The sequence below is a fragment of the Dipodomys ordii genome, unplaced genomic scaffold (assembly GCF_000151885.1).
Source record: "Dipodomys ordii isolate 6190 unplaced genomic scaffold, Dord_2.0 Scaffold39, whole genome shotgun sequence".
Taxonomy (NCBI): domain Eukaryota; kingdom Metazoa; phylum Chordata; class Mammalia; order Rodentia; family Heteromyidae; genus Dipodomys; species Dipodomys ordii.
In genome coordinates this window covers 7384388-7447751 of record NW_012267255.1, presented here as the reverse complement: position 1 = coordinate 7447751, position 63364 = coordinate 7384388, and the positions used below count along the sequence as shown (strand labels likewise).

The window sequence follows — 63364 nt, the reverse complement described above, 5'->3', positions numbered from 1 at the left end:
AAAAAAAGAAACATCCTGCATCAAACCATCATTATAGGTCAGAGACTTCCTGCATAAATATTCCTCATAAACACAGATGAAATTAAAATTAATTAGTGGGATCTAGTCATATAGATTATATACAAATTCATTATATACAAATTTATTATAAACAAATTATAAACAAATTCATTTAGCATGATTATAGGATACAAAAATCAATATACAAAAACAATTGTAATTCTAAATGCTAGGAATAAAATCTCCAAAATTCAAATCCTAGTCATCAACTCAGGAGAAATGAAAACTGATGTCCACACAAAAGCTTATGCATGAATATGGAAGCAGGATTATCCATAAAAAGCTCAACTGGATATAAGTCAAATTCCCATCTGCTATGTGAACAAATGTTGCATGCTCATATAAAATAGCATTATTTATCATAAAAAGAAACAAAATAAAGCCAGGCATAAGTGGTTCACATATGTAATCTTAGCTACGCAGAGGCTGAGCTATGAGGAGCAAGGTGTTGGAAGCCAGTTGGGATAGGGAAGTTCCTGAGACTCTTCTCCAATTAACCACCAAGAAGTGGAGTGGTGACACAAGTGGTAGAGCGCAAGCAAAAAAGCTAAAGGATAGCACCTAGGCCCTGAGTTGAAGGCCCAGCACCCACACCAAATAATACATGATATAATATTGGTTTTTTCTGGCATTTAGTCTCCTTTTTAAATGTAAAGATATAATCTAGCCTGAAAGTCCATTCAAGTCCTCTTTGACTCCAGAGGCAACCCACAATTTTAAGTATCTCCATAAGAGACTGTCCAATCTGAAAGTTTCTACCTCATAACCCAAATAGAGATTGTATTCAATTTACTTTCATGCTCCTTCTAGTGTGACTCAATCAGTAATGTTCCATACAGAAATTAACTGAGCTATGGGGACGTAATTTGGTGGTAGAGAAGTGTGCTTAGCATGTACAACACCCTGGATTCATCCCAATAAAAACCTCAAATGACTCCTCTTCCTCATTCTCCTCACCCATTCAAAATGCCCAATCCCATTCTCTTACCAAAGCACAAATTCTCTGAAAACTAACAGAGCTTGAGGCAGCAACACAAACTTGCCAATAGCTACAAAGTAATTTCTCTGCAGTGTGTAACCATTTTTTTAAACTTTTATTCAAAATTAATGCTTGAGACAAAGAGTAGTTTCATTTTTAAGTATATATTTAAATCTCTTCCTAGGCATTTAACTTTTACCCCACTCATAAAAAAAAGGGATGTAGATATAGAATACATGTTCTTAGAGAATCTTATAGGATTACTGGGATGATAAATAGGCTGTAACTGATTTCCAATAATAGCATCATATATATTGAGTTTATATATATTGTTGCTAATCCTCATGGATGATTTCATGTAATCTTGGCAATAATATTGATTTTTTGAAATTTTTATTGTCAAAGTGATAGATAGAGGGGTAATGGTTACATACATAAGGTAGTGAGTACATTTCTTGTCAAGCTTGTTACTCCCTCCCTCGTTTTTTTCCCCACTTTACCTCCCCCCAAGTTGTACAGTTCATTTCCAACATAATGTCTTATATCACTGTTGCATTGGCTTGCCCTTTGTCCTTTGTCCTTTGTGTTGTTCCCCTTCCCTTCCCTAATTCAGATAAATGTATACACAATAACCAGGGTACCAAAATCAAATACAGTGACAACAGAGGATAAACCATAGGAAAAAGAAAAAAGAAATCACATAGTACATTAAAAACAACAACAAAGAAAAACCCCTTGTTTCCATGTCTTGGAATTCATTTCACTTAGCATCTAATAATTGATACTTTTAATATCATCATCCTTGATGTATAAGTGAAGAAACTGAAGTTTGGAAAGACGTAAGTGGGCGTGTAAACAATTTTCATTATTCTGTATTAAGGATAAATTAAATTGAATTAATGAAATCAATCCTTAATATAGAAGCGGTTGGGGCAGCAGCCAGTGGCTCAGGCCTGCAACCCTAGCTATTTGGGAGGCTGAGATATGATCATCAAGGTACAAAGCTAGTTTGGGCAGGAAAGTCTATGAGACTTATCTCCAATATAACCACCAAAATAAAATGAAAAGAACTGTGTTTCTTCAGGGGTTAGAGCACCAGTCTTCAGCAAATAAAGCTCAAAGACAGCACCCAGGATCAGGGTTCAAGCCCCAGGCACCTAAGAGGGGAGTGGGGAGGAGAGAAGGAAGAAAAGAGAGAAGAGGAAAAAAGACCCAGAGAGACCTAGACTCACTAGGTGGAGACTCCAATTTCAAGACTGAAAGAAGTCTCTGTTCACGTTGACCTGACAGCTCGCGACTTCCCTAAAGAGAGGTTTAGGCCTGAGAGGGTTAGGCAGAGGTGTGGAGAAAGGTTTAGAGCCTGACCTTCTCTCGGGAGGCGGGAGCACAGTGGGCGTGCCCTCGCGCCTGAAGCCGAGCCGTAAAGAACTCCGCGTGTCCGCCGTAAAGCGACGCCGCACGGCAGCTCTGCTTGGCGGTGGCCGCGGTGAGGGACGCTGCTCGCTGGTGGCTGCGGCGGTACACACGTGTTGCCGCCGGCGGGCCGGGCCGCGATTCTCCCTCACGGAAGGACCGCGTGACAGCGTGGATTTCGGGTCGTTAGCCGATGGAGCTGGCTGGGGGGCATGGAGGGGAGGCCGGGGGAAGCGTCCGCGGGGTGGCCGAGGGGGCGCGGCGCGGCCGCGGGTCTGACGGGGAGGGAGCCTGGGGGGCAGCGGGGAGGCCGGAGGCCGGCGCGGGAGCGGAGGGGACTGGGCCGGCGGCGGGGGGCAGAGCCGAGGCGGCCGAGGAGTGCAGCGTGGATTTGGCGGTTGTGAAGCAAGAAGCGATGGACTGGCCGGACAGCCAGTGGGTCAAGCAGGAGGTGGAGGATGAGAAACCAGGGGCACTGGCGGTGAAGCACGACGGGGAGAGCAGTTTTGTGGTGAAAGAAGAGACAATGGAAGAACCGGAGGTCAAGGAAGAGAAAGTGCCGGTGAAGGACGAGGTCGTGGGCTGGACAGACGTGAAGGAGGAGACCTTGGAGGTGAAGCGGGAGGAGACGTGGGCGGCTCCGAACATAAAGGAGGAGCAGCTGGGGGATGGGGTGCACCTAAAGGAAGAGGAGGACTTCCCCAAGACCGAAGTGATGGATGATGCGAAAGTAAAAGTGGAGCCTCCTCTGAATCTGCCAGTGGGCTGCAAGCGGAAGCTGGCCACGGCCAGGTAGGGCAGGGAGAACACCGGGGGGGGGGGGATGAGTGGAGGGAGCCAACTTAAGGAGATGGAGTAAAGTCCACACACGCCGAGGACCCTCTGGATTCTTGATTGGAATCTAGGAGAGGTGGGGAAAGGTGGAAGGTAACTGGAGATAACAAATGGAGTGAAAAATAATGTGAAGTGGTTCTGTTCAAGAGGTCAAGGTAGAAACTGAAGTCTGTGGAACCAGACTTCACTAACTTGTATGCTTATGACTCAGTATTCTTGTGAAAAAGCACAGAGATGAGGAAACGTTCATAAAAACCAACCACGAGCAAGTGGTTTGAGTTAAAATTAAACAAAATTCACTTCAACTATTGCACTTAGTTTAATTTTCTGAGTGTGTGATCCTGTAGTAACATCGACGATTGATTTGTGGGCAGATTCTTAGGAATATTACTGTCTAGAACATGTTAAACCAAATCATTTTGTTATCAGTATCCCAAGGTCGCAAAAGAGCAGTTGGGGACATATGGTGGGTAATAATGCATTTCTAAAGTATTTTGATGCCCATGGTAGGTTAGGTGTGGAATTCAAAAAGGGGAAAAGATGCTACTGCTATTTTATAGTTTGTTTAGATCCTATGCTCTTTTTTGAAGTTAAGTATGTGCTTTTGTAATCATGTATCGCTGACAATCGTATAAATGTAGTCAGATTGTTTCACACAATGTCTATCAGTTGCTTTACATACTTTATTCACTATGTAAATTCACACAGTATATTACAAAAAGTAATTGAATCAGCATCCCAAGTTTGTAAACAGACAAGTAGAATTAATATTTCTTAATTTATTAAGTTACTTGTGGGCTTTTATAGGTGTGAAACTTGTGGTACAGAAGAAGCAAAGTACAGATGTCCACGTTGTATGCGATATTCCTGCAGGTATATATGTAACTTCTCACCTTATGACTTAATATCTATACCTTACTTACTTCAAAATATAAAGTACTTCTTTGTTTCTTCAGTTTGTCCTGTGTAAAGAAACACAAAGCAGAACTGATGTGTAATGGAGTTCGGGATAAGACTGCTTATGTTTCAATACAGCAGTTTACTGAAATGAATCTCCTGAGTGGTAAGCCATTTTATATACAGATAAATGCATTTTGGACAGTAGTATATGTCACTTGCTTATTTGTCTGTTCTGAAATTTATAGATTACCGATTTTTGGAAGATGTGGCAAGAACAGCAGACCATATTTCTAGAGATGTTTTCTTGAAGAGACCAACAAGCAATAAGCATGTAAGTATTTTTTGGAATAACTTCCATTAGAATCTCTTAAAATCAATTAGATTCTCTGTTATTGTTCATTTAACAAATATGCTAAGTGGTCACCATGTTCTAGGGCTAGTTATTAGTCATTCAAAAGTGACCAAAACAGGGCTGGAAATGTGGTGTAGTGGTAGGGTGTTTGCTTAGCATGCATGAAGTCCTGGGTTCGATTCCTCAGTACCACATACACAAAGAATGCTGGAAGGGGTCTTGTGGCTCAAGCGGTATAGTGTTAGCCTTGAGCAAAAGAAGCTCAGGGACAGTGCCCAGGCCCTGAGCTCAAGCCCTAGGACTGGCCAAAAAAAAAAAAAGACCAAAACAAAGTCTTTAGTCTCATGGAGTTTGATTTGTACTGTGAGAGAGACAGAGGTGTTTAGAAGAATAAATGTAAGTTCAACTAAAGCGTATATAGAAAGCCAAGAATGTGCTGGACAGTATGAGAATAGAAATGGTGTCTGCTATGAGGAGGTTTAGGATATTCTTTTCATTTAGTGGTCAGAAGAAGCTTCTTTGCGATCATCTCAATGAGCAGAAACAGTCCCTTGAACATTTGGAGAACTTCAAGGTAGAGAAAAGTAAAAAGTAAAGACCTGAGTTAGGAACAAGGTTGGTGTGTTTACAAATAAATTAGGGCAGAGTGACAAGCATAGCAAGTGAGGAAGAGAATGTTGAGCTTGAAATGAGAGAAAACAGTAAAAAGTTTTATGTCTTTTAAGTAAACATAAACCACAGGAGAGTTTTAACTGTGTTTACTTTTTAAGGCAAACTTTTGCTGTTTTGTCTACGTTAGGAAGGCAAGAGTGGAAAATTAGAAACAGGGAGAACAGTTGAAAAGCCACTGTATGCTTTAATCCCTGTAAGAGATGAATATGACTTGGGTCTACTGTTAGATATAATTGGAAAGTGGGCTGGATGTGTTGGTTCATGTTTGTAATCCCAGGTACTTGGAAGGTGGAACTTTGTTCCTGGGACTGAGGCTGTGGCTCAAGTCTTACAGTTCTAGAGGCACCAAATTCAAGCCCCAAGTTTGCAAAGAACGAAGAGGAGGGAGAAGGAGGAGTAGAAGAAAAAGAAGAAGGAGGGAAAGGGGAAAGGAGAGAAGAATTGGGAAGTGATTAGATTTTAGTTTTGTAGGCAAAGCCTAATATACTCTTCTTATATACTTAATTCTCAACTCTTAATCCCATTTTCATTCTTTAAGAATTTTGCTAAACTTACATGCTTGAAATATTTTATAATTAGAATTATTCTAGTTGTAAAGATTCTTCAGTATTGTGATTAAGTCACATCAGAATTATGTTCGCTTTTCAGAGACCATTGTTGGAGTTTCAGAATTTGACACCCTTTGAACACTGTATTTTATTGGTATTACTGTTATACATCAAAAGAATTATCATGTGTCAGCTTTTAATTTTCTTGAGGTTAAATTAAATTAAGCATAATTAAAATTCTAACTAAAGAGAAATTATATTTTAATTTTATTGTAAAATATAACCAGCATGTGAACAAGACATAAAAATGGAAATGTAGTATAATGCTTAATTATGTATTTAATGTCTATGTAACTACCACTGAGGTCTAGAATGAGAACATTTCCATGTCACAGGAATTCCTTCTGATCCTTTTTTGTACCTGGCTGATTCTGATTTGTCTAGTTTTTTGTCTTAGGACTTGGTATCATGGTTTTTCAATTCTGTGTTCATGGACCTAGGATTTTCAACAATAACAAAAAAAAATTGAAAATTTGTACTCTCTGTTCCTTCTGTCATCATCTCAGACCTTCCAACTGGGAATTTTTTTTAAGGATATCTTTATTATTTGGAGGAGACTGATAGTAGACAACTCTTAGATTACTGTCTCAGTCTTTGAACTTGTATTTATTTCATCTTCATGTTTCAACGATTTTCTTCTAATTATAGAGTGTTGAATTCAAAATTATATGTTTGCTGGGTATCATTGTCATTGTTGTAAAGTCGTGTCATTATTAATTTTTTATTTGTTTATTTTATTCTGGTCTGAGCTTGAATTTACAGCTTGGGGTTGTCCCTGAGCTTTTTTAGTCAAGGCTAGAGCTCTACCACTTGAGCCACAACTCTACTTCCAGCTTATGTTAGGCAGTTAATTGGAGAAGAGTCTCAAGGATTTTCTTGCCCACACTGACTTTGAACCATAAGCCTCAGATCTCCTGAGAAGCTAGGATGTGTGAGCCTGGTGCCCAGCCCAAATAACATTTTTGGAGTTAAGTAGCTTTTTCTCTGACCCTAATTTTTTGTTTTAGTTTCTTTAAGCCAAAGTCCTGCCATGTAGCCCAGGCTGGCTTTGAACTAAAATTCTTTTGCTTTCTCCTCTCTGTTCTGGGATTAAAGATATGTACCACCACATCTAACTTTTCCTGACTTATTGTTTATCTACTTTCGGCATTCTGCATTTTTGCTATCATGTGACAGTGGAAATTTCTTTGTAATTATGTTTGTTGTATTTGTTTTAGGTTTCTTGAATCTGGAGTGTCTTCAATTGTGGGAAATTCCCAATCCATTTTTATTAAAATATTCCTTTAGTTCTTCTAAAACTAGCTTATTAATAAAAAATATTAAATACTGCTCAGGTCTTCCTAGCTTTACAATTAAATTTTGTGGCAGTACTATAGGATCATTCTTCTAACCTTTTTTTTTGATGCTGGGGCTTGAACTCTGTGCCTGGTTGCTGTCTCTGCACTTCTTTTGCTTAAGGCTAGCCCTCTACCATTTGAGCCACAGCCCCATTCCCAGTTTTTTTTGAGTAGTTTATTTTGAAGAGTCTCATGGACTTTCCTGCCTGGGCTGGCTATGAACCTTGATTCTCAGCCTCCTGAGTATTTAGGATTACTTGTGTGAGCCACCTGTGGCTCTGTTTTTTGTAATATTACTTTAGCAATTTTTTTGTTTTTTGGTTCTGCACTGCAGATATTGTCAAAGTGTTTCTTTTTAAATTATGCTGAATTATTTTATAAATACCAGTTTCTAAATATTTAGAGACTCTACTACTTTATTTGCTTTTGTCCACAATGCCTTGTATTATGCTTTTTTTACTTTTTATTGAGTATTATTTTTTAATCCTTAAAGTGCTATTCATTAGAGTTATTTGGAAAACAGGGACAAACATCTTCTTTTAGGGACTATTTTATTTCTTTTACTAGGTACTTAGGAACATTGCAAATTTGACTCTATCTTAAGCCAAATTGAAGGTTTCCAATTCCATGACCAAACTAGCTGGCTTTTGTTTTATTTTAATTTTTTTTTGTTATTATAAAGGTGATATACAGAGGGATTCCAGTTACATAAGTCAGTACATTTCTTTTTGGACAATGTCACCCATTCCCTCGCTCTCCCAGCAGATTTTTATTTTTATAAATCTGAGTAAGGACTGAACTATGGCCAATTTCTATGAACAATTTCTATGAACTATGGCCAACTATGAACAATTTCTAATCTTTTTTTGTGATACTGGGATTTGGACTACAGGCCCTCTTTACACTTGAGCCACACCTCTAGTGTTTTGTTTTAAATTTTTTTCTGATAGAATCCCATGTTTTTGCCTGGGACCTGTGTCATACCGCAATCCTCCTTCCTGTGTAGCTAGGATCTCTAAACATAATGCCCCACTTACTTGTTGAAATGGGATCTTGGTTTTTGCCAAATCTGGCCTTGAACTACATGCCTTTTACTATCTGCCTTCCTGGGACCTGGGATAACATGAGCCACTGTACCTGTCTTCTAACAGTTTTTTGTTTGTTTTCACCCGTACCAGTCAATAATACATGTGTACTAATACGTACCAGTCAATAATACATGTGTACTAATATCTGTGGTTTACCCTTGTCCTCAGGGTATGTTCTCTGAATCCTAGTAGATTCCTGGTTCTTGATTTGACTTTCTTATTGAGGAAGATAGTGAAAAGCAGAGCCTGTATTTGCCAGGAAATACTGTCACTGTGTTTACTGCAATGGCTTTCATTGATTTGCTTAATTATCTGAGTTTTCATTGCCAGCTCCTAAGCGCTTTTAAGGGAATTTTTGAAATACACACATGGTTATTCCCCCACTTGTTTAGAAACTTGATTTATGCTTTGTTTTTTATTGAGTTTTTTCTTTGTGGCTTAATAAAAAATGTTACTTCCTTTGTAACTCTGGAATTGGAATAATCTTAACCAACCCAGGTTTTCAGTGGAGTAAAATGTTACAGTCAGTTGTTTCAACACCTCATTTTGTACTGTCCCACAAAAATGGCTACTCAAATTAGTCTTACACTGGGCTGCTCCTTTGAGTAAGCTGCCTGTCTAATGAACAAGTCAGGAATAGATTCAGCTTCCTATGGTATAAAATCATCAGGAAAAAATGCCTCAATGAGATTTTCTGAAGACTATGGCGAAGAGCATAGGCTCTAGAATTTGGCGGACCTACATTTGAATATAGATTCTCAGAGATAGTAATGATTTGAAATTTCATTCATATTGCAAAAATGAGGATAATGGTAGTGCCTGATTGTGAAGATTGAATTCGATTCTGCTTATAGCCATTTGTGAAACCTAAGTGAATCTTAATTATTTTTGTACATAGTTTTCTCACTTTTGACACGTAAAGCACTTGGTAATTTATCTGTTTTGGTCTTTGATTAGATGTTTTTTATGAAAAATCGTGCCCGAAGACAAGGTATTAACTTAAAACTTCTTCCCAATGGATTCACCAAAAGGAAAGAGAATTCAACATACTTTGATGTAAGGTAGGTTTTAAACTTCTGTATTTTATCAGGTGTCCTGGTTTGGTTTGCCTTACAACATTGCTACCTAAAGTGTGATTTGTAAACTATTATTGAATGAAAAGATAACTGCTTAAATAACATATCACATGACTGATAAAAATTAGAGCATGTGACAAGGAAGCTTCTCAAACGTTAATGTGCATAACCCATTACTTCAGCATCTAGTAAATATTCTGTGACTTAATTTCTTTAGGCCTGGGTAGGAGTTTGATATACTTCTTTGTTTTGGTGCTTGAACTGAGGGCCTGGGCTCTATCTCTTAGCTTTTTTAATCAAGGCTGGTAGGCTACCACTGAACTACACTTCTACTTCCTTCTAGCTTTTTTTTTGGTTAATTATAAGTTAAAGAGTCTCACAGACTTTTCAGCCTGGGCTGGCTTCAAACTGAAATCCTCATATCAGCCTCCTGAGTAGCTAGGATTACAGGCTTGAGTCATTGGCACCTAGCTAATGTAATACATTTTCAATAGCTTCAGTTATGCTAATTGCCTGAGGAACATTCGTGCCAAGAAAGTATTTCAGGGACAAAGTGGTAAGTCAAAGCAGAAATGCTAGTATTTCAAACAGAGGCTTTTGTGATCATTTCTACATGGAGCTCTGAATAAGACTGTACTCAAAAGCTGGTTACTCAAAAGCTGGCTATCAAGATGGAGGAGACTTTGAAAACAGTTGCTCTAGTAATGAAGCTTTGAGTAGAAATAGTTAGCTACTTTCTCAAAGTGAGTTAGAAAAGTCCTAAGAGTACAGAGGAAATAGGATTCCAAAGTACAGTCAGTCTTCTAGGCCTACTGTATCTGTACATTCCATATCTGCAGATTCAGTTACCCACAAATTAGAAATAGTAGGAGGGGGAACCTCTACTGAGTACTGAATATATAGACTTTTTTTTTTCACTCATTCCCTAGCAATTCAGCATATCTATTTATACAACATTTATATTGTATTAGGTATTATAATTTTCGGAGACTTAAGGTTGTTGTATTTTCTGTTTTTTCTCTTTGAGACCATTAGCAACACAATACGTAGTAGGCATGAGGATCCATTTCTTAAGTTACTTCACATCTGCAAAGTGAAACAGTGACAGTTGCCTTGTGGAGTTGTGATCTTTGGTGTATTAATTTATCTAGATAGTAAGTACTGTGTGGGAGAGAATCAATAAATAGTAGCTTGCAAATACACATTCATATCTCAACTTTAAGGAAAAATAGCACCTTTAATTCTACTATGCAGATGTGACCACTGATGCTATTTCAGGTATCCTTCTTCTTATACTTCTACTGTTTTGATTTAATAAGGTAAAAACAGTATTAAATGTGAGTGAAAGTAAAAAAAAAAAAAATGACATAACTACCCAGGTTAAATGTTACTTCATAAGAGTGTCTGTTTAGTCATACTTGCACTGTTTTTAAAAATTCTATATAACAGAGATAGTGAAATATAGGTTTATCATAAACTAAAACCAGGCTGTCTTCCTAGAAAGAGATATTGAGCTACCTGCTTTGCGTTTCAATTTCTGTATCTATAAAGTGGAAATAGTAATAATAATTCTCAGTTCAAAGAAGTTTCATTTTCATCTATAGTGCTTAGGAATGCCTGTTCATCTCTTCACTATCCCTGAGAATCTCTTAAAAAATAATTGTTACTAATTTGATAAGTAAATATGGTTATTTGCTTAAAATAGTTGTATTTGATTGCTACTATGATGAAATTATTTATGTGTTTTAGGTGTTATTTTAAAATTCAGATGTAAAATTTGACTTAATTCATTCCCAGTGGTAAGGTGACCTTTCATTCATAAAACCATTGTGTGAGATAGTTCAGTGAAAATTCTCATCTATATAACTGAATTGCTGGTTCATTTGTTTGTTGTGTAAATTGCCCATTCTTATTCTTGTTTTTTGTTTTTTTGGGGGAGTCCAGTCATGGGGCCTGAACTCTGGGCCTGGGCGCTGTCCCTCAGCTCTTCAGCTCAAGGTTAGCACTCTACCACTTGAGCCACAGCACCACTTCTGGCTTTTTTCTTTTTGCATATGTGGTGCTGAAGAATCAAACCCAGGGCCTCAGGCATGCAAGGCAAGCGCTCTACCACTGAGCCACCTTCCCAGCCCCCCATTCTTATTCTTAAATGGGAAATGGATTGATTATTAAATCTAACTAATGAAATTTTAAATGCCTCTATTCAAATACTGAATTTTAAGGTGAGTTCTCAGCTAATGAAACCATATTTAAAGAATGTTGCTTGTTAGTTGATTAATAGCTTGGATATCTCTCCAATATGTTCCAGTACTTTGGTCATTCTTATTTGACATTTTCATCACTGATTTAGGTTAGAGATTCTGATCTTGTTGCTGTTGACATTTGAGCTAGATAAGTTACAAGTCTCAGTCATGTGCACTTTAGTGCATTTTAGTCATTATCAACTAGATGTTTGTAACATAAACATCTCTGAACATCCTCTGTTCTAACAAAATGTGCCTTGTCAGTGCCAACTGGCCTCTGAGGACAACTACTTTTAGACAACTACCATTTAGGTAAACACCGCAGACATATTCATTGAATTTATAGTTATAATCTTTTCTTGAGTCAAATAGAGTCAAAATCAGGATTGCAAGAAATTTTGATTGCTAAAGAAAGTACATAATAAGCAAGTACATAAGGTCCCATATAGCAACTATAGGAAAAACAAGTGAAAAATGCCATTGAGAAGTACCTTGCTTGATATTCCTGTATTTTCTCAGTCATTCACATGAAAATGATCTAGCTTTTAGCCAGGTGTGGTGGTACACTCTTAAAGTCCCAGCACAGGATGCAGAGTCAAGAGGATTGTGAGTTGAAATCCAACCCCAGCAGCATAGACGTTGGTTAATAAAAAACAAAAGAAAAAAGATCAACAGTTTTAAATGACTGTAGTGGGGATGAAAAAAGGGAATGCTAAATCTTTTCGAAGAATTCTGTTCAGCTTCTTGCTGTCCAGTATTATGTTTTAAAGACTAAGTTTTTTTTTTTTCAGTTAACTTTGAAAGATTGTTAAGGCTTTGGCTCAAATAAACTTGAATTTGCTTATTGCCACTATCATTTGAGATATATTAGATAGTCTCAGGCAAGATTTAACTTAATTGGGTATAGAGAAGATTATATATACATAACTCATAGTAAATAATGTACAATGACTATCCAGGTATTACATTCTCCTGTACAAAATTGTTGGGAATACGATACAAATATTACATAAGAAGCAGTATTGTTTCCACAGTGTATCCTTCAAATAGTGACATTGTATTAATAGCACAGGGAACCTTTTTTCTGTCAAGGGCCATTTGGGTATTTATAACATCATCCAAAGGCCACAAAATTAGTACAAGTAGTTGGCCAAGGAAGCTAAGGTGCATATCAAGGTCTGGGCAAGTGGCTTAGTGGTAGAGTACTTGCCTAGCATGCATGAGGCCCTGGGTTCATTTCCTCAGTTACCACATAAACAGAAAAACCCGAAGTGGTGCTGTGGCTCAAGTGGTAGGATAGCCTTGAGCACTAAGAGGCTCAGGGACTCAGGAACAGCACCTAGTCCCTGAGTTCAAGCCCCAGGACTGGCACACACACACACACACACACACACACACACACACACACACACACACACAAAAGCATACCAGAAGTATAATTTAAGTGTCTATTTTATTATTTACGAAAATGATTTTTGAGGGCCTTATACAACTCATAGGCCAAACATAATCCACCTGATAGAATGGTTAAATAATGGCTGTAAACTGGCTCAGGTTTACTGCTAACAGTTCACAAACTTTCAGTTTCAGAGATTAGAAAATTATAATGTAGGATCTGGGAAGTTGGCTTAGTGGTAGAGTGCTTGCCTCACATGCATGAGACCCTGAGTTCGATTCCTCAGCACCACATAATCAGAAAAAAAAAGCCTGAGGTGGTACTGTTACTCAAGTGTTAGGGCACTAGCCTTGAAGAGCTGAGAGACAGCACACAGGCCCAGAGTTCAGGCTCTATGACCATAAAAAAAAAAAAAAAAAAATATATATATATATATATATAATATGTATAGATTTTTTCAGTCTTATACAAACTTAGCTTATTTCAGCATCATTAACTGTTTGCATGTAATTAGCAGTTTTTTCCTTTCAGTGTAGTAAAATGTATATTCTTTGAAATGCACAAATCTTAAATGTGTGTTTATTGAGGGGTTTTGTTTTTGTTTCTGGCATGTGTATATGTGTCTAAGAATCAATTCATGGCTTCTACCACTGAGCCACGTCTCCAGCCACATTTCTTTTGAGTTTTTACAAATATATATTTTATATATATAATATATATAATAACATAGTATATAATATATATTACAAATATATACTTTTGTATATATTTGTTTCTGAATATATAGAACATTACTGTATACCACGTTTTTACTAGTTAGCCTCCTCTTGTCTCTAAAGGCATCCTGTTCTAATACATACACTCCTACCCCAAGATGTGTTTTGCCTGTTTTAATATATGGAAAGTTTCATGTATATGAAGTCATACAGCTCACTATTACTCTGCTGAGGATGTGGACAAGTTGAGACAAGATCTTACTACGCACCTCAGTCTGGTCTTGAACTTAGGATTTTTATGCCTTAACATCTCAAATGTTGGAGTTACAGGCATGAACCACTATATATCTGGCTTTAATCTTTTGAATAATAATTTAGCTGTATAGGACATTTATTGTGTATTCCACTGTCTTCTCATTTCTTGTGCCACTGTTGAGAGCACTATTATTTTAGATAGCTTTCTTTCTTTCTCTCTCTTTCTTTTTCTTTCTTTCTCTTTCTCTATCTCCTCCCTTCCTTCCTTCCTTCCTCTCTCCTTCTCTCCCTCTCTCTCTTCCTCTCTCTCTCTCTTTCTTTCCTTTCTTCCTTACTTTCTTTCTTTCTTTCATCTGATCTATACCTTGATCCTCTTGTCTTTGGAATTTTTCAGTTTCTTTATAATGTTTGTCTGCTTTTTACTTAGTTTTTTCATATCCAGCAAATTTATCTGATTTTTTTTTAGATAAAATTGTGTTTCTTTTTCTCATTTTAAGCTTCCCGTGTTTTCTTCAGTAATTTAAAACATTATTTGTGTAAATAATTCCAGCATCTAAAATTCTTGGAAGTTTGACCCTGCTCTCTGCCTTTTCTCCTGGCTCTTGATTATGACATTTGTTTTCTTGTTTTTTTCTTTAAATACAGCTGTAAACCCAAGTCCATCTGGGCTTTATGTAGAAATGATATGCACTTGCTTATGTTAGATACTCATTGGCACCAGTCAAGAACATTTCATTTCTCGGTATATCTCAGACATTAGGGAAGCAATAGGTATGCATTGTCAATTGAAACTTTCTCCTCCTCCCCCTCCTCTGATGTAGTTTAGTTTATAAATTGGGTACTGTAAAAGACAAGCAACAACAATAAAATTGAACATGACTCTCTTCTTAGTGCACTGTGTTCCATCTTACCATTCTATGCTAAGGGAGAGGCTTTTTCTAGTTCATCCTTGGTTTCTGTGATCAATTTGAGATCTCCAGCTTAAATAGACTTTGCCTCATAGGACTCAGTAACTTTTGACTATAGTTTTCAGTTCTTATTTCCTTTTGGCCTCTAGAAATTTACCTTATTGCTGAACTCAATATGTCTTAAGTTGTTACTGTGTTCTATAGGAGGATTTTCAAAATATGTTTCCTGTTGTGTTGCCCTAAATATTTAAGCTGAGCACATCTCAGTACAGTTTAGTAGTAGGAAGGAAATAGATCAAGAAGACATGATAATTACTTGATTATGTAACAATTGTATTTCTTTTTTTAATTTTTTTATTGTGAAAATACTATACAGAGGGGTTACAATTACATGGGCAAGATAATGAGTACATTTCTTATCAAGCATTGTAGCCTCCTTTGTTTCCCCTTCCCATCCCTTCCCATCCTCCCTCCGCCCCTCCACCCAATCCTCCCCCCCCCACCAAAGTTGTAAAGTTCATTTTCGACATAACGACTTGTATCCCTAGTTAAACGATTTGTTTTTCCCTTCCCCTCCACAAATTATAACAATATCAAATACAGTAAAAGCAGGGGTTATACTGTGGGGGAGGGACATACAAAGCAACAAAGAAATAATCTTATAAATGTGTTAGAAACAATCGCATGAAAGAAAAAAACATTCGAATACATATCTTAGGGTTCATTTCCCTAACCAACTTATCTGGCCTTTTCTGCTTGACTTAGACATATGCTAGTTATTGCACATAAGGGAAACCATGGGACCTATGTTTCTTTGGGCCTGGCTTACTTCACTAATACAATTTTTTCCAAGTCTTTCCATTTCCTAACAAATGGGGCAATGTCATTCTTTCTGATGGAGGCATAGAATTTCATTGTGTATATATACCACATTTTCTTGATCCATTCATCTACCAAGGGGCATCTGGGTTGGTTCCATATCTTAGCTATGGTAAATAATGCTGCAATAAACATAGTCATGCTGGTAGCTTTAGTGTGGTCTTGTTAACAATTGTATTTCTAAGAATTTATTTGGCAGGATTTTCCATACACAAAGAAAACGAAGTGACTATGCCTTCCTAATTTAATTTACTTACATGGAATAGTTACCCAAAATATTAAGTGAATAAGGATAGATACAGAAATCATGTGTATTGCATACTAATGTTTTGTAAAAATATTTACATATATATGCTTATACAGTTATACTCCCTATAAAGGCCTAGAAATTTCAAATATTCGCTACTTTTTTTCTCATGCACATATACTTTATATATATTATATACAATTTATAAATTAGGTACTGTAAGAGATTAATAGCATCAGTAAAATTGAACATTAATATCAGTAAACACTTTACTTTGTAGGTATATACCTTTTCCAATTTGAGGCAAGAGCAAAACTAGCATAGATTTCATTTTTTAATAGTATCACAGATGGATTTAGTTTTACCATAGATCTTAGCAATCTCAGCATATGACTTTTTTCCCTTTTAATGGAAAACTTTTACCTTTTATTTAAAGAAAGTATTTTGTAAATTCTCTTTGCATATCCAAATTGCCAGTATAACCACTCATATACTTGGGAACATTATTAAATATGTATTACTCAAGCACAGGTACTGTACAAAGCTACTCTGTGACTTACATACAGATAGCATATACTGTGTGGACATGCCACACAAAGGGATCCTTCAATGCCAGCTGTGATGAGTAGAATAACACAAGTTTTTTTTTAAGGCTGCTCATAACAATGCACAGTTTAATTGATGTGAAGTGGTAACAATGGTTAGAGAAAGTGATAAAATACTATACACTAATTTTTAAAAGAAGTTTATTTTAGGCCTCATTTCTTGGGCTGCAAAGTCCAAGATCATGGTACCAGCATCTGCTAGGTTTCTTGTTGAGGGCATCTTAGCTGCCTTAATTAACATGGTAGAAGGTATCACAGTGAAAGAGTAGAAGTATGCTAGCTCCTATCTGTCTTCTCTTCTCATAAAGCCACTATTGCCATCATGGAGGCCTTATGTTCATGGTCTCATCTCTAGATACTACCAACATGTGAATTTAGTGAATAAGTTTCAGATACAAGAACTTTGGGTCAGTACATTCCTGTGAAGAGACAGGAGTGGTAATTGTATGACTTTTTGTACCTTTTTGAATTTTAGACCATGTGTGTGCATTACTTATTTAAACAATAAATAAAAAGTCATTATAGCATTAAGCAGTATCTCTATACACATTTTGAGTTAGTGTTTATAAAGTATTTCAATACTGTCATGAAATTCCATCTTTTAAATCCTTGGCTACTACTCTTAATTGTGTTTTAGTATTTTGCCAGTGAAAGCCTGGAGACTGTGTTGACAGTGCTTGGCTATTAGGTTGTTTCAGTCCCTTGTTCCGATCAGAGGTCATATGCAGAGGGAATGCACATCATTTGAAAGAATGAATAGAACAGAATTTCTACTTAGTAATATAGATAAAGTATCTCTTACAGAAAATTCATGGGACCATAATTATTTACAGTTATGGAGTTGTACAAAATGACTCAACAAGTTTTGAATTAGGTATGTTTTAGGTTTTTGTATTAGGTATACTCTACCTCTACATTTGCATAAGTTAAAGCTTAGACTTGTATTAACTACCACTCTCCAGGTAGGCACTCAGATTTGTCCATTTGACCATTTTGTTCCCAAGTTCATCTATATATGACCTCCAACCCCTCTCTCCACCAATCCTGAGCAACCCAGTGCCTCTGTCTACTGTTTTCCCACTGTCAGCTTTGAACTGTGAGTTCTGATTTTCTCAATTCATTCTTTTTTTTTTTTTTGTCAGTCATGGGGCTTGAACTCTGGGCTTGGGCGCTGTCCCTGTGCTCTTCAGCTCCAGGTGCCTGAGCCACAGCACCACTTCCAGTTTTCGAGTGGTTTATTGGAGATAAGAGTCTCACGGACTTTCCTGCCCGGGCTGGCTTTGAACCATGATCCTCAGATCTCAGCCTCCTGAGTAACTAGGATTACAGGCGTGAGCCACCAGCACACGGCTTCAATTCATTCTTTTGACTAGGAATTATTTTGCTTTCTGAGTATGTCTCTATAGTAGTAAGATATTAGAATTAAGAATTAAGATAGTAAAGAACAGGGAGCCATTTCTTCATCCCTATAATCCTAGATACTCAGGAGACTGAGATCTGAGGATCAGGGTTTGGAGCCAGCTCAGGAAGATTCTTATCTCCAATTAACCAACAAAAATCTGGGATTGGGGGCATGACTCAAGTGGTAGAGCAACCAGCTGTGAGCCTAAAAGCCAATCAAGAGTATAAGACCCTGAGTTCAATTCCTAATAGCAACATACACACACACACACACACACACACACACACACACACACACACACACACACACACACACACACACACACACACACATATGTATGTATGTAGTAAAGATACACCAATTATCACACAACAATGTCAGTATTTAAGAGTTCCAGTCCTGTTGTAAAAGCTAGCCACTAGATGTCCCTCTTGTAAAGAAATAACAAACCACTTAAACATTTTTAAAAAGTACCATTTTATTCAAGTAAAGTTATAAGATTATAATTATATTGCAATAGTGTACCCATCAACTCCTTTATTAAAGTCAGTAGCCCTTTTTCCTTGAATAGCTGTGTAGTGATACATTTCTTATTGTAGAAGCTTGGAGTGGTGGATTTTAAAAAATTGTTATTTTAAAGATGATATACAAGGGATTACAGTTAAAAAATCAGGTAATGAGTGCATTTCTTTTTGGACAATGTCACCCCTTGCTCCCTACCAGTTTTTCCTTCCTGTCCCCACCCACAAGTTGTATAGTTCATTTTCAAAATAATTGTCTAATGAGTGCCACTGCTGTGTTTGTTCACATTTTGTCCCTCCATTTCTGTGTCCCCCTTACAATCCTAAGGACAGATAAACGAACAAGATAGGAAAGAAAGAAAACAGAAATAGCAGCAAAGAGAAATCTCCTTTTTATTGCCTGAAGTTTATAATATATGATCAGGTTCTCATAGACATTGTGCCTTTGCATTCTTCTCCTAAAATATCTTCTTGTGGGTGAATGTCTACAGTCCAATTTGGCTTTAGAAAAGAGCAAAGGAAAATGAAATGATACAAGTAGATTTTGCATGAGATTTGAGGAATTACATAATATGTACTTAGTAGAAACTTGTGGATTCGTTGAGATGTTTAGTTCTGCATTATCTGCCATAAGTGCTTTGATACAGCTCAAGAAGAATTTCAGAATAGTGGCAAGGCTTTAGAAAAGCAGTGTGGTAGAATAGAAGCTTAATGGTTCCTTCAGTCAGGCCTCCCTTCAGTCCTGGAGCTTAAAGTTAGGGCATGGGCGCTGTCCCTGAGCTTTTGTGCTCAATGCTAGCACTCTATCACTTGAGCCACAGCTCCATTTCCAGTTTTTTGGTGGTTAATTGTAGGTAAGCATCTCACAGCCTTTGTGCCTGGGCTGACTTTGATATGATCCTCAGATCTCAGCCTTCCAAGTAGGTAGGATGATAGGCATAAGCCACAGGCATCCGGCTACCAAACTCTTTTTGATCATCTTCAGTTTTAATTTAGCAAATCTTTTCCCAAACACTTCCTTATTTTATGCCTCTAGAATATGTCCCTTTTCTTTTTCCTTGAGTGTAGTCTAATATTAACTATATTCTGTGTGGTCTCCTCTTGTCTCCTTTTTGACTGTTGGAAATCTCAAAATATTCTTTCTACCATCGATGTTTCTTTGCCTCACTTAATTTTCTATATTGCTGCTTGGTTGGCATATTTTTCTAAACCATGCTTTTACCATACTGACCAACCTCTCAGAATTTTCATGCTTATGTGCCCACACTAATTACTAACTCATAGAAACTTCCATTGGTTATAGGCAGAATTGTCAGTAACTAAAATTGAGTTTTCATCTGGCCTTGTGGTTTGAAGCTTTCAAATGTTATACCCCTTCTATGCATGAAATTAATACCCTCTCCTTATTCCATAGGTTTCCTAATTTGAAATTGATGCCTTTCAGAAAGTTGGAAGTACCATTTTAAATATTTCTCATTAAGTAAAATAATATGAATCTTGTGCATTTATTTGCTCCTGAAAGACAGATTATTTAGTGATACTTCCTAAATGTATGTTATATGGCAAAATTATTACATGTGTAAATGAGTTTCCTTAGCAAGTTATTTTTCTGTACTTGTTTCCTTGTGGTAATAGGGAAACAGTGGCAGTAATTGTGCCTGTCTCAGGTAGGAGTAGGTGCATCAGAGAGGTCAGGAAGTTAGGTAAAAGCATGCACTGAGCAAAAACAATCTTGCTGTTTGTACAGGTGATCCATATCCAAGTATATGTCAAAAGTTACCTTTGTGTATCCAAATAATGTACTGAGTGTTCATCCTTCTAAATCCTCTTCTGTATTTCCTAAGTATCTGTGGTGGTAGTATACATGATCATATTCCCCATTTTGTCTCCTTTAACTGAGTCCCTGTAAGTGTACACTTTCTCCACAGTTAATATGAAACAAATGCCAGCATTTATTTTTGGTATGCATATATCCTGTCTTTCTATATTCTAGTGTTTTTAGTAGAAGCTTCATTGGCATTTAAAGTTGACAGTTGTTTTTTGTAGATGGTGCGGCTGTTGTGGTGGTGATGGTGATACAGGATGTTCTCTTGCATGACAGAAAGGCTAGAATTCCTGGCATCAGTAATGTCTGTGTGTTCCCCAGTCTTGGAGCACTGAAGTCTAATCAGCCATTTCCAAATGCCCTTTACCTTCAACCCACTGCTTTGAGTGCTGAATTGTTTATCAGTTTATTTTGAAGCAAAATGTTCTTTTTCATTTTAATCTTTACCTGCTACATCCATTTTCTTATTATACTGTCTGCTTAAGCCAGTAGCACGTAATTAACCTGTTTTCCTGTTATCATGTGGTAGTATTACTAATTTTTTAAAGGGTAAAATATAGAACTGGAACTTTTCAAAATATTTTCATAATGATGTAAGACGCAAAATTGTGCTTTCCATTCTCTGAAATCTTACTTATTTTAATCCATACTAAGTAACTAAACAGATCCTTTGTATTCATGCTTCCAAAAACAGTTATCATGGTACTAATCCTAGTCAAATAATTTTTATGAGGAATGGTTACATTTATTTTTGAGAGACTTGGAGTTTTCACCTTGAAATATATTTTAAAAGATTGCATATAAGTAGAGAATTATGTAGCTATTTCATACATTCGTTTGTTCCTTGAGGACAGTTTCCAAATTTGGTAAATTTTAAAAAATTAAACTAAAATCTTGTAGTTCTCTCTAGAACTAAATACTTTTTTTCCTGAAATATCATCAGATATTACTGTGTGCTTCCTAATGTTACATTTAACAGTTTCAGTCCCTCTTTTCTCTTGCTTGTAAATGTAAAAGGTAAAACGTAGAAAGAAGAAAAAATAACCCATTATATCAATTAGGATGCTTTATATTGCATGAAATAAAAAGCTGAATTCAGACTGGTTTAAGCTATTGTACAAAGGGTATGTTGGCTCTAATAAGTGCATATCCAAGGTAAGATGGACTTCATTGTTACAGTGACTTGATTATAGTATCCAAGAACCTACTTTATTTATGATTCTTCACTATGTCTTCTGATTTTGGCTTTTTGTTTTATTTTGATGGTACTGGGTATAAGGTCTGCCCCGGTCATGCAGGCCCTATGCAGACACCTCCCTACCTCTTGGCTGTTTCTGCCCAGTATCTGAAACTTAAGCCTTTCATTGAGCTTTCTATGATGTTACCTTAATCACCATGGTCATAAGATGTTGCTGCATCAATTGGGTTAAATTTTATCCATAGGATTGTTTCTTTCCTGGTAATATTGAACAAGGAAATTAGAAGCCCACAGTAATTAGGCCACCCACATCATCTTCCCAGTCTTGATTCACAGTGTCTAGAAAATAATTGGTCTTCTCAAAGCCAATAGACAACACATCCCTGGAAGGCAAGTGTGGTGTTCCTTTGTCAGAGTATGGTTATTATAGACACAGAAAGATGATGGTAGTGTCTACTATATCTTTTAGAAATTAGTTATAAATAGTTTAAAAAATATGTAAGTATTTTAAACAAGAAATAATTGTGATGTATTTGAATTGGTAGTGCAGGAAAATATATGGCTTATTACTGGATTTTCATTTCTAGAAAGTCTTAAACTCTTAAGGTTTATGATAATGTCTGGGTTCTGAGACCAACTAGGCTAATTTTCAACTGAATGATGACCTTATAGGAGTTGACTCTCTTCTTTCTATCATTTTTTCAACTGTAAAACGAAACAATTACATTTTACCTCATAGAATTACAATGATTAAATGAATCAATATACATATATTTACAACCATGCTTGACATTAAAAATCCACAAGGTAACATTGTTGCTGTTGATATATACTAGTGTGCTCTGGTAAAATAATCTACTGATAGTTTTTGTAGCCTATAGTTTTTAATTTGTAATGAAAGTATTTTGGAAATCAGACATATAAAAAAATATGGCTTTAGCTTATCTTAAGAGATCTCTTGGTACATTTCTGTTGCTGCAACAAAATATCTGAGACCAGGTAATTTACAAAGAATAGAAGTTAATTGTCATGATTATAGAGGTTGAGAAATCTTGGGACTATGGTGTAGGCGTTTGGGGAAGACTTCTTTGTGGTTATCCAGAGGGGTGTGTCACATAGTGAGACAGGGAGAATTAGCCGCAGAGGGAGAGAGTTCCTTTCCTTTTTTAACAATACCACTTTTTAATCAATTCATGAGGTAGCACCCGAAAAACCCATTCACCTCCCAGGCATTATACTTTTCAACACTTCTGCATTAGGAACCAAGTTTCTACCACATAAATTTTCAGTAGACACGCTCAAACCATAGATAGTATGGAGTCACTTCTATGTAAAAATCTGGAATAAATTTTCATTCATACTTGAACTGATATGATATGTGATTCTCCAATTCAAACACACACAAGTTCTACTTAACCTCCTCCCATCCTAACTCTAGGCCTTTTATTTTAGTGAACATTTTTACTATGTACAATATCAATAAAGAATGGAATTCTTCTATATGAAATGGGTGGAACATTGCAGTTCCCAGCAACAGTGACTGTCTCGCTACCGCTACCCTCAAAAGAAGTCTACGTTAGGCTTCTTCCCTTCTCAGTCTCTGTGTCTTTATTTAATGTCTAGTGAGCCCTCAGGAATAAGTGTTCTTTGAGTAAATGCTGGTTAATCAATGATGGAATGCAATAAAAATTGATTTGCATGTGTGTGGTTCTGGGATTTGAACTCAGATCTGCTTGACACACAGACACTTTACTGCTTTAGCCATGTCCCCAGCCTTGATCTTATTTTTAAAGAAGAATATTCAAGACGTTTTAAATTGTGTATTGGAAATTTTAGCTTCTGTCTCTAACTCATAGTTGTGTCATTTGGAGGGGGGGGGTCCAGTTGTGGGGCCTGAACTCTGGGCCTGGGCGCTGTCCCTCAGCTCTTCAGCTCAAGGCTAGTGTGGCTCAAGGCTCTACCACTTGAGCCACAGCACCACTTCTGGCTTTTTTCTTTTTGCTTATGTGGTGCTGAGGAATTGAACCCAGGGACTCAGGCATGCAAGGCAAGCGCTCTACTACTGAGCCAACTTCCCAGCCCAGTTGTGTCATTTTTGACAAACAAACTTTTGAAGCTATCAAAATTATATTTTAGTTTGATGGGATTTAGAGAAGTCAGTGTTTCTGTTGCTTTATCGGTTATCTGGAAAGGAACATTAAAGCCAGTAATAATCACCATATTTCATCAATCTGTTATCAAATTCTAAACATATATCTTGGAGTACCCAAGTAATTTGGAATATTCTAGGCATAGTATTTCTATTCATGAGAAAGGTGCTAAGCCAAAGGCACAATGACATTATTGTACTGGAAGGACATTATTGTACTGGAAGGCACTTTGTTCTGTAGGAACAGTAACCCTAATACATTTGCGTGGTAAGTGTTCATATCTTTATTCTAATGGATTTGCTCCTAGGGAACATATGCAATGAACTGGGGATGAGCTTTTCCTGTGACATCTAGTGGGTAGAGCCCTGTCCTGCTAAATATCCTGTAAATGCATTTATACTGTAGTCTAAAATGTTGGCAATGCAAAGGTTTAGATACTTTGAACTATCCCAGTGATTGTACTTACTAGAATCTTACTATCTTTAGAAAACAATAGAATTAATGCTGGGATTTGATGAAAAGGGGAAAATTAATTCCTTTATAGCAGGGTGTTTTGGTTTGGTTTATGTGTGGGAGTTGAACTCAGGGCTTGGTTATTGTCCCTTAGCTTTTGTGCTCAAAGCTCTAATTCCAGCTTTTTGGTGAGTAACTGGAGATAAGAGTCTCATGGACGTTTCTGCCCAGCATGGCTTCGAACTGTGATCCTCAGATCTCAGCCTCCTGAGTAGCTAGAATTACAGGCATGAGCCACCAGTGCCCAGCTGTTTTTTGTTTGTTTTCTATTTTTTATTTTTTGGCCATACTTGAATTCAAAGTCAGGACTTTACACTTGCCCAGCAAGATGTAAGCTACACCTCTTGTCTTTTTTTTTTTTTTTTTGCTCTGGTTATTTTTAAAGTAAAGTTTCACTTTTTTCCTCCAGCCCACAATGACATGCATGTACCACCATATCCAGCTTTTTTATTGAAATGATGTGTTAACTTTTTGCTTGAACTGGCCTAGAGCTTCAATTCTCCCAGTCTCAGATTCACATGTAGCTGGAATGACCAGCAAAGAGGACAAGCACATGCCATCGTGCCCAGGGCTTTTGAGAAGGGGTCTTGCAAGCTTGTGAAAGAGTCAAGCCCAATTCTGTACCCTTGCAGTCTTCACTTTCTGAATAGGTAGAATTATGGTCCTGAGCTGCTTGCCTCTCCAGTTTATATCAATTCTCTACACAACATCCTTCAATTTTTTCTTTACCTACTTTGGATTTAGGTATAATTAAAAGATCATGAGCCTTTTATTTCTTAGAAAAGAATGCATTTCAAAAATATCACTATGGGAACCTGGTCATATAATCTCAACACTTGGAAGACTGAAGCCAAGGGGATTGTTAGTTCAAGGCCAGTCTGGGTGACATAACAAGACTTCGAAAAATACATAAAATAAAATGATAATATTGTTAGCAAGTGAAATCTAAGGAGTTTTCCTTCATTTAATAGTAAAAGATTGTACTTAAAAGTGTGCTTTTCACAATTGTCTATGTTTGAACAAAAGCCAAATATATATTACAATGACCATAATTTAGCAACTTATATATAACACATATAATAGTTGTGAATGATTTCGTTATAACTACAACTAGTTAACTTTAGCAAATAAAATTATTGCAAGGCCTTTCATTTTGTGTTTTGAGTATTAAATACATTCTGAAGGTATTCAGGGTTTACTGAATGTTAAATATACATGACTCTTGAAATTACTAGTGATTGAGTTATAATTTACAATTCAGCAAGATGACAAAGTAATTGATCCCTTCCCCTCCAGAAGTTAACATAGAGAAAAATTACATATATATATATATATATATATATATATATATATATTTGCCTTTGTTTTGTATTTTTACTGTTATTGTAAAGGTGATGTACGGAGGGGTTACAGTTACATGAGTCACACATAAAGAGTATATTTCTTTTTGAACAATGTCAACTCTTCCCTCTTTCACCCAGCTTGTCCCTCCTGTCTCCACCCATAAGTTTTATAGTTCCTTTTCAATATAGTGTCTAGTGAGCATCACTGCTGCATTTGTTTAACCTTTGCCCCACCATTTCTGTGCCCCCTCACCCTTCCAAAGATAGATAAATGCACAAATAAGACAAAAGGAAAAGAAAAAAATAACAACAAAGGAAAAAAAAACTCTTTGTTTCCATTTCCTGGAGTTCATTTTGATAAATGTATTTTATGATCATATGCTCATAACTACTGAACCTCTGATCCTTCTAAGAATATCCTCTTCTGGTCTCACTATGTGAATGTTTAGAGTCCTGTTTATTGTGTCCAAGTGTAATTTTTTTGTCTCTTACCATCCATTGTGTTTTTCACTTGTAGATTTATAGTCACATTCTAATGACTAGAAATGAGGGAAACCATGCAACCTGTGTTTTCTTGGGTCTGTCTTACTTTGCCTAATACAATTTTTTCACATCTTTCCCTTTCCTTATGAATGGTAAAATATCATTCTAGTAGATGAGTAGAATTCCATTGTGTATATATACCACATTTTCTTGATCCATTCATCCACTGAAGGGCATCTGGGCTGATTCTCTATCTTGGCTATGGTAAACAATGCTACAGTGAACATAGTTATGCTGGCAGCTTTAGTAGCTTTAGTAGCCTTGTTAGTGTTCTTTTGGACAAATGTCCAGAAGTGGAATTGCTGGGTTATAGAGAAGCTCTACGTTTAGTCTTTTGAGGAACTTCCATACTGTTTTTCAAAGTGGTTGAACAAGTTTACATTCCCACCAGCAGTGTAATGGAGTTTACTATGGCCACATTCCCGCCAGCATTTGTTATTGATCGTTTTCTTGATAATGGCTATTCTAATTGGGGTAAATATCAATGTTTTGATTTACATTTCTTATGGCCAGAAATGTTGAACATTTCTTCATGTGTCTATTGGCCATTCTTGCTACTGCTTCTGAAAAAATCTCTCTCTAGCCTGTTTATTAATTGGGTTTTTGTTTCTTTGAGGGGGCTTAATTTTTTGAACTCTAAGTATATTAGATATGAGGCCCTTGTCTGATGTGTAGCTGGTAAAAATCGATATATTTAGAGAGAAACGATATTGTACATTAATAACAAAATTTGTTTATTTCCTAAAAAGAAAAATATGCACAGACTGGGTGCCTATGGCTCACACCTGTAATCCTAGAACTCAGGAGGCTGAGATCTGAGGATCGCAGCTCAAAGCCAGCCCGGGCAGGAAAGTCCATGAGACTCTTATCACCAATAAACCACTAGAAAACAAGTAGTGGCACTGTGGCTCAATGGTAGAGTGCTTGCCTTGAGCTGAAGAACCCAGGGACACTGTCCAAGCCCAGAGTTCAAGCCCCACGACCGAAAAAAGAAAAGAAAAATATGCTATCTTTTGGCTTAATAGTGATATTATTCTGTAATAGTTATTTTATAGATAAGAATGCTTGTGATGTATTTTGTCTTAGAAGAAATCGTTATTTAAGGTTTGTAACTTGCACATGCAGAATACTTTTAAAATTCTTTGCCTTTAGATTTTAGACATCTGGCTTTAGACTATTAAAGTGATTTTTTTTCCTTTGTTCTTCACAAAAAATGAAAAAGAAAAAAATAGCATTCTTGTTTCTTGTATAAGTGGCTTGATCAATCTAAGGATAAACTAGCATTTTTTTTTTCCAGTTTGTGCCTTGGACTATCTTGTTACTAAAGAAAATTGCTACATTCCAATCTGAACTAACTTGCCCTACTAAAGGGAACTTCATTTGGGCTTTTATTGCCATTGTCTTCTCACCAAAAATTAACCACATTATATAAACATTTGAGAAAGATACATGATAGGTGATATAAATATTTTGGGGAGGGGGACCTCAGACATAGGGCTTGAATCTGGGCCTGGGCGCTGTCCCTGAGCTCTTCAGCTCAAGACACCACTTCCACGAGGTGGAAAGTTGTTTTAAGCCATGCTCTGATGGCTCACCCCTGTAATCCTAGCTACTCAGAAGGTTGGGATCTGAGGATCTCAGTCACAGTTCAAAGCCAGCCAAAGCAGGAAAGTCCATGTGACTCTTATCTCCAATTAACCATAATAAAGCTATGGCCAAGTGGTAGAGTGCTAGCCTTGAGTTAAAAGCTCACAGATAGCACATTGGCCTTGTATGAGCCCCAGGATCAGCGCGCACACACACACACACACACACAAAGTTATTCTAGATTTTGAGGCAATATTGGTAAACGGTGGATTTCAAAAAGATAAATGATCATTCCTTGGAGGTGATACTGCCAACCATTAACTTGCCAGTGGTTATTTTTTCTTCTAATACAGGAAAACATCATGTAAAATCATCATGTAGTAAACACATTTGAATTTCTATAGTGGATTTGATATTTTGATCATTAACTTTTTGAATAAAGGAAATGGTGTTTAGTGTCAATAAATTTACATGTGTTACATAGGACATTGGTCATTTTTCTAAAATCAAACAGTTCATGAATTACATCAAACCCAAGTTAGACTTGAAAGCAATGGGACTAGCTCAGCATGCATTTTGCTTAGCAACCAGCTTGTTGTCTACTGTTTTGCTACTGAATGCACGTAGTCATGCCTCACATGTATATTTGTAGCCAGCTGGACCCATCTGGACAATTCTTCATTCACCTAATTTCCAGACTAGCCAGGCAAAGACATCAGTTTATTATATTTAGTCATAAGGAAATGTATTTGTAAACATTAAGTGATAGCACATTGATCTCAAAAGCCCCTGAACTATGAGAAATTAACTCCTAATGCTGGAAGAAGTTCTTGGAATTCAGAACTAACTCACTTTAATTCCTTTTTTACAAGTATATTATTTCAGAAACAGTTTCTATAATATCCTGGAAAAAAGTGAATTGTCAAAAATGATAGCTTAAATTCTAAGAATAACTGAAGGGTTATTTGGGATGAAAATTCAAGAAGTTCGATTTACATTAAACTTTGGTTGTTTACCATGATCCTTACATGATTATTTTCTCTCTTAGAAAACAGCAGTTCTGTTGGCATGTGAAACTCCAGTTTCCTCAAAGTCAAGCTGAATACACAGAAAAAAGGCATGGTATTACTAGTCTGTTATGAACTGATAGGATTTTATTTTAAGAATCTGTTACTAAACAGTTAAGTGGGATATAGTAACAAATGCAATACTAAGAAAGCACTGAAAATAAATGAACTATAACTATGTATATGAACATGAATGCATTTTGTTGAATGAGAAAAGCAAGTTAAAGAAGAATGCATAGTATTAGTCTTTGCAAGGGGGTGGGGGAGTAGAGTGGGGTCAAGTCCAGAAAATGGACTTTTTCATATTAGGACCATTTTCAAATATCAGTAAAAATTTTAATCATGCTATTTTATTACCTAGGCTAGGAAAGCTTGAAAAGATGATGTTTAGTACATTTAGCATATATCCACATTATACTAATGTCTTCTCTTTAATTGTCATTTAGTGAAGAACTTTTATTAGAAATTACATACCAGGCTAAAACAAATGATTTAATTTACAGATAGGAGTGTTTAGTCACTACTTTCATTGAATATGTTTAAATGATTGGGTAAAGTTACTATTTCAAAAGTGTCTTAATTTTGTTTATATAGATTTATATATAAAATTAAGACTGTGTACATAAATATGGAAAATTAAAATTCATTCTTTCCAAGGAAATTGGCAACCTTCTAACTTGATCTTTTGATTTAGAATCAATCAGCTTGGTTTTATTTTCAGCTTGTATTTTATTTCTGCAAGATTTAAATATATTTCACCTTGACCCTTGTTTTTCATGTTGAAGAACAGGTGTCCTTTAAAGAGGCTTCATGGTTTCATAATGATTTATAAGGAGTGTTTGAAAATATTTTTTAAGGCCTTGTTAAAGGGTGCCCAAGAATGGGATAGATCCTTAGTAGAGTGCTAGCCAATGAGCCAAAAGCATCAGGTACCCAGTTCGAGTCCTAGTCTCAGATCAAAATATTAAAAAAGGGTACTAAAGATGTCTCTTGTACTTTTTTTCTATACAGTTTTGCTTCAAAGAATGTATATTTTGCTGAGAGTAAAGTGAAAGATCTTTGTTCACATTTTTAAGTAGGAAGCTACACATTTATTTATCGATTTATCATTTTTAGTAGCAATTTATAGATAATAATTTATCTGTTCTTTTTCTCTTTTGAAAGAGTACCAGATGATAAAACTATTAATGAAATTTTAAAATCTTACATCGATCCTGAAATGTCAGATCCTGTAATTCGTCAAAGGTATTTTTCAAAATGTTAACTGTATGACATGTTAAAAATGCTGAAATGTCTTTAAGTTTGCATTTATTATGGAAAATTATAGCTGTTTTATTGTAAAGATACAGTACAGAGGGGTTAGTTATATGAGTAATGAGTACATTTCCTATCGAGCATTGTTACCATTGTTACCTTTGTTTTTCCCCTACCATCCCTTCCCTCCGCACCTCCCTAACTCTACCTTGCCCTCCCCACCCCCACCAAGTTGTAAAGTTTGTTTTCAACAGTGTCTAATTATAGCTGTTTTAGAATGTGATATGTTGATATAGTTCAGTTTTAGTCCCATTTTCTTGATGTTTACTAAAGGTCATCAGTAAAAACAGTAAAGTATATACTGTGTTGCAGAGATGCTTGAAAGGAGATAGCAACAAACATGCTAATTCATTTAATACTCACAATAACCTGGTATGTAGTAAAAATTACTGTTATTATACTCAGTTTACAGATGGGGAAACAGTCTTAAGGTATTAGGCAACCCCATATAACTAAAACGCAGAGAGGGTTTGGTAAGTCCGGCATTCCTAACTCTTAGCCTGAAAACTAAGCTGCATTTCAAGTTGAACCAAAAACTCTGAAAATTAAAACTTTCCAAGTAGCTGTTAAAGACAGGAAATTTCTGCTTCAGCCAAGTCTTCATAGACTATAAGGTACACTTTGCCTCCTGTCCAGAAATACAACATGGACAAAAATGGTTAACATAGCATAGTGGAAAAATTCAGTCATGGATGTCTGAATTAGAATAAAATAACTGGTTCTATCCCTTATTAACTATGTGATCAGGAGAAATTATTTCCAGCCCTTGAATTTTTCCATCAGTGAAGAGAATGATGATACCTACTAGATGATAACGTTGTTGTGAAGCATTTAAAAAAAATACCACACAGGGCCTAGTACAGGGCCAAGTGTATAGGAGGCAGGGTTCAATAAAAGTAAACTATTATTAGAGAGTGAGATTTTGATATTCCTGGGAAGGAACTTGGTTGACTTTTATTTTTACCATATGCTCTTGCTTGGGATATCAATGCTTGGTTTAGTCACAGAGTATTTTACTGTCTAAAAATAAAATATATGAACAATTAGCTAAAACAAGTATAATTTAAATTTAAGATGTATAATTAAATAAAGAGAAGAAAAGTAACTTAAAATTTCCAAATCCTCAGATAGAAAATACCTTTAACCTTTCTATGTTTAGCTGAATTTTAAATATTAATAGCTGTTCACAAATAATTAGTCTTCATAAACACTGTTCTGAAGTATTGCTAAAAATCTATTTTGTTTTTTCATTATGACATTGTCATTTCAGGTTAAAAGCTTACGTTCGTGCTCAGGTGGGGGTTCAAATTTTAATGAAGGCTGAACATATGCAGCAAAATTTACTAAGGTAAAATTGGTTTCCTTTTCATTTCTTTAAGTATAATTCTGTAATAAAATGAAGTAGCTTGATTGGCTAATTATTATACTAATTATCTGATTGTCAACCAAACTTCATCATAAAAATAACTATCAAATTAACATTCTAAAATAATCATAATGAAAATTTCATTGAAAACCACCCTAGTGAGAATATTTTAAAATATAATTAGATACAGCTAAAATTTCCAAATCTCAACTTCAAGAAATAGTTTATGTGAATAAGTTCCAGTGTTTATTTGGAAATAAAAAAAAGTATATAATTGCCTGACTGTTGTGTTGCATACATGTACAAAAAGTACTTCATTGATATGTAAAGACAGTAAGGTTCTAACAAATCATAAGAGCCAAGTGGGTTGTTTATCATTGGGTTTTGCTCCTTCACTAATAACTCCTACAGATAGCCTCTTGAGAGTCCCCACAGTCTACTTCGTATGTATTAGAATATTGACTTGAAAAACATTAATCTTTCAAAACCTGTGGTGTTTTTCATTGTTTAGTTAGCAAAACTGCTAGATCTGATTCAAATTAGATCTAATTCATTATTTCTTTGATTTGATTTGCTAATATACCATACATATTTAAGAGTTCAAGCTATAAAAGCAAAGCCCAATTTGAATCCAAGGTCTGGTGGTTTCTAATTATGTGAACTTGAATAAGTTATCTGGCCTCACTTCTCTTTCCTTATCTCTGAAATCCAGATATCACATAGCAAATGTATGCTTTTATTACTGCTGGAATTATAACTAATATTACTGTTACAACTGCTTCTACTGATAAATGTATCCAGTTAAAAGATCTGTACATAACCAGGTGCCCGTGGCTATTACTTGTGGAATCCTGGCTACTCAGGAAACTAAGATCTAGAGGATCATACTTAGTAAGAGTCCAGGCAAAAAGGGGATGATTCCATCTCAAATGACCAGCAAAAAGCAAAGCTATACCTCAAGTGGTAGAGCACCATCCACAGAAGCAAGTTGAGCAAACATGAGGCCTTGAGTTCAGATTTTGTTGCCAGCAAAAGAAAAAAAATCTCCATGTAATTATAACATTTTTATAGATAATGAGGGCTCTTAAACACCAAATGTTACTAGCATGTTTAAATACTTTTTATTATTGACTAAGGTTCAGTGATGAAAATTCAAGTTATCAGTCATAGTCTTTTCCTAAACTGCGCTTGTCAACATGCAGCTCATGTTTTGGCTCTCCTTCTCTTTTAGAAGGGCTTGCAAAGGAGACAAAGATAGAAAGTTTGCAAAGTTAGTTATCCAGAATTTAAACATCCATATTAACCAAAGCTGGTAGTTCTGAAACTGGAAATGAAAGTTGTATGTAATTGACAAGAAATACTGATATTAATAGTGATATTTATGTGAAGTGAGCTTATGTTATCACCAGTTCTATTGTAGAACTTAGGAAAGCCCTTATTCATGTTACTCATTTTTTAATCTCAAGACTTAGCAATAAATTATAACCTAAAATACTAATAATAAGAGCAAAAAGTCTATTTGAAAATTTTTACTCTGATTTGTCTAAATAAAGCTCCCATCTAATTTTCTCCAAAAAAGTGATCTTTCAGATTTTATGGGAAAAAATTTTAAAGTGAATTCCATATAATTTGCATTTAATCAAAATGATTTGTATCATTCCCTTGCAATTAGCCTCTGATAAAAGTAGTTCTTACTATCTCTTCGCTCTTACCAAATTTAGTTCCTTTTCTGTCATGCACCATATTTTATCTAATTATCGCATTTAAATGTTATTCATGTTTTATATGGTGCACATTTGATGAGTATACTGCTGTTTCAGTCTCAGAAATTACTAACAGCACACATCTGAGCGTTTTTTATAAAATGGGAAATAGTTTTTAGCTGTTTCATCTCATCTTCTCTAAGTCCATAAATCTAATATATACTCACTCAGTCTTCTGATCACCCGGTGACAGTCTGACCAATCATGTTAACACTTCTGCACCCTTGAGCATTTGCCAAATCCTTGTCTTGTCATGGTCTTCCAGTATGAAACTAATATCTAAATTACTCCAGAAGGGAAAAGAATAAAAGTGCCATTCATCTTGGTTCAGGAAATTCCTATTTTTAAGAGCCTTAAGGGTGCTGGGGATGTTGGCTTAGTAGAGCATTCATCCTGCCATGTTTGAAGTCCTGTGTTCCATCCTCAGCATAGGAGGGAAAGAAAAGCAGAGAGAAAAACTAAATGCTTTATCATTTCCTTTCTATGTGTTTATCTGATCTTCAAAAACTACAAGTAGTATTTATTTTAGTGGCTGGATAAATGAGATTTTTTAAATTAATGAGCATTGATTTAAGACAGATGAATAGATTTTTAATAATTTCTATTTTGATCTGTTAGTATCTTGGCCACTGAAATCACCTTATTAACCTGCTCTGTTTACCAAATAATTAAATGCTACCAAATTTGGGAAAGACAATATATCATTTTGGTATAGATCCTAAGAACAGAAGGATATGGATTTTTGGGTTTTTTTTTCTTTTGGTGTTTATTTTGTTTCTTTGATTGGTTAGTTGTTTTATTTTGGTTTCTTTGTTTTTGTTTGTTTTCATTTTATTTCCTTCCATAGACTAGGTTTGTAGCTCAAGTTGTAGAGTGCAAGCCCAAGACTGAGTTGAATCCCCAATACTGTAAACACAATAAAGACAGCAAGAATAATAAAGAAAGGTTATATCCAATTTATCCTCTCTTAACTGAAAGGTTAAATTGAGCTTTGTCTAATGAAGAAATGTGCCAGCTTACTGAACCAGTTAACTTGACTCTTGAGCAGAATAATCTTTTTTGAGAATTCAAGGAAATCAAAATATGTCTGATAAAAGGTAAATGTAGTTTATAATATATGATTGCTAGCCCCCAGATAGCATTTATTTTAACTTAGAAGTATGTGCTCTCCTTGAAGTGGCAAAGCAGATAAAAGTCTGAGTTTGTCAGAGCTGAGCAAAATGACCAGAACTCAGAAAGACATCAGTCAAATTAGTAATACTTGTTTTAAGAGTCTACGGGGCATGGCAGGGTGGGGTAGGGTGTTGAGGGGGAATAACCTAAACCAAAAAACAATCAAAGACCTGCACTGAAATGGTCAGACAACCTACCTCGATATACACAACTTCTCTAATAAATTTTCCTTTAAGGTCCTTAACTTTCTCTAATTTTATAACCTTTCTCTTTTAGTGTAGAAAAGAGAACCCTTGTGGGCCTTGAATTATGAGCCTTTTAATCCTGGAAGGGGAGGAAATGCTAGATAGTAAATGAGTAGTATTAACTATAAGGAATACCTTGTAGACACTGTCTTGATACTAACCCCCTAACACCGGCTAACATGAAAAGTACTTTGACTTTGCATTATCCAGATTTACTTTTTAAAAAAAGTAAAAATGTGTTCTCTGGATTTACTAAATACATGAAAACACTAAACGAGAGGAAGGGAAAAACACTTAGAGCCCAGGCCAGGAATTTTGATTTAACATTTTCATGCTATTTAACTCTGAGTACTGATTGTTTGAAGGTAATAATGTCAAAAATTCCAGTTGCTAGATCTTTTCTCCTAAAGATGCATCTAAATTTGTTCTTACATTCATGATTATTAGTCAGTCTCAAGACATACTTAGGCTAATTTCTAAAGAACCTCCCAGTTGTATGAGTGTTATGAATGAAATTAGAAAAAGTGTAGAGATAGATTTAGATGTAGAGTTTTTTTTTTCTTTAATTCAAAGGGCATTGAAGCCTCAGTGTTCTCTAAAATACATTCAGAATAAGGTGAACATTTCCATTTGGTTGTATATGTAATTACAGTTATATCTTTACAGTAAAATATACTCAGTGAACATCAGAAGAACTTTTTTTTTTTTTTTTTGGTCAGTAGTTAGACTTGAATTAACTCCAGGCCTGGGTGCTATCCCTCAGCTCTTTAGCTCAAGGCTAGCACTCTGATCACTTGAGCCACAGTGCCACTTCTGGTTTGCTGATGGTTTATTGGAGATTAGAATCTCACGGACTTTCCTGCCTGGACTAGCTTTGAACCACGATCCTCAGATCTCAGCCTCCTAAGTAGCTAGGATTATAGGCGTGAGCCAGCTAGCCTGAAGAACATTTTTATAGATTATAAAATGTTTGTCTCTAATTTGAGATAAATACATTAAATAGGATTTTTATTATTTCCTAAAAATTCCTCTGAAGGCTGAAATGTGCAGTTGCTTTGTGGCTGTTTCATTTTAAATACATCATACTATTTATAACATTCTTGATGTTACCAATTCCTATTGGTTTTGTTTTCCATTTCTGGATGGTTTGTGGCAAATGTCGCTTGATAAGCTACAGCAAACTTAAATATTTCCTAGGGTCTTTAGTTCTGCCTTTCCTTTTTAGGTTGTGGTCATAGAGCATGCAGATCTACTTTAAGAAATTTGCTGATAATCTGTTTGGAAGTTTTCTTTCCAAAATACATAGTGCTTAAATTTGACTTTTTTTGAGGCATGGTCTTGCTCTCTAGGCAGATCCTCTGTCCCAGCCTCAATCTCTTTGTTCATTCAACAAGCACTCTAGGGAATATCCATGAACTTTCAGGTTCTTGTCTAGACATTGGGGCTGCAGCAGTAAAGAAAAGCATTTCCGCCCTGGTGGAATGTATATCCCTGTGGCAGAGATTAGTCATTAAGGTGTTGCTGTGAATAAAGCTACATTTACCCTTTGGCCACTGTTCATTACTACCTTTCTGTTTTCAGAGAGTAAACAAATGGCTTTGAACTTGGGTATTACAAGGCACTGTTCCAAGGCAGATGTTATGTTGGGTACTTAGTTGCTAACTAAAGGATTTTTTGAACTGCATACTTTGTCTCTGTCCAAACCTTATTTTTTAAGCCTAGATTTTATTTTTATTTATTGACGGAATAATTTTCCAGAAACAAATTGAGACAAATTCTGTGAACCAACTCTGCCATTACAGCATATGAGCAGTTACAGACTGTATAAACAAAGGATATAACCTTGTTCTAGTAATACTTTATTTTTACACAATGGACTGAATTTTGCTTAGTGAATAGTTTGGCTTTAAAAAAAATTTTATTGATCACTGAACTTTAAATATACTTTGGCCAGACTTCATTTTTTGTTCATTCGGGTAGTAGTCATTGAGTCTTCCATGTGCCCACAGTATTAAACCTAGGGTTACATAGATTGTTCCTTTGGTAGTACTATACTAGATAAGTAATTAGGATAGAGTGCCCAAGGGCAGGGCATCAGCATCTTTACTGAACCTTGAAGATTTTTTTTTAATTGAAGCATGAATCAGTTATTTCTCATTCTGCTTCCATATAAAACTAGAGGTATAGACTAAACTCAAACATTTTTCCTATGTAAAGCCACAGATAAGGCCCCACTAGACCTACTTATCCCCCTGCTTTCAGTAGCATCTACTTACTAGCAAGCAAAGACTGTCTTAGAGCAGAACTAACCTTCTGACTCACTTATTTGCTCAGGTTCTAAGGCTCAGCTCTGCCTGCTAAGACACCAGCTCTCAGTCCTAGATAATTCTAATAGCCAGATCTCCTGCCTGCCTCACATGCATACAAAATCACTTTTTGCTTTTTAGCTAGCCCAGAGTCCTCTTACGATAAAGCTGAGTGCATACTCTCTCCTTAGAACAGTGCTTGTCAGATTTCAGTTATCTGGGATGCTTGCTGGAAATGTAAGTTTCCAGCCCACCCACAGACGCCCTGGGGTTATTATTGTTATTGTTTGGGGATGTTTTTTTTTGCAATCTCTGAGCATACTGATCAGTTATTTTTAGTACTATACTTTCAAAAACATGAGCCAGGAAAGGTGAACTCCTTCATGACATTTTTGGAACTCATAACATGTCTAACATAGTTTCTGTTTAGTGGATATTTATTCACTTGAGTAATTAAATTTGTATGAAGAAATGTATCATTCTACCAGAAATGGGTACTTTAAATCACATTTTACATCCACAAAGATATTTGTCTCTACTATTTGTCTAATTGAAGTAGAAATGGGAAATTAGGTGATCTTGTTTTAGGCTTAGAAAGAAATAATTGAAAATGTATATTTGAGGATTTCTGAATAGGTAATTTGTAATAAATGTTACAAGTTAGGATTTTAAAACTTCTGATATTAGAAAGATGAGCTTCTTTAAAGCTAAGATTATTTTGACATAATGATACAGAATTAGGGGTATATTAGAGAACACTGAAAATGTTTCAGCATTTCCAAGATGTCCTATCTTACATACATAGCCAGAAATTATTTCTGCCATTTTGGCAAATCCTAAAGTAACTGGTGAATAGACCCAGAGTTCACTCTCTAGAAGGCTTTATTAAACTTCATCTTGTTTTTGTCTTGGAATTTGACTTTGTTAATGAGTACCAAATTGATAAATAGAAGAGGAAACAAATCTAAAAATCAATAGTAAGCATGTTTGACTCTAGCAGAAGATGTATCATCAATGCTCCATTATACTAAGAGGTGCATCCAGGAAATTTTTACTTAAAAATGTTTGCAATAATACTAATTACTGCCTGTAGTTAAAATGATTCAGTCCAGAAGAAATTTCAACATTTAAAGCCTTTGCCATACATAATAAAATAAAAATTTTAATACACACACTTTGTTGGAGAGATACAATGATCGTTTAATCTATACAAGATGTGCAATTATAAGAATGTTTTGGATAAAATTCTGTAGAAAATTGGGATGGAAGTATTTCTGTTAAGAGGACTTGTTTGTAGTATAAAATGAATAATATTGATACCAAATTGCTATCTTGTTGAGATTCTGATGTAGATACTTAAGAAAAGTCCAGTTGAAATTGTGGGTATCTTTTAAAAGCTATACAAGAGTGTCATTGTTTTCCAGAGTTGCTTTATGTTATATGTGAGGTATCCCCAAACATAGGCATGCAAAAATATTTTCCAGGAGGGTAATATAAATATCATTGATGACCTTACTACCGAGATACTGAGTACTATGTATACACTGTAATTATTTTATGTTGTATATTCATTATACATGTACTATAATTGCATGGCGAGACTCACCTATACTGACCCACTCGCCTATAAGGACCCTCTCAATGGTAGACTCTAGAATGTAGACCTGCCTGCATCCAAAGCAGGCAGATAAGTTCTTTTCGCTATAGTACATGCTTCTTGGTGTCATAAGCGGCCATGAAGCATGTTCTTAGATTATATAAATCCCAACCACAGTTCTTTGGTTGTACTGATTTAGGGGATTATTAATTATTTTTCAAGTAGGATGAGCATTACTGAAATCAGTAGGCATTAACCTTTAACCATATTTAATATCTAGATTCTAGAACAAAAGGAGTGAGATATTCAAGAACTAGAAAATGGTAGAGTCAACCTAAAGAATGTCCATCTATACACATTTTTTAAATAAAAGAAAATATATAGACTAAGACACCAAACATTTTTATTATCTCCAGCAATGATGCTCCTCCTGGAAGGAATAGACTTTACATGTGACATTCTTCTTAATTTGCTTTTATCCTAAGAATTCTAAATGTAACTCTAGGGAAGCTGAAGCACAGCTCAGGCACAGCTGGGTGAATGTTAACATAATAGATGTAAACGAAGAAGTCTTGATGGATTTAAACTTTGAGTGGCTGTCTGGAAGAATAAATCCAAGATGGAATGGTGGTCAGTTTCCTATCAGTAATCTCATTTCAAATGTGTTCTATTTTGATTATTGTTTGGGGGACTGAAATACCAAGTGAGAGTTTTCTCTAAAATTTTGAGGAATACTTTAACTCTCAACTTAGTGTTAATCTACTAAATTTATCCATTCTAGTTACATCACAGACTATTCTGTATCCACATTCTATTCTCAATAGATATTTAATCGTAGCCAAACAGAAGCAGCCTCTACTCTAACCAGATACCTTACTGTAGTTTATGATTATAAACAGCCAAGCAGCTCTGAATTCTGTGTATATTGCCATCTGCACTCTCGGCTCAGTACTATAGACTCTTGTATATTCTCTCTACATTCCACATACTTTTTTCTAGAAAGCCTTTTGTCTTTTACCTCTGATAAATACCTTATATTTCATGCTGGTCCTTGTGGTATCAGAACCGTGTCTGGAATGTTTGTTCAGTGAGCAAGGAATGTATAAGCAAATAGCCAAATATAGGAACTCAGCAACAGGTCTGCCCCTATATATGTCCCAACTTGGATTTTTTTGAGTTACTGTGAGTAATGCTTTTTACAGTCCTATTGTGCTCACCAGGAAGATCAAAAGAATGTAAGAGATTCCTGACAACCCTAAAATAGCATCATTCTATGATGTAGTTAATTCAAGACCCTTAAACAAAAGTTTCTTGGAAAAGATGAATTGTATTTTACAAAGTGATACATCCTTGTAAGAATAGAGTATGTTGGAATTCGTACTGCTCAGGCTGTAGCATTCAACTTAGTTCCATAGGAATAAAGGGTTGGTTCACAAGAATACCTAATTAAAATTTCCTATATTACTAAGAAGAAAGTGCATGAGAGAAAAACCATTAATTACTATATTGAACAGTAAAAACAATTTGCCAGGAGGATAATGGTTAAATGTTCTCACCAACAGAAATATAATGTGATAGATAAATAAACTTGATTATGATATCATTTTATACATTGTAGATATAATGGTCACTATCAAATCACATATCTGAAATATTGTAATTCTAAATATAGATTGTCAACTATATCTCAATAAAATGAGGATAGAAAAGCAGGAATGACCAATTAAAGATTCTTGTTGGTAGCTAGGATTAAGCAGATCGAGTGCAAACATACAAAAAGTATGCTCAGCCTGACAGAACCTTTGGATGTGGTTTTAGAATAAGGGAAAATGTTTTACTGCCTATCTATGTAGCTTTGGATTTCTGTACTGACACTTTCTACACTGAGATGCAGTACTTGTTTGTTTTTCTGGCACTCAAATGGTGAAATTTACTTCTGCAAACTGTTACTTAGCACACTACCTGTACGTAGTAGATACTGAGTAAATTTGAGAAATTAATTGAAGGATAAATGCCAGGCACTATATTTAACATTTTAACATGCATGGATTCCAATAAAGCAAGTAATATATACACATATACATATATATATATATATATATATGTATGTATATATATCCTACAAGATTGGAACCATACACAAACCAAGTTACAGGTATGTGACCAAGAGTTGAATTTAGGTCTGTTTGTTTACAAAAGCGCATGCTTTTTCTACTAACTAGTTTCATCATGGTTCATAAATGTTAATTCCTGACAAGTATGTCATTCCCCTGCTATGGGTACTTTTGGACTATAAAATCTCATTGCTACTAGTTTAGCAGTTTACACTTTGAAAACATTTTCACCTGTTATATTTAATCTTTATAAAGCCATGAGTAGATATTTTTCCTACCATTATGCCAAAGAGGAAACCTTGAATCCCTTAGGAAGTCATGTCTCTAATGGTAAGACTGAAATCCAAGCTTCTGGATAACAAGGAAATTACCTATGAGAATCAGAAAAGCCCCTTGTAAAAAATATGTTTTTTAATGTATAAGTGCTCATTTTATTATATCTCCATAGTCATGGTAGTCAAGGGTAGCTTATAGTGCAGTTCTGAGCTAGTTAGTGAACTTTGTCAGTTGAGGTATATGTACTACACAATTCATGACCTAACTCCATGTTTAGTATGTATGATCTGTGTAAGAAAAATTAACTTTGATCAGATGGTTCTAATGGTTTTGGACCTTTTTAAGTTTAAGAATACTTAAGAATTAGTGGACTTAATGTGTTTTGAGATTACCTGTTTTTTGACATTACCTGTTATTCTAAGTATTAACCACAATCTGCTTTCCTTTTCACTTGGATTTTCAAAGTCAGTTTTATTGAGGTGTATAGTATTTTACTTTTGTGTTACATTAAAGGAATATGGTAAAGATGAATCTAAAATGTTTGGTTTAAAATTCATTCCACAATCTTGCTGAATACCATTATGCCAGACTGAACCATACTTTAAAAACCTAAATTTAGATATCAGATAGCAATAAACTGATTTATACTGTATCATGGGCTATTTAAAAAATAATAATAATAAAAATAATAACAAAGGTTCACCTTTGTCCTTTTGGAACCAGTTAATTGTAGAAACCTAAATTGATAAACTATACTTGAATATAAGTTAAGTGCTACCTTTGACAGCTACATATCAAAAACTGTAGAATGTTAGAGCTGGGGAAACCTGGTGATTACCTCATTTGGCAACTTAGTTTTGTGGTGAAAAAATACCTTGGCCTTGAGATTTTTATTATTATTATTAGTTTTTAGGAAAATTCAAACTTAATCCTAGTATAATCTAGGGGGCAAAGGAATAATGATCCAAGGAGTGTCACTGAAAATAAAATAGTTTGACTCTCAGACGCTTTCTAAATCTGTATTTTCTTTGAATTATGAAAAGAAAAAGAAGATATTCTAATTTGCTAATAAAATTAGAAATCCAGAAAAAGAAGTTCAGCAACTTAGCAGGTTTCTTTGAAAGTAACAGCCAAAATTAAAAGGATACCCTTGAGTATCAGGACAACTTTATTTATATAATGTCAGTCACTGTAACACCTGTTTAGCCTCCTTAGCCATGCTGCCCTCATAATCCCCTGTGAAGCTGCCTAGAGCAGGGTCACCAGTGAGCCTATGAGGACAAGTGAAATAGCAAGAGGAAAGGGCTGACAGGTCCCTGAGGCTAAGACAAAAGACAAATGTTGGTATCTTAATTCTTCCAAACATAAGTGGTTTGTCTTATGGCAGCAGGGTCATTCAGTTGATAGAAATTCCAGAGTTGGTGAGAATTTCAAAAAGATAAAGCTATCCCTCTGAGGATCCAGTAACTTAATGGCTTGCAAAGAAGCTAAAGTCTTGACATTGTAGGCAGTCTAAAACCTTAAAACTTGCCTTGGCATTATGGGAGCAGAAACATTCCAAATACTTGTAGACTCTTGAAAATAAATGTTAGTAAAATAACTGAAGGTTGTACTGAAATTTTTATGGCTATACTTATATTCAAAATATGTATAAAGATGAAGATATGCTTACATAGTAAATGTCATTCTTTGTTACCAACAAAATCCAGTGACTTGCCTTAAAGTTTGTAATATTATTTTAAATGAACACAAATGAAGTTATTTAGCAGCTTCTATAATTCATTGCTGACCCCTCACTATAACTCTAAAGTGGTGCTATGAACACTGGGAACTAGAGTCATAGTGAGTGACAAAACCAGAACTTTAATGCAGGACTTTAACCACTAAATATTACTGCTACCTTTAAATAAGTCTGAGTCCTTTATGTGCTGATAGCCTTTCTGGATGAGAGGTTTCCATAATGTCCTTTCAAATCACTGGCAGCTATTAATAGTATATTAAGAGTAACCAGCAATAGGAGAAGAATCTGAGAAATTCAGAATTTTCAGCTGAAAAAAAATAATTCAGAACTCTTCCATCAACAAGTGAGGGAGCTATGGCTTATAAGTTAACTAACTTAATGAAATTCAGCACTGGCTAGGCTACAATGGTTCACACTTGAATCCTTCCTACTTAGGAGAATAAGACTTAGAGAATCTCTGTCCAAAACCAATTGAGGCATTAAAGTCCATGAAACTACTTCTCAAATTAACCAGGAAATGCCAGACTGGAGGCATGACCTAAAGTGTAGAGCATCAGCTTTGAGAAATAAAACAGCATGAGCTTCTGATTTCAAGCCCGGAACTGGTCTATTTTTTCAGTTATCCATGATAAGAGTTTGCAACAATTTAGGGTAAGCACTAAAACCCAATGGTTCTGACAAAAACCACTTGTCATCCCAATTTTTCATAGTACTTGAGTAAAATGTTTTTAAAATCATTGACAAGCCTCTGAAACCTTTGCATCCTAAGTGTTTTATGTATGCCTACTTGGTACATAAAATATAAAACAGGACCTAATTTTATAAATAATAAGTATAGTCCTTACAGTTTTAAGATTGAAAGCATGCAACTTGTTACATGCTAGTAGTTTTTATGTTATCTTTGAACATTTATAAGGACATATTTTACACTGTAAAAACATTAATATTAGATTCTGATTCCCATGTGGCTTTTGAAGAACTCTTGTTTTTTACAAAAATAAACTACCTAAAACATTGATATATATTGAAATGAGTAATCCTAGCTCACGCCTGTAATCCTAGCTAATCAGTAATCCTAGCTTACAGTTCCAAGCCAGCCTGAGCAGGAAAGTCTTATCTCCAATAAACTAAGAAAAAGCTGGAAGTGGCACTGTGGCTCAAGTGGTAGAGCAATAGCTTTGAGCACACCAGAGTTCAAGCCCCAGGAATTGCAAAAAAAACAAACAAACAAACAAAAAACAAACCTTGATTCAGTTGAAGTGTGCAGAAGATAAGTTATTGCAAATGTTTTCAGGATAATGCTTGAAAAGCTCCTGTTTGAGAATTGAAATTTTACTTTCTCCTAAGAAGAATGTAATTATTTAAATTTTATAATTTACTCTGTAATTTTATACTTAGGTATCTAATGTAATCCTTATGTAATTATGGTGGGGTTTTTTAATACTTCTTATTTCAAAAGAAAATAATGTTTTAAAGATGAGAAGCATATAATCCTTGCATGCTGGAACCACTTTTAAAATATCTTAGGCACATCTGTATTATGTTACCCAAGGAAAAGCATGATATATGCATTCTCTGGTCTCTGAGAAATGGGAAAAGCTGAATTAGAAAACTGAATTATTTTTCAATTCAACTTTCTCTTCAACATAATTCTATAATTCTAAAATTAATATTTAAATTTTGGGGTAGAATGAATAGTCTGAAATAAGCACCAAATTTTGGGGGTTGAGGAGGTTGTTTTGTTTTTGCTGGTCATGGGGCTTGAACTCTGGGTCTGGGCACTGTCCCTCAGTTAATCAGGTCAAGGCTAGCACTCTACCTCTTGAGCCACAGCACCACTTCCAGTTTTCTGGTGGTATATTGGAGATAAAAGTCTCACGGACTTTTCCTGCTCGGGCTCACTCTGAACTGTAATCCTCAGCTCTCAGCCTCCTTAGTAGCTAGGATTACAGGCATGAGCCACTGGCAAATTTTGTACACTTGTAGTCTAGTATGCTTTCTTTAGCAAGGAAGAAAAGGGTAGAGTTTCAGTTGTCAGCTAAGTCTCCCATGGAAGAATATTTTTATATGAGTATGATCTGTCATTGATAGCAACAGACACTGGAGAACTTCAGCACCACAAAGTGAAGATGTTCTCAACTTTTATCTTCTCTGACATGATATTCACAAGTCAACATATTTCCATATGCCACTACTAGTGAGCCAACTGAAATTCTGTCCTTTTCTCTTTCACCCCAGAAAGCAAGAAGAGAATAAGGAAATGCATTCTTAGTTTAACTCAAACTTTTTTAACTATCAATTTAAGGACTTTACACCTTAACAAATACTTGTTAATTTAATAGCCAGTTAAAACAACTATCATATAATAGTTGTTTTTCTTCTGAGGTTCAAAGTCAATATATTTGAAAATTTTTGATTTTTCCCTGTTATTGTTCTAAGAAAAATTCAGGACTTGTTAAACATGGACATATTGAATAAGTCTTATTCCTTAATATAGTGACTTACTTTAGCACTTACCTGTTATCCAAAAGTTTGGTATACTTTTTTCACACTTTTCTTTTTCTCCTGTGGTGTGAGTGTGGCAGGGAGTGGGGATCCTGGGCTTGAACTCAAGGCCTGAGCGCTATTCCTGAGCTTTATTGCTCAAGGCTATTACTCTAACCATTAAGCCTCAGCTCTACTTCTGGAGTTTTGCTGCTAATTGGAGAGAAGAGTCTCATGACTTTCTTGCCCAGGTTGGCTTTGAACCATGAACTCAGACCTCTGGAGTAGCTAGTATTACAGATGTGATCATTTTCCTCTTTTTCATTAGTATATATTAATTGTACAAAGGGGTTTCATTTATCTTCCTTTTTAAAATTCTTTTTTTCTCTTTTTTATTCTGAAAGCAGTTTTAGTTGGTTGTATTATGTTTAGAACCTACAAACTACCAGCTCTTTAACCTGATTTTCTTAGGGGGCACTAAATTTACATTATAAGGAAGTAACTACTGCATTAGTCATCTTTTGCCGGGCGCTGGTGGCTCACGCCTGTAATCCTAGCTACTCAGGAGGCTGAGATCTGAGGATCGTGGTTCAACGCCAGCCCGGGCAGGAGAGACCGTGAGACTCCTATCTCCAATAAACCGGAAAGTGGCGCTGTAGCTCAAGTGGTAGAGCGCTCGCCTTGAGCTGAAGAGCTGAGGGACAGCGCCCAGGCCCAGAGTTCAAGCCCCACGACCAACAACAACAAAAAAAACTGAATTAGTCATCTTTTAAATTTTGTAATATAAGACATTATGCGTAATTTGAATGCTAAAGGCGTTTTTGTTTTTTATTAACAAGATATTATGAACTGGATCCTCATAAAAGTCTTCTAGACAACTTGAGAAACAAAGTGATTATTGAATATCCAACATTACACATAGTACTAAAAGGATTTAATGATGACATGAAAATTCTTTCCCAAGGTAAGTATAAAGTTGTTCCTACAATGCTTAGACTAAAACAACTAAAGCAATTGCATGACTACCCTTACTTCTAGTACATTTGCAATTTTTTAAAAATTTACCTGATAGCTATTGTTACTACTTCTGTCCTGTTTGGAAATATATAAGCTTGTAATACTGGTTTTAAATGAATATAACAAATGAACAACTATAAAAGGACATTTTTATCTTATTAGAGTTTTCTGTAATTAGAAAAATTTACTCCCCAGTTATAACTATTGAGATTTATAAAAATGAGGGATTACAAAGTTTAGTATCTTATTTAGTATCCTATTCTATAGCAAGGGATAACATTATATATAAATTTAGGGCTGCATTTCGCTGTGTTTGTGCCATTGTATTGACCCTTTATCTCCCTTCTCAAGCACATTGGCTTTATTTCCTTTGAAGTTTCTTTGACCACATAGGGAAGTATTAGAATTGGAAAAGGTACACATAAACTTTTATTGCATAAAATTAGTTTTCCATATTTTCAGTGACTTACTAAATTAAGTATGTGTCAACGCAAGATTCTAGAAGATAAACTAAAATTCAGTAATTTTTTTTAAACAGTGAGGATTACTCACCTTAAAACCAGTAGCTATATATATACAGGCCAAGTTTCATTGTGACAAACTCTACAGGAACATAGAATCCTTTTCTTAGGAAGATTTCTGTTTTCAAAAAAGTAGATGAATGGATCAAGAAAATGTGGTATATTTATTACAATGGAATTCTATGCCTCCACCAGAAAGAATGACATCGCTCCATTTGTTAGGAAATGGAAAGACTTGGAAAAAATACATTAAGCTAAGTAAGCCAGGCCCAAAGAAACATAGGTCCCATGGTTTCCCTTATTTGCAATAGCTAGTATAAGTCTAGGACAAGCAAAAAAGGTCAAAATCTATGTACATATGACCATATAAGATGATGTTAAGTGAAATGAACCCCAAGATAGGGACACTTGCTTGCTATTGTTTTTAACATATTTAAAATGTACTATGTGATTTTTTTGTTGTTGTTTTTCTTGTATGTTCTTCCCCCATGATAACCCCTGTTTTTACTGTATTTGATGTCAGTGCCCTATATCTTGTATATACATTTTTCTCGTTTGGGGAGGGGAAGGAAAATAACAAAATGCTTATAAATAAGGATATAGGTTGACCCATTGTAACAATGAGATGTACAAGACACTATGTTGAAAACAAACTTTACAACTTGCGGCTGGGGCCAGGGAGAAGGGTGGGAGTTGGTGAGATGGGGAGGGAAGGGATGGTAGATGAAAAACAAAGGAGGAGGTAACAATGCTCGATAGTAAATGTACTCATTAACTTACTCATGTAACTGTGACCCCTCTGTACAGTATTTTTACTATTAAAACAAAAAAAAAAGGTAACACTCTGGGGTTGGGAATGTAGCTCAGTGGTAGAGTACTTGCCTCACATGCATGAAGCCTTGGGTTCGATTCCTCAACAACACATAAACAGAAAAGGCCAGAAGTAGGCGCTGTGGCTCAATTGGTAGAGCGCTAGCCTTGAGCTGAAGAGCTGAGGGACGGCGCTCAGGCCCAGATTTCAGGCCCCACTACCAACAACAAAAAAAAAGTAACACTCTACATAGTTCATGGTTTATTGACACACAGTTTTAATTAGCAAACATGAAGTTTTCATGGATGTCTTACCCTATGTTTGATTTATTTACTTTTGATAGTTCTGGAGTTTTAAACTCAGAGCCTTATATTGCTATATCAATTCTTGACTTTGTTTTTCACTCTTATCCTTGACTTTGTTTTTCACAATTTGAGGACAATTTATATTCTCAAAACAATTAGGAATTTTCATCTTAAATTATTAGGGGTTTTTAAGTTTTTTGAACTTTTCATATCATTCACATTAATTTTTTTCTAAATGTTGGTTTCAGGGAGAATTGTTCACTAAAGTGAGTTATTAGCCAGGGAAAACGCCATCTTTATATATAAATACAGCACACACCTCTTCTTTTCACCTTATTTAGAAATGCACATTCAAATAATGTAATAAAGCAATGAAAAAACTATTATAGTAGTGTACTTAGAACTTCAAGTGAATTTGTTTCTTGTCTGCTTGTATCTGATGTTGGGCTTACTTCCAGCAGCACAGATAATTTATAATTTCAGTACAAAGAACTACGGGAACTGTTAAAGCAAAGCGATAAAGAGAATCTGACAGAACATAAGAATCCTACCAGGGTTGTCACATCACAAGTGCACATCTTAAGAATAATGCGAGGTCTTCCTATATCTGCATTTCTGTGTGTAAGCCCTTCAAGGGGCCTGTTTCTTTGTGCATTCTTGCAGTCTTTGATGGACCCTTGATGAAGAAGGGGGATTATTAAGAATATTCTCCCACCCCTAGCCTTCAAATTTTCCAGAGACAAAAAAAGGGGAGGAAAAAAGACCAGAAAACTAATGCTGGGTTTGATCCTGAGTTCATAATACAAGGTGTCTCTTTCCTGGTTTAGGGGGAAATGTGTTTCTGGGCTAAGAAGTAATAGTTTGCACAATTGATGGTTGTTACGATTGTAAACTGCCATAATTTTTTTTTGAAATTCTACTATGTTAATTGGCAATAGGCAAGAGTATTTGGGGGGAGTTGTTTTGGGGGGGGGGGGGGTCCCCCTTCTTAAAAAATGAAAAAGGTTAACTTTAAAAGATGAAGCAGTTGAAGTGGCCTACTAGATTGAAGCTGTACAGTACAGATTACCTTGAATCAAGCCGGGAGAAAGTTCTAAGCATTCTATACCTTGTTTCACCAGCTCTTGTTTACAAAAATTAGATTGGCAGATTTAAATGCCTTAAAAGTATCCATTTATCTAAGAGAAAAAGAATATAGCCCTGTTTAAAGAAGAAAACTAGGTGGCTTTAGTAGGCAAAAGAACATGTTCCTACCTTCTTTCTACACAGCCCATTTATGTTAAAATACCAGTTAAAAACATTTTTTTCTAATATTCTAATAGCAAGTTTAGAAAGTGCCACTACCTTTAAAAAAGGAATCCAGGGGATTGGGAAGGTAGAGCGCTTGCCTTGCATGCATGAGGCCCTGGGTTCTATTCCTCAGCACCATATAAGCAAAAAGAAAAAAAGCCGGAAGTGGCACTGTGGCTCAAGTGGTAGAGTGCTAGCCTTGAGCTGAAGAGCTGAGGGACAGCGCCCAGGCCCAGAGTTCAGGCCCCACAACCGGACCCAAAAAACAAAACAAACAAACAAAAAAAAAACCAAAAAAGGAATCTAGCCATAACTTGAATATTTGAATCAACTACTTGTTAGACCAGTAAATCCTTTCATTTATTCTCCCTTCATTCCTTCATACTTTCTATGCTTGCTTTCCCTTTCATGAGGTGTTGGGGAGTATGATTCTCAGGCACTTTCTAGTATAGTAGGTGCTATGACAGAGCCTACATAAAGTACAGAGGAACCCAGAGAATGCAATATACTTGTAATATTACAGAAGCTCTTCAAAGACTAAGTTTTAAGACATCTGTATCTTACATGAAACTCATTTCAGTCTCACTCATAGAATGGAGTCAGTAAACTGGTTATTGGTACAGACTGAAATCTCAGCAAACCCAGAAAACTTACCAGTTGGAATCCAAGGCAGAGGTCCAGGTTGAGGGTTCTAGCATGAGCTTTTATAAATGGTTGTCCCTTAAGTGGTCCTCCTGCTTCTCTGCTTTCTGTTTTTCTTCTGTACCCAGTAGAGGTGAGTAACTATGATGCTTCAAGCAAACTGTTTTTATGTACTATTTTCTTTTAGTTTCATGATAAAAAGAAGTAGAGGTCCATTTTGCAGAAAAATGCTGAAGGCAGACTGACTTGGAATTTTACTGATTCACCAAAAATGCTATGAGGATAGATAATAGGGGAGAAAAGCCAGTTTCTACCCTTAAGGAACTTGCTTCTCTGAGGGATTTGAACTTAATATTGTTCACCGTAGACATTACAAGAGCATCCAAGAAGCTCCATTTCCACTCAGAGCCACTTTTCCTGTGAAAGGAATAAGAAGATGGTTTGTGGCTACTCTTGAGCCCACATTTATTCAACACATACTAACCCTCAATTTTAAGTTTAAAAAATACATGGAAAATTTTATTCCAGCTACATGTGGCCAGCCTGTGTGATAATAGTGATATTTTCAGTGGCAAGCATATGGAATCATAGCCACACTATGCATTTATTCCAGTGTTCCAGAAGGAGGAAGGATGTTACCTCACGCCACTTTCTGACATCATCCTGTATGATGGCTAGAATTGTATATCCCAGCTGCCTGAAACATGGCATGGTTTGTGCTAGAGAACAGTGCTGTTGCTGTGCCTCAGAAGGGAGGGAAGCCGAGGGAAAAACAGAACAGGCTAAACAGAAACAGTTTGAACATCTGACTGTACACTGCTTTTTTTTTTTATTCCAGTGAAAAATGAATCTACTAAGAACCTTAGCAATGGAAATTGAGTCGTTCTGCAAGATGATGATGCCTCAACAGTTGCAGAGAATTATGCACTGACAACATTGATGGGTTGTTGGATAATTGGGATATTGTTGCTGGCTGCAATTTATTTGTCAGAAATTAAACTGGAAACTTGCTTTGAGGGCAAAAATGTATTTTATAGCCTCTTGAATTAATTGACTTGTAAGGCCCCTTTTCTCATACTCTTTTTGTACCTGATTAGTAGAGCTCATGCTAAGCTTCAGTTTCTAGTATGCTTAATTCTATAAGCCAGACTTTTTTTTTTGTTAGTTTGGTACGACACCAAACCCACGGATCACCTGTGTCAACCACCACCCTGGAACTCAGGTGAAACAGAACTAGAAAGAATGTCTTGCAGCATATGATCTAGCTGAGGAGAGTTTATCCTCAGTCTCTATCAGTTGTCCACTATTGCCTTAGAGGTTGGTATGTAATTTTTTCCTCTTAATTTTTTATACTTGGAAAACTCCCAAGGAGATGTTTTGTAAAAAGATCAAATAAGTACTTTTAACTACTGTAGCTAATATTTATTTCTGAAAATCAGCTCCACATTGATCAGTACTGACTGAATTTGGCTGTACTTATTCCTGCAAAGTATCTTCTGGCCTGGTGCCAGTGCCTCACACCTATAATGCTAGCAACTCAGGAGGCTGAGATTTGAGGATCATGGTTCAAAGTCAGTCTGGGCAGAAAAGTCTTATCTCCAATAAACTACTCAAAAAAAGGCCAGAAGTGGCACTGTGACTCAAGTGGTAGAGCCTTCAGCAAAAAGAGGCTCAGGACAGTAACCAGGGCCTGAGTTCAAGCCACTAAGACCAGCAGAAAAAGAAAAAGAAAAATGTATTTTCTGAAATCTGTGCCTCCTTAGCCCATTCTTATTACCTCACAGAGATGTGATGACCAGTTTGATGCTGTATTTTGATACATCTAGAAGTAACTAAAGGGAAAAAATCCTGGAACAATTTTTTATTCAAATGTGTATGTGTATATTTGTATATGCAGATGGTTTAATTTATACCTATGGCAGCTCACATGTTGACATTAGAGTTTGCTAATTTTATTAGCATTTGTACAGTTGTGGAACTGCAACATAACTTATAAAAATAAAGGATTATTACATCTGTATTACATCTGTGTATTCACTGTTTCAAAAACAATGATAAAAGTGGACATGAATGAAATTCATTTTAAGTTTACAGTTGGTATAAGTTTTAGACTGAAAAGAAATCAGAGCCATTAAAGAGACTTAGAAGAATTAGGCATATGAAATGATAATTAAATGAGTATCAGAGAAATTTATAGCATACACACACACACACACACACACAAACTTGGAATGGAAGAGAACCCAAGGACAATGCTTGAAAGACCATTGGTATAAAAAATCATAGTAAGAATGTGGCGCATATAAACTAGTAAGGCCTTACAATTTAAGAAGTATATGTATATCTTAAAACAATTTCAGGTTTCTGCTATGATAAAGAGTTCATAAAAATAAGTTGTTTATAATATCATTTAGGCAACTAACTTGTATTCTACGGGGTTCCAATTTAACCCAAAAAGGATTGTGTGCTAACTGAATCTGAGAGGGATAGAGAGAATTGAATCAAATGTGCCATAGAGTAACTGGAAAAAGCGGGATGAAATCCACACAAGGAATGTGTGATCTGAGTATGAGGGTAAGAGGAATTCCCTGACAGTAAAATCTGTTATGATGATAGCCTCGTTTCCAAGAAAAGTGTTGAAGTCCATCCTTTCTAGAATTTAAGTTAAAATCTGGACAAGACCTCAAGACACTGTCCTGTACTTACATACTTTCCTCTAGCCAGGAGAAAGAATTTCTTTGAAAGGAAACGGAAAAAAAAAATCCTGAATGACCTAATCCATCTTCACCATCTTTTTTCCCTAGAATTCTACTGGACTTTTCAGTTACAGGCATTTCATAGGAAATCATTTAACTAGCAGAGTTTACCTAACTATAACCATCAGCTCATTTTATAGATGTGCACATTTATTCCCACACAACAAGAATAAACATGTTTTAGTGATTAACCTAATCATGTCAAAGACTTGGTGGGAGTAAAATTTGAATAATTTACTGAAAATTGTAGGAGTTTGTAGTATTAACACCCAATTTCTTTATAGAAGCCCTCTTCCTTTTAGATTCCTGACAATTTTGTTTGTTTGTTTCTTGTTGTTGGTTGTGGGGCCTGAACTCTGGGCCTGGGTGCTGTCCCTCAGCTCTTCAGCCCAAGGCTAGCCTTCTACCACTTTGAGCCACACGCCACTTCTGGGTTTTTCTGCTTATATAGTGCTGAGGAATTGAACCCAGGGCCTCATGCATGCGAGGCAAACATTATACCACTGAGCCACCCTCCTAGCTCCCCCTCCTGACAATTTTTGATGAGTAAACAAACTCCCTAACCCAAGTTATGTTGGACATCTTGGCATTTTGTTCCTGAATCCCGTGTTAAAGGAGGAAGAGTTCCACCTGGCCTTTTCTTCTTTAAACAATGACTTCAAAGAGAAAATGTAGCTTTCATAATTGCTAATTATGGGATTAATAGCCATAAATTACAGTATACAAAACTTGCACCTGTTCCTACTGTAAATAGGAATTAAAGAGAGTTACAATAATATTTAAGATTCTAACGCATAGTTGAACCATTTAGCCAATTGTTTTCCTGTAACAAATAGTGGGATTCTGATTTCATGAAGTATAATAAAAGTTATGCACACAACTAGAATGCTTTGGGGTTCTTTGTACATTTTGTTTATGTTGACATATGTTGTACATAATTTCATATTGCTTAACTTAGTACCTCTTGTGTTGACCTGTTTTGCTACTAGATTTAATTAAAGGTGCTGTGTACCAATGATGGTCTACTTGAATCATGGCTATTAGGCTAAAATATTTATTTTCAAGTAGCTATTAATATACCTTTATTGTTTTCAAGTACTGAGGGCTCAAATGCAGAAACTTGAACATGCCAGACTTAAAACCATTGATCTCTAGAATTGTATCACAGAGTTAAATAAAGCTGCGTCTCATAAATGTACCTTTGCTTCTTAACTTTCCTAATTGTCCTTCATCCTTCACTTGCAAATGCCAGAAACCCAAACTCATATTAGCAGGAAGGGTAGTTTAGTGCTTTTTTTTTAGGGGATTATGAACATGACTATATCTGAACACCCTAAAATAATTATCTTGCCATCCCCACACTTGGCTCTGATTTTGTTTTGATGCACATTTCCCAGATTGATTTTCTCTTCCAGGAAAATCTCTCTGGGGCATTCTCTTTGAATTGAGAAGGGTGGATGGTAGCAGGGGAAAGGTTTAGCTTACTTCATTACACATAACCTGCCTGCCTAAAAATTGACATTAATTCTTTGAGTATCAGCACCTTCCTACAATGTATTTTTTATCATTGAAAATCATAAATATGTACATATAATTTAAAGTGAACTATAATGTAAACAAGTTTTCCATACTGAGGTACAGTATACTGGAACTGCCATACCTAAGAACCAAATATCTGTATGTGATTCATACCTGTAATCATAGCTACTCAGGAGATAGAGATTTGAGGTTCAAAGCCAGCCCAGGCAGGAAAGTCTGTTGGACTCGTATCTCCAATTAACCATCAGGAAGCCAAAAGTGGAGTTGTGCCTGAAGTGGTAAAGTGCCAGCTTTCAGTGAAAAGGCTAAGGGAAAACACCCAGGTCCTGAGTTCAAGACCTTGTACTGGCACAAGGAAGAAATGGACACAAGAAAAAAAAAGAGAACCAAATAATCTTTAACAAGCAAACTATACAACTCCACTATTTCCAGTTTTGTATTTTTACTGAATAAAACAAATCTCCTTAGTACCCTCCCCGTAAGTTGGTGGTCCTAACATAATTTTACAACTTTCTATATCCTTGGCTGCTGGTCTGGAATGTACATGCTAGAATTGATTTAGTGTCATCATCCCCATTTTATGTGGACAAGAAACAGGTTCAAGCAGACTGAAGAATGTGCCCAGTGTCATGTGGAGGATAAATGAATAGCTGAGCAAGGATTCAAACCAAAACAAGTTGGGCTTCTAAGTTCTTAACCTACTAGGTTGCCTGGCCTCATTAGTGACCTCTGTCCTACTCATTGTCCTTCCTGAATTTATGCTGTATTTCATAATTTGGAGTGAACAGTTCACTGCCACTTAAAAGTGAAAGCTGGGCACAGTTCAAGCCAGCACAGGCAAAGAAATCAGTGAGACTCTTGCTAATTAACCACCAAAAAGCCAAAAGTAGAGCAAAAAGGTCTCGAGGACAGCAAGGATGCCCTGAGTTCAAGCTCCAGGACTGACACAAAATAACAGTTTTAATAGTTTATCACATTGTTATTTTGCAAAAAAAAAAAAAATTAAGATTGCATAACTGATGAGATTGCTTTTTCTAGAAGCTTTTCAATGATGAAAAGCAGGCTGTTTTTCCTAAAACGGTGAGCTCCTATCTTGAGTCTTTTATCCTTGTCACTCTTATTCGCTGGCTTTGTGCATATAAGCTTCAATCACTTACTTTGAAACTAGCTGCTAATATTAATTCCAGTTTCTTTTGTTGGGTTCCTCGCTATTCCTATGAGGTCTTTTTCGCTGTCCATTGTAATAAGACACTGCTCAATTGAGCACTGCTCAAGCTTTGCAGCAGACCTCAGATAATGAAGCTATTCAACACTTACCTGGTTGAGGGGCCCACAGAGTGCCAACATAACTTGATGACTGTTGAATTGACATCATATTGAGCAGCAGAAGGTGGATTTGATTGCAGCAGTTGCTCCTTGACAAGGCAGACAAGGGATCAGGTTTGGAGGGGGAACTAGTCGAACTACGTGGGAGAAAGTCAAGTTTCATGACCTGTTGGAAATGTTGGGAATGGTTTCAGAAGTGGAAATGGAAAGATTGGAGGGAATCCATGAAAACACTGCCGCATAGACAAACAAAAAGCCTTCCAAAATGTAAGTTTTCGTTTCAGACAGTGGAAGCAAAGTGGTCATGCTCTAAAATACACAAGCAAGAAGAAAACTGAACCGTGTGATTTTTTTTTTTAAGGGAAGTTCTTGTCTACTTTAGGTAATGTAGAGATTTAACACAACTTCATTTCTCTTAGGTTTCAGCTAAGCACTCTAGGTTATTTTCACTGTTTGAAGAAATTGTCACACACCACCTCTTGGTATCTTGATTTCTTTTGGCTCTTTGAGCAGTTGATTCCAGCTTAAGTCCATATGGTATAAATCTGTGGTGCAAAGCCAATGTCCCTGAAGCCCAATAACTTCTTATTTTTGCTAGAACCCTGTGGTCCTAATTTTGACTGCTGCTCTGTATTCCTAAAGAAAAACAGTAAGAGTCCAGTCTATGTTTTGAAGTATCAATGTGGGGGGGGAGGGGGAGGACTTTTAGGGCCTTGGCCAGCATAAGAGAGAAAGCAACTTTTTCCATGTTCCTGACAGATTGGAAGGTGTTTTCTCACATTCTTTGCTTCAGATCACTCCCTGGAAAGGTTAGTCAGTTGTTCAGCCAAAACCCTTGGCCTCTGCAGCTGTTGCAGTTTAGAAGGATGTAATAGTTTCTGCCATATTTGGACCCTCACAAACAAAACTTCTAAGCACCAGAAATGGAAAAGTTGAAGTGATGAAGAAAAGCCAAGAGAGCAGGCATGCTGTCCTCCAGGTAATAGGCTCTGTGGAAAAGGAAGCTACTGTTTGTGGCTGACCTGTGTGTGGACAGTGAAATGGAAAGAATAATCCAGATGTTCTTTTGCACTATAGAAGGTGGCAAGGAGAGCCATTATGAAGTTTTGTTTAATTTTTTTTTAAGTAGTACTCCTTTCCTCCTCCGACTAGCTTATATGTGCCTTAGGAGTGAGAAAGAACACAGGTTAACTATTACTAGGTTCCTTTAGCCCATCAAATATTACTTTATGCTGGGCACTGGTAGCTCATGCCTATTATCTTAGCTACTCAGAAGACTGAGATCTGAGGATCGTGATTTGAAGCCAAGCAAGAAGTTCAAGATTCTCTTTGTCTAGTCAGCCAGCAAAAAGTCAGAAGTGGAGTTTGGCTCAGCTGGTAGATTGCTAACCTTGATTGGGGGGAGGGGGTGGGGGGGGAAGACTTTAGAATATTCTATGATCTCCTTTAGTTTGGTTTATTTACCCAAAGGGGAGTAATGAATCTGCAGTGGTTCCTTAGGCCAACTGATGAGAGGAAATCATATACCCCACACACACTTTCTTTCTAATAACAAAACGTGGAGTCTCTGGGAAACTGCTAGTTCCCTGTGTTCTCAGCTGGTTTTGATGAGACTGAGCCCCTCCCTAGCTCCTGCATGGGTTTCGTCGGCCTAAACCAATCACTTTCCCACTCCTGTGATCAGGTTTGGTTCAAAGTTGTGTAAGTTGGTTCATGCTGAGAGAATTGTAAAATTATGAAAGAGATCAGTTAAGACACAGATTCAGCTCTGCTATATAGATATAAGGCTAGAACTAGAATAATCTGCTTTTACATATGATGTGGAGGTCATAGCTATGGAAGCTGAAGGTGTCCAGATTTAAGCTAAGCCATGTATCTCTATGTAACACGCATCAGTCAAAACCAACGTTTTTGGTCAACTCCAGCAGAATTTGATAACCAGGGAATTAAATGTAATTAATAGCCTCTGAATTATAAAGTTCGGTGAATCAAAACAGAAGAATCTCCATATTCTAAACCAGAACCTTATTGTATTAGTTGTCCTAAATATTTACTATGGCTGAATAATATGGAGATTAAAGGAAGGAAGTTTTATTTCACTCTTGGTTGCAGCAGTTTCAATCCATGGGCTCTTGGCCACCACATGTGCTTGGACAGGTCATGATGGCAATGGGAACAGGTGGTGAAAAATTGTTCACTTCATGACAGACAGGAAGTAGAAACGAACAGGATGGGCCCAAGGGTAAGATCCATTCCCTAACTCCCACCACCTCAGTTAACTACTTCCTACAGCTAGTTCCTACCTTCTAAAGTTTTCAGAACCTCCCAAAAGAGTGCTGCTATCTGGGGATCGAGATACGGGGATTTCTTTCCTAAGCTAGCAATTGAAAAGATTAAATAGGTTTACAGAAGAAATTATCTTAACTCCCTGTAAGAACACTTTCTGGAAACTGCACGCAGTGCTGCCACTTAACATTTCATGTGCAAGTCTTGGCCATGTGGAAATGGAAGGCTTTGTTCTATATGACAAATAGGCCTTACTAAAAATTGTGGATTATCTTACTACAAAGGGAAGGTTAAGTATTTCTTTGGAAAGAAGAATCAGTCTTTATCACAGTTGGCCAAGTCTATAGTAGTGTAATTGTTTTCTGTTGTCTAATATGAGAACTTCAATTCATTAAGACACTTAAAAAATTCAGACTGTAGGAATGTACTGGCTACAAGTTGAAGCCTTGGTAAATCTCACTAGAAAGAGATTGATTTGGTTTGAAACTAATACCTTTAAAGACCAGGAAGGAATGACATGGAGTTCTACAAGAACTTTAGGCCTATGGCCTGCAATCCAAGTCAGTTTTGTTCAGTGATCTGGATCTTTGAGGAGTCAATTTTTTTTCCTTAACTTTTGTCACTTCAGAAAAGAAGAGAAAGGCTGAGCGCTGGTGGCTTATGCCTGTAAACCTAGCTACTCAGGAGACTGAGATCTGAGGATCACAGTTCAAAGCCAGCCAGAGCAGGAAAGTGCATGAGACTTTTTTCCAATTAACCACCAGAAAACTGGAAGTGGTCCTGTGGCTCAAATGGTAGAGCGTTCACCTTGAGCTAAAGAGCTCAGGGACAGCGCGCAGGCCCAGACTTCAAGCTTTGTGAATGACAAAAGAAAAAAAAAAAGAAAAGAAATCTAGGCTGCTTGGAAATAAAGCAGTAGATGAGTTGGTTTTGGTTCCCAGTGTACTCTTTCCCAATCACTGACTTGTCATCTCAACTGAACACATTTTTTTTTTCATGTGAAGAAGTTGCTGGGTGCATGTGCCTGGGCAGGCACAATTTTCCAAAGATCAAACATTGGCTGGGCTTGCCACAGTGTAGGGCTCATCTGATCTAAGGATTATTGTTAGGAGAGTTTTTTTAAACAATTAAATCCCAGGTTTTTAACACCTGGCTTCCTTCCTTTTAAATCTGTAATTTCAGCTCCCCCTTTCTTCTCTTTTCTTTTCTTTTTATTTTTTGGCTTTATTTGTTAAGAATTTTCAAAGCAAATACTTTTATTTCTTCATCAGTGAAAAAAATCAATATTTAGATAGAATGACTCCCACGGGTCCTCAGATTGATTTTTTTCTGGTAAATCTATGGATTACACAAACTATTCCCATCACTGCTTTGTGCATTCAAAATTGCCCTATTGAGATGAATGTAGTGATTTATACTTATAATCCTAGCCACACATGAGGCTGAAATTTGAAGACCTGCCAACCCAAGCAGATAGATTCAAAAGACTCTAATCTCCAATTAACCAACAAAAAGCCGAGACGAAGGAATGGCTTAAGTAGCAAGCACAGGTTTGAGCAGTAAAAGGCCAAGCAAGAGGGTAGCAGTTCAAGCCCCAGTACAGGCACTGATTTTAAAAAGTGTTTTACTGAAGCAGAAGTACAGACATTTCATTTACTTGAGAACTTTAGAGTATTGAATGAGTCATTCATCTTTAATATTCAAAGAGCTGTGTGTGTGTGTGTGTGTGTGTGTGTGTGTGTATGTATGTATGTTCCTGTTTTCTCCTTGACCACAAGGAGAGGGTGCTTGTTGGGCTTGGGTTTTTGTTTAGTTTTTTTCCATTTGCACAAGGTCACATTGAGAGTTCTTCCTCCCTTAGGAGAGTTGCACATTCATCACTTAACCAGCCTCCCATTTCCTTTGGTTGGGATCACACTTCCCTTCATGAGGTATTACCATTTTTCCATTTCTCCTTTGCTCCCTCCTTTCTTTTAATAACTCTGGGAGACAGGGAGGCACCTTGTAAAGTTAATTTCCTCTGAAGCATTCAAAGCAAAGGCATCTCTCAGTCCAGACACCACCACCCCTCAGCGACACACACACCCCTCCTTGCTGCCTTAGTCACTCTGGGTTGATCCCGCCACCTACCCAATGTGCGGCTCCATCTCAGGGGCACAATGAACTGCTCTGCTCAGCTTGGTCTGAGGGTGGGGTCCCTGTATGGGAAGAATCTCCTTCCTCATTTATCTGCTGGGTTCCTTCCTTCCCTTTCTTCCTAACTCTGCCCCCCTCCCGGTCGTGTCCCCTTTCACTGATTCTCTCTGGTACTTTCAGGACTCAGGGGCTGGCCGCCTGCCTGTACCAGGATGGCATTTCCTCTTCAAAGGTCTGTGGCTGCAGCCACCCAGCTCTCCTAAGCACACAAACCTTTGGAATGGCTGTGGCTTTGCTGCCTGTCTCCTTGGAAAGCAAATGTAGTTTTGTTTTTTTTATTTAAAAAAAAAAAACCCACCCCTTTGGTTCTTTGGGGCAAAGCTTTTCTCCATCCTATTTTATTTATGTGAATACAATCTGTGGCTTTTGAATGTTTGCTTTTGAATGTTTGTGTTAATGGACTAAGCTGAAAGCGTTTCCGCACAGCTCTGGGCCAGGCGGCTCAGCTCTGGCAAAAGCTTGTCCCAAGAGGAACAAGTCACCAGCCAAGGAAGTCTGGAGGCTCAGAGAGGAATTCACTGAGGCCACATGGGCAGCAGTGGTCACAGCTAGAACTGACCCACAAAAGCTCAACCATTCCTTTGATTGGTTGAAAGGGCCAGACCGGAGGCATCAAGATTTTTGTAAATATATTTTTTTAATCGCGCATATATTTACCAAAATGTGGTGCATTTTCTAGCAGCTGGGGTGTCTGATCTTTTCCTCAAATTCTAAGGCACTTTTTATAGTATCCTGCTTCAGAATTTGGATATTCCTGGAATCAATTTTTTCTGTTTTGGTTTTTTTATTGTTATTATAAGGTGAGATACAGAAGGGGTTCAGTTACATAAGTCAGGTAATGAATACATTTATTTTTGAGCAATGTCACCCCTTCCCTTACTCTAGCCCAGTTTTACCCTCCTGGCCCCACCCACAAGTTGTATAGTTCATAGTGTCTAGTGGGTAACATTGCTGCATTTGTTCACGCTTTGTCCCACCGTTTCTATGCTCCTATAGAAAAATGGTATCATATCTAGCTTTGGTTTTGTTCTTTTTTTGGGGGGGGTCCGGTCGTGGGGCCTGAACTCTGGGCCTGGGCGCTGTCCCTCAGCTCTTCAGCTCAAGGCTAGCGCTCTACCACTTGAGCCACAGCGCCACTTCCGGCTTTTTTCCTTTTGCTTATGTGGTGCTGAGGAATCGAACCCAGGGCCTCAGGCATGCAAGGCAAGCGCTCTACCACTGAGCCACCTTCCCAGCCCCCATATCTATCTTTGGAAGGGCAAGGGGAGCACAGAAATGGAATCATTTTTTTATAGATGACATGTCATCTGAAATTGGCAAGATCCTAGTTCAGTTTATTAATGTGTTTCTGGTGTATTTCTTTTCTCATTTTTTTCCCTTGGTACTTAATGGCACTTTGCATGGAAACAGGAAAAAACACACACACACACACACAAATTCGCAGTCCTTCTATGTCCAGTAACTGGATAAGCGAATCTTAGGATACTAACTGGAAGCAGAAGGGCAGGTGACACCTGAGAGGAGTGTGTGATAGGATTGGGGTCCTCATATTTTTCCTGAGGAAGGATATAAGACTCAGAGACTCTGGGCTGAGTTGTCTCATAGGAGTGGATTCTAACAACCCAAATTCTGACTGCCTTACAGCAGTCCTGGGTCAGGTAGCTCTGAAAAGCTGTAAGCCTTTGAACCAAAGATAGGGGACTAACTTGGACAATTTGTTTGAGGATCTGGATATGTTGAGAAACAACTTTGCCAAAACAAGGTGATAATGAGAGTCTCAACAAGCTGAGACAGTTAGTGGATCTGTTATTGTTAAATGTTAGATGTTAAATCTGCTATTCCCCTTCAATAAAGGAATTGGTGGTTATTAAAGACCATAGAAAAGATTAATTGATATAGAGTTCCACAGAACAGAAGTTACAGGAGTTGAATTGTTGCTTTGTCTTATTTTTTTCTGTTTGTTTTATTTTTAGTGATGATAGAAGATCAAATACATTTTTTGTTTTGTTTTGTTTTGTTCTGTGCCCATCCTTGTGCTGGAATTCAGGGACCGGGTTCTATCCTGAAGCTTTTGTTTCAAGGCTAGTGCTCTACCACTTTGAGCCACAGCACCATTCCAACATTTTAGTAGTTAATGGGAGATAAGAGTCCTTCTTTTCCAGGATGGTTTTGATCTGAGATCTTCAGATCTCAGCCACTTGGGTAACAAGGATTACGGGTGTGAGCCACCAATACACATCTAAATCCATTTGTTAAGGGAAATGACCCAGGGTTATTTTATTTAAACTCTTGAGTTTAATGAAGGTAACTCTGCTAATTTATATTCTCCTTGGGCAATGTTTGCTAACTCTTTGGTTTTGTGATGACTAGGGATTCTACATTCTGAGTCTCTTTCCTATAAAATTCAGATACCATACTACATATGCAACATGAGAATCTCACATGTGTTCAGTGTGACTCAATTTTAAGTCATTCTTTTCTCCACCTGCCCTCTTAGCAGGTCCTTCCTGGTTTTCGATCAGAGTCAACATTCACCTAATTGCTCCAGGAAGAAATAGTCTTATCCTTGTCTCTGTCCCAAGCCACCACCTGTTAATTGTATCACCCGAGTGTCTCTTTATTCTGACCACATTTCTTTATTTTTCTACCACCAAAGTGACATAGGTTATCATCTTTTCTCATCTACTGTTGGGGCTCAGAAAACAATGTCCAAACGCAAAGGCCCTAGCACCCATCTCAGACTCAAGATCCCTCTAGTTCCCCTTTGTCTTTCTTCCTACCAGCACGAAGAAAAGCTTTCTGCAGAGTCCCTTTATTACTCAACCAGATCCGCCAAAAGAGAAACACATTTGTCTTCAGAAGTCTTTACACTGAAATTTCATTAACCAGGGAAGACTAAACTCATGTCAGGGGAAGAAAGACTAGACTCTTTTAAAACACCCGAACATACTTTTGTCACACGTCCTTGTCCTCTATTTTGATCCCATTCAGTATTCCAAAAGAATCTTCTGTCTATTCTGTAACCAAAAAACCTTTGTCCCAATCCAAGCCCATTGAGTTTTCTAAAAATCATATACTATACCGCTAAAACTTCTCTACACTCTTCATTCTTTACCTGTTTTCAGAGTTATGAATAATGCTGAGCAAGTGGTGAATCATATTCCTGTGATTTTTTTTGCCCTTTTTCCGCATTAACAAACGTGTGTTTTTTCTCCTAGTTGGTATGTTTATTGTCTTTTTCCAGTGACTCTTCAGAGAGCAGAGGAAAACTGTTCTCCATCCCCACACTAGCAGCAACACTGTTCCCTTACTGGTCTTTTGACTTCTGTTCTTATTACCTTGAAGACCATTTTCTATCAAACAATTTAGATAAAGAATCTGCAGTATTATCTGATCATTGTTCTTGTCTGTCCGAAACCTTTGAGTAGCTTTCTGTTGATTTTCAGATAAGATCTAAAAATACAAGCTACAACCCTGTATATTCCCACCAGGGCAGGGGCCACTGGTGACAGTGTCTCTGTCTTTCCACTCCACGGCTGTTTTCTCAGCACCTAGGACAATGTCTCTGGCAGGGTTGTT

The 63364-nt window shown here is 36.5% G+C and overlaps 1 protein-coding gene across 1 annotated transcript; it reads left to right on the top strand.

Moving 5' to 3' along the window:
- The first annotated feature begins 2645 nt into the window (after positions 1 to 2645).
- Znhit6 (zinc finger, HIT-type containing 6) lies at positions 2646 to 51252 on the top strand. The gene is made up of 10 exons (XM_013018209.1): positions 2646 to 3244; positions 4094 to 4159; positions 4243 to 4349; positions 4432 to 4517; positions 9201 to 9304; positions 28699 to 28767; positions 29882 to 29962; positions 31302 to 31379; positions 45936 to 46060; positions 50521 to 51252. The coding sequence occupies exons 1-10, from the start codon at positions 2646 to 2648 to the stop codon at positions 50559 to 50561; spliced, it is 1356 nt and encodes a 451-aa protein (XP_012873663.1). The 3' UTR covers positions 50562 to 51252.
- Positions 51253 to 63364: the final 12112 nt, after the last annotated feature.

Bases quoted from the DNA above. Each gene is read 5' to 3' on its own strand.
- Znhit6 (XM_013018209.1), top strand. From the start codon at position 2,646: ATGGAGCTGGCTGGGGGGCATGGAGGGGAGGCCGGGGGAAGCGTCCGC. The intron at 28,768-29,881 runs GCATGGTATTAC...CTCTTTTGAAAG, and splicing joins GCTGAATACACAGAAAAAAG to AGTACCAGATGATAAAACTA. The intron at 29,963-31,301 runs GTATTTTTCAAA...TTGTCATTTCAG, and splicing joins GATCCTGTAATTCGTCAAAG to GTTAAAAGCTTACGTTCGTG.